Source organism: Macaca fascicularis, chromosome 10, assembly GCF_037993035.2.
Source record: "Macaca fascicularis isolate 582-1 chromosome 10, T2T-MFA8v1.1".
In the NCBI taxonomy this organism is placed as follows: domain Eukaryota; kingdom Metazoa; phylum Chordata; class Mammalia; order Primates; family Cercopithecidae; genus Macaca; species Macaca fascicularis.
Window position 1 is genome coordinate 53,339,711 of NC_088384.1, and position 71,062 is coordinate 53,410,772.

Consider the following 71,062-nt stretch of genomic DNA (forward strand, 5'->3'; position numbering starts at 1 on the left):
CAGAGAGATTTCTTATAAGAAAGCTATAATATGACAAACATTTTTTTTTTCTTGTTCTTGTCCTTGGAAAAAATGAATGTCTTTATACTACATAGGATGGTAATGATGTACTAGGTTAAAGGGTACTACTTGTGTGTTTTCTATTTAACAGAATGGCTAAAATAGATTCACTATGTCAATAGCTGCCCACGGAAAGCCAGGAATGTATTGATTTCACCATTAAGGAGTCCATGACAGCAAATGGAATCTTAACTTCATTAAGCTTAAGTAAGCACATTGCCATTACCTCAGACCCATCAGTCTTTTTTCCATTCGCTGACCGAGAATATCAAATGAGATGCAGTAGAAATCACTTTTAGTAGAGTATAAGAGAAAAGCTTTTGGAGTCTAAGTACTCAGGTAGAAATTTAGTTTCCTATAGATTAGCTTTGGAACTTAGGTATATTATTTAATGTATCTGGGCTTTACCTTCCTCTTCTGTAAAATGATAATAATCATGTGTCTGCTTCCTATGGTTGTGGTTTAGAAGTAATGAGATACTACACGGAATATCATCTGGTATCAAACAAATAGTAGTGCAAAAGTTACCATTATTCGTCTTATTATGTACAATGGCTTCTTATGTAAGTTTTGGATATGTTTGCAAGGAAAGTTTAGGCTGTTTAATTTAAAATATTATTGACAGTACTTCATTAAACTTCCAATAGAGGACGTGTATTGTAGGTAAGGATACAAGTACGGCCATTTTCATGAGAGGAGAGGTCTGTGAGTGTCATAGTGCCAGCATTTTATGGCAAAATACACAGATAGAGTAACAAATTAAAAGACAGCAAAGAAAAATAATAATTAATGTAAGGCATGTTGAAGCTAAAATTTTGGCTGATAACAATTTTAGTCAATGTACCTTAATGAGCAGTTGGAAAAGGGTAAGAGTTACTTGAAAAGTAAATTAATTTTTAGATAGGCTACAGCTCATTGAGTTCATATTATTAAAAAAAAAAAAAAAACCTGTAAGAGATAACCTGGACGAAGGTTTTAGATAAACTATTCTTCTCTAAAATCGAAGGAAGATAGGAAGGGATTGGATCTATCAGACAGTGAACAGAGAATAAAATATGCATCTAATTCATGACAAATGAATTATTATTAGACACTATACAGGCCTAATTGAAAGAAATGAAGAAACAACAAAAAGAGAAAGTATGAGAGACTTATCAATAGCCCATAAATATACAAAATAAAGCAGAAATTAATATTTACACCACCTTTGAAATTGAATGAATTACTTGACACTGAAATAACACAAATTCAAAAATTAAGGAAATAATATTTTTCTGAAATTGAAATATCTCTACGTAGTTCTCTAAGGGTGCAGCTATGGAGCGGTAAATGGCAACTAAGTCCAAATATTTGCTGAGAGTGATTCCACAGTTGAGACGAATGTAGAAATAATGAAACAAACTCTTTGCAAAGGACGGGGAGAATTTGTTTTCTCAACGTCTCTCCAAACAAAGGGAAGAATTTGTTTTCTTAACCACCTCCCTCCGAGAATAAGAGATAGCAGAAATGACAAATATAAAGATTAGAGGGAGAAAAGAAAAGAGGAGGAGAACTCTTATCTTACCAGGTATAAAATAAATAGAAAGGAGGAAAAAAAAAAAAGTCATCAGGACAACTGTGGAAAATCCCTGATGAAAACGGTCCTACTTGGCCCGGCGCGGTGGCTCACGCCTGTAATCCCAGCACTGTGGGAGGCCAACGCAGGCTGATTGCTTGAGGTCACGAGTTCAATACCTGCCTAGCCCATGGTGAAACCCCATCTCTACTAAAAACACAAAAAATTAGCTGGGCGTGGTGGCGCACACCTGTAGTACTAGCTACTCAGGATGCTGAGGCAAGAGAATCGCTTGAACCCAGGAGGCGGAGGTTGCAGTCAGCCGAGATTGCACCACTGCCGTCTCAAAAAAAAAAAAAAAAAAAAAAAAAAAGGTAAAAGGTCCTAAAGAGTTGCCTTGTATAGAGGATACCCTAATCCTGAGAAGTGGGAACTGTTTTACAGGGCAGTATCTACATTTATTCAGCACTGCAGTGAGAGCTGCAATGTTTATAATGCCCTCCATGAGCTTGACACAAAGCTCCTTACTAGATGAGGGTGTTTACATTTCAATTACATATTGACCCAAGTGATTTCACAGGGCACCAGTGTCTATGGTTCATTCTGAAAGCCGATGAAACTGATCTCTGAAATTTCAGAATAAGATCTTTACAGGGCCTTGTGGGATCTCAGTGCCTCAGTGGCAGTAAAGCCAATATTGTCATTAAACTTTGACTAGGAACAAACATTATTTTGCCCTGTTATCAAAACTTCGATTGGCCGGGCGCGGTGGCTCAAGCCTGTAATCCCAGCACTTTGGGAGGCCGAGACGGGCGGATCACAAGGTCAGGAGATCGAGACCATCCTGGCTAACACGGTGAAACCCCGTCTCTACCAAAAAATACAAAAAAACCTAGCTGGGCGAGGTGGCGGGCGTCTGTAGTCCCAGCTACTCGGGAGGCTGAGGCAGGAGAATGGCGTGAACCCGGGAGGCGGAGCTTGCAGTGAGCTGAGATCCAGCCACTGCACTCCAGTCTGGGCGACAAAGCGAGACTCTGTCTCAACAAAAAAAAAAAAAAAAAAAAAAACTTCGATTAGTAATAATTATTTTCGGACTTAAAGAGAGGTTTACTTGGTTGTGGAATGTCATAAAAGTGAAATCTGTAGCAAGGCACACCAGAAGAACTGAAGAAAATAGGGACTGAGGACTTAAGCAGGAATTATAAACTGGGTATTTTCAAACATACTTTTCAATTTCTCACTAGAATGTATGGGGATATAGGTTGCATCCACTAGACTATGGAAGGGCAATGCTGCCCTGTAATAGCTAGAACCAGTCAGTTAAATCGAAAAAAAAAAAAAAAAAAAACATTCTGAAGACAACAAAGAGGTGTGAAACAGCAAAAATGTGCTAAAATAAAATTGCACAGAGTGTATGTCTGCTCATGGTGAGTTGAGGGTTACTGGCTGCTTTGTTTGCAATGTGTAATTGCCAGTTCTAAGGATCATGTTCAGATCAGGCTGTGGGACTCTGATGTGAAAAAGAGGAAAATGTGGACATTTTTAGAATATGAGATATTTGCTAAATACACTGGAGGTGCTGGGAACTATGAGACAAGGTTTTAAATGGTGATATGAAAACATCTGCAGCCTCAAAGTTAATGGTACATAAAGTCCTAGTGGAGAGAGTGAGTCTGCATTAAAGATGTGATAGTCCTCAAGAAATGTGCCATCTTTGAAGCTCTTTGGTTTGAGAACCCTGTACATAAACCTCAAAATCTTTTCAATACAGAACTAATGCTCCCACAGTCTGTCCTGTGTGAAGAGTCATAGCTCTAGCAGGAGCTAGTCTGAAGTCTGGGGGTATTATCGCAGGGTAGACAAGATAGAATGAGTCATCATCTCTTGATAGACCAGGCTCATTTTTTCTTTTTAATAGAGTAAAACTGGAATTGTATCTTTTGGGAGTGTCATCTAGATCATCTGTTGTTCTATACAAAATTTCTAGCATACACTGTGTGCAAAGTGGTAGAAAAGTATGAATGGTAATGAAGAAAAATGCAAATATAGAATCAGATGTATAAATGATGATTCAGATATTGAAGTTTACGTAAAATATCTCAAAGTAACCTTAAAAAATGAAGAAAAGTATAAATAACATGGAAAATTTCAATAGTTTTAACAGAGAGTTCTAATCTATTCAGTCTCATGATTATGTGATAACTGAATATAAACTATCTGGAGTTGTGTTTACAGTACACTGGACAAAAGAGAAAGAGAATTACTAAACTCAGTGACAGATCCATTGACCATATCTGAATTGAAACAAACAAACAAACAAAAAATAGAAAACAAACAAAACCCACCAGATACATTTAAGGGCCATATCAACAGGACTAACAGGTATAATTAGGATCAGAGAGTAAGGAGGAAACCCTACAAAGTTGTAATAATGTAAAATATGTAAATCCTTCTCACAACAGGTAAGGAGAAATAAATAGTAGAAACAGAATTTAACAAAATGTTTATCAAAAATTTTCCTAGTAATGAAAGACATCAAATCACAGAATCAAGAGTCTCAGCTAACCCTACAAAGCAAACCAAACACATAATCAGGCACATATAAACATACTTCCCAAAGCACTTGTCAAACTATTTTAATTCCAAAGGCATAGAGAATATCTTTTAAAAGCTGTTAGGGGTGAACATTGAATGCAAAGGTGAATTAATAAGATAGCTGACTTTTCAACAGAAATCATAGAAGTAAAAGAGTAAACTTGTGAAAGAAAAAAAATATCTAACAGATTATTTAGATTTCTAGAGGTAGAATAAATAAGAGAATAAAGAAGGAACTTCAATAAAGAAAGACATTTTAAATGCATACAAACTAAGAAAATCATCAAAAGCCCCAAAAGAAGTGCTTCTTTCAGAAGTAAGGAAGTAAAAAGTTCTTTAGAATAAACAAAATTATTCAAGAGAGAAACAGAGAAACCTCCCATTCTCCATTAAACGGCAAGGGTTCTAAAATCTCTGAGGAAAGGAATATCATTTTACAAAGACAAAGGTGGAGTTTTTTTTTTTTTAATTCCATTCAATGAAATTCACTTTACCTTTATAAAACACTTTTAAATATTTATCCCAATATGTCTGTTACACACACTGATACGCAGGTTCATGATGATAGCAAATTAGTGAGTTTACAGTATATACAACAGGCACATGCACACATATGATGTGCTGCACAATTGCATAGCATGTTACTGACTCCTTTCCACTTCAACCTGGGAGTAGAATTAGGAAGCTAGGTAATTTTCTTTATGCCTGTTTTCAATTTTTGAAAAGGAAATAAGAATGAATGTTTGATTTTATGTAAATTAGAATAATTAGAAAATAAAGTATTTGTGAAGATACACAGATATGAAAAATATCATGAATTACAGAACCATTATTAGACAGTCAGATACATATATCTAATTTAAATCCAATTAATTAGGATTATGAGACACAATAGGAAGCCAACCTGTGCTACATCAATAGAAATAGAATGTTCAAAACCCTTAACCAAAAGTAAGCTGTGATGACCACAGGTTACTTTTGGTTAAGACATGAGATGGAGGGGAGTTCAAATTTAGGAGACTCTGATCTTATATGAAGCTACTGAAGATCAGTCTATCTTTCCCTATGGAGAGTGAGAGATAGATCTAACTTTATTTTCAAAAGGAAGCAAAAGTCCCACTGGGAAAAATGTGACTATTTCCATAAAAATTGAACTCTACTTTAGTATTATATTTAAGTATTTATATAATGCTCAGTTCAGTTTATATAATTACACACATATAAGATAAATTTCAGTTAAGAATATTAAACACAAGTGGAATAAACTTTTTTTTAGAAAAAAGCAAGTTAATCAGTAGAAATATAAAAACTAAAAAATTGTTCACTATTCTATGATTAGTTATTATACTTTCCCCAGTAACTGGGAAACCTCAGTCAATTGACTTATCTATTGATTGAACATAAGCAATAAAAATTTCTGCTGTATACATGCTTATAAACTTTGGATTTATTTTTCTGTGTGTGTGTGTTATGTCTGTTTGTGGATATGTGAATAATGTATTATGTAAATATAACAATTTTGTGATCAAAAATAAAATCAGCAATATTTAGTATTTCTTATTGATGAATTTTCAATTAGAAAATCAACAAAAATACTTGTGTCAAAGAAATATTTGTATACTGTTTCACACTTACTAGATTGGAGATATGAATTTTAACTAAAGTCTTAGAAAATTCCTTAACTCAATTTGCTATTTACTTATATTTTTAATAAACATTATTTTTTCTAAAGTAGTCAAGTTGGTATTAAATATGTATTCATTTTGTATTACCATTTTTACTTTTAAAGAACTAAGCTACCAGTTTTTACACAATAAGAAAATGAAAACATCATCAATTTCACCTAAGTTATCTGCCACAAAAGTTGCCAAACTCGTGGCTTAAACTCCTAACATATCACTCACTTTTATGTAAATGAGTTGCAGAGTAGTAGACTTTTCACATATCACATTTGCAAATATTTTCAGTACTAAAATTGTATCCTATCTTTATTAGTTGTTGAATTTAAATTGGGCTTCTATCAACTTATTTTTTATTCTCCACATTAGTGCAGCAGGATTCAGACAGCTTAATATATAATAGAATTAGTGAAGACCTGTGTAGCTCCATCATAACTGACTTCTGGGTGTCATAATGCAGCTCTGATTTTAACAGAACTCATACTAGAGTTCTATACTGCTGGACATATATCTGCAGTTATACCTTGCACATTATAGATCATTATTATATAACATTCTCCTTGAAATAAGTTTCAAATAAGAGCAGAATCATATTAAGTGTTCTGAAAATAGTCAATTTACATAAGAAAGCATTGTCATACCAATACAAAGAAGGAATGGTGTAAGAAAACTACCTTTATTAATAGAAAATTGAAAGAGAACATTTTACATGCAAGATTTGGAAAACATCCCAGAGTCAACTCATGTATAAAGAACACTGAACCATGTTAAAGCAGGAAGGTTTATTTTCTCGTAACCTTCAATAACTAAGGATTCTATTGCGAGTCCTTCTAATGACTCACTGAAAAAGGTTATAGAAGGTGAATATAGAGGTTCCATAAAGAAGTATACTGATTCATCTATTTTAAACAGGAAGGAGAAAAAAAAAAAACAGAAAACAAGTTTATGCCATTAGTTAAAAGGCCCAACAGAAATACTTTTCTAAAATCAAGTGTGCCCATATTTGTACTATAGTCATCTTTTGAATAACTTGGCTTTTTGCCCTTCCTCTGCTGGCATATTTGTGATAGGAATAGATGACAAATCTCACCTTACTTTGAAAAAGTATGCTTTTCCCAAATTCCTTCATCAATCTTGTTTATATACATATGTGTGTGTTTATACAAATGTATGTATATCTATGCACAGATATATCCAGATATAGATATACACTTTTTCTATAAGAGGATAATTTAGTTTAAAATAAGAAAATGTCACTAATTTTCTTTTGGTCTAGAAGTTCTGTACAAATAAGTAATTAGCACGTGAATTCCTACTCTGTGGATTTCTTACTGTTCTTCCAAGTATTCAGGGAGTGTTTGTGCTCTATCAGGGGAAGTGTTGTATGTACTTTTCCCCTGGTTAAAAATGAAAATAAGTGACAGGTCCTGATGGGATCGGTTTCTTCCTACAGCAGGTGTGTGGTATGAAAGCAAGAGCCTGAAAACTCTCTCCTGAGTGTAGCGAGTTTTAAAAACACTACTGCTTGGTTCAGTAAAATGCCAAGGCCATGACAAATGGGCAAGATATCCATATTTGAATCTCTATTACTATCTGCTAATTACCTTATACTTCAAAATATATATTTTTACAGAGACCGTAATAAGTTTGTTTAGTCATGCACATAGAAGTGAAATGAAGTGTTAGAAAATAAAAGGAAGAATAAAGTAGTTGGGCCATAAAACGTGGGGAACAAATGCTAAGAAAAGAACAGTCTTGAGGAAGGTGTTTGAGTTACTATAATAATCACCACCAGTGGGTAGATGCCATTATTACTGGCCAGTATATATGATTTAAAATATTAAGAAAAATCAGACCCGACAGTATGCAATAGAGAAATGAGAGAAACATTGATCTCATCTGCTGGGTCTTCACCTAAATTTTGCTTCTAAAATTTTTCTTCTCTCATCCGATAAAGCTTAATTGTAAAGGCATTTAATCCAGGCGGATTGCTGTAACTCTTTTGTAGGTAGACAGACAAATGTGAATTATAATATTCTTAAATACGTCTTATTTATTTTTTCTATTTATTGTACTGGGGTGTGTATGTGTGTGAAAGAGAAGGATTGTTATGTCCTAGAAATAGTATTTTGTAAACATAATTTCATTTATTTTCACAGAATCTACATTTTCTAAGTTTCAGTTGAGAAAATGAGTTTCAAATGGGTTAAATAATTTCTTCAAAAATACTTTCCCTGTACTTGTTAAATCATTTCGAGTATCTTAGCCTTTCTGTCTTGTAAATTATACTTCACTAGAGCTGGGTGTGCTACAGTATTTAAGCCTGCAGTAAGTTCTTTGTGGAACACTGCACTCAAGATTAAAAGGGTTTAAACATAGACTTATTTCCATAAATATATGCTTTGTTTTGAAGTATGGCCATACAAAAATATCATCATGAGAGTTTTTTTATTTAGATACAGGATTTTTAAAATGCCAAACTTACTGTTTACTAAGTTATTCTGATGTGGTTGTGAAAATCTTCTCATTATGAACTAGTGATTATGCTGTTACCATCACCAGGCTCATCACAAATCCATCAGTTTCTTGTTTACAAATAATCCTCTCCCCATGATTATCAGACCTGGGACCTCAGATTTTTTTTTGTCTTCCCTTTCTCTAGATTTATGTCTAAGTAAAATTTTCCCAATTTCTTCAATAAGTTTTGGAAGCTAGGTTTCATTCTCATATGCAAAAAACTAAATCACAGTAATATGCTGCATGTCAGTTTCTTCAAATGGATTGTAATGGGTTTCTGATGAAAGTTCATAAGAAAGTCTTTTGATATTACTCAGAAATTCATTTTATTATGAATTGTCACTAAATGATAAGATAATTCTTTGTCTCAACTAAAGACTTGACTTTTCATAAAAAAGACTAATTTTCAATAAAAAATTAGATTATTAAGGCTAAGTTTAGAAATAAAGGACTGTATAAAGAAAGGAATCATAACTTTTGAATCCAGTTTGTAATTATTGCTATACTCAGAAATAGAGGACCATGAAGATAAAAATAAACTTTTGAATTGAAATTATATTTATATCTATGTCCACCCAATATTATTATTTAAAATAATATCCAAGCTAGTGAGCATAGCAGAGATGATTATTAAAATTTTACATACACTACAATATAGCTAAATTAACAAACAACTTCAAACCATATATAATTATACGTAATTTTATTTGAATTGGAATACATATTTAAGCAATCTAAAACATACACATTCAATTTAAAGTAATTATATTCCTTCCTATATATGTTATTTCAATGTTCTTATAATAAAGTATGTGTGTACACACCTATGTAAAATACATACAGATTTGACCCTTCACATCTGTGTGTTCTGTATTCATGGATTCAAATCAATGATGGATTAAAAAAAACACTTAGGAGAAAAAATTCCATAAAGATCCAAAAAGTAAAACTGGAATTATGTATTCACCTAGCATTATGTGAAATCAATGCAAATGAAGTAATGTATAGGCGTTGTATTACATATCATAAATAATCTAGATATAACTTAGAATTATTATGTGCATAGAATGCGCATAGGTTACATACAAGTACTGAGTCATTTTAGATAAGGGACTGGGGCATCTCAGGCTTTTGGTATCCACTGGGGAACCCAATACCCCATGCATACTGAGGAACAACTATATTTAGATACACATATATAAACTACATTCACCTAAAGATAATGTAATATAATTTTCATTGTTTTCTTCATTTATAAGGATATTACTTATTCTTTAAGTATACAACTTAAGAAGACATAAAAATAATACATGATTCAGAATTAATATATGTACATGGAAAATCACATGTGAGGTATTCAAAGCAGGGTGAATTTCCAAGAGTGTGTCTACTTTTTAAGTGCGGATATGGGTAACTTTTGGATGTATACTTTCTTCTGATTCTATAATCCCAACTCATTACCAGCAGATCCAGCTATTTTATAAATAGGGTCTAGGGTAGATTTCTAACAATGGCAGGATGTCCCCAAAGGGATTTCTGAGATCTCTGAGGCTTTCAGTTCTCGAGTTTAAGACACAGTGTTTAGGTGTCATTTTCTCGAGTTTTAGAATAGAGTCTAAGGAACAGAAGTCTGAAGTGGCTAAGTTCTATGGCAGATCAAAGGAAAACACATGAATCTGAGGCTGTTTGAAGTGGTCAGACTGGCCCTGCTGAATGGATACTACCAGGATCTAGAAAAGTCCTGACTTACTCACCTGCTTTGCACTGGCATCCTGAAAGTCCGTGGTCTTATTTATACCAGTTTCATTATTGCTCTGAATATTCATCCTTGCAACCTTTTAAAGCTGTCTGTATTCAAACAACATACAGTAGCCTCAGAAATAAGAGGCTCCTTACTATTCTCAATAGACAGGTCTATAATGGCCAGGTGCAATGATTTGAAGGCTATCTCCAAAACTTATGTTGAAATTTAATTTCCATCTTGCTGGTGTTAAGATGTAGGACTGTTAAGAGGTGATTAGGCCATGGGGGCTCCACCTTCATTAATGGATTAATATTGTTATCAATGGAGTGAATTCGTTGTCATGAGAATGGGTTAATGTAAAGGTGAGTTTAGCCCTCTCTCTCTTGCTTGCTCTTGTGTTTCCTTGTCCTGCCTTCTGCCATGGAGTGATGTGGCACTAAGGTCCTTATGAGATGTGAGTTCCACACTCTTAGACTTCCATGTCTCCAGAACCATAAAGTAAACAGGCTTATATTGTTAATAAATTACCCAATCTCATGTATTCTCTTATAGTAAAACATAATGAACTAAGACAAAAAACTGGTTCACAGAAGTGAGGCTGTTACTATAACAAATACTTGAAATGTGAAAGTAACTTTGGAATTAAGTCATCGTTAGAAGCTGGAAGACTTTGAGGGAGTACGCTAGAAAAAGTCCAGAGTGCCATGAATGGAGTGTCAAGGGTGATTCTGATGAGGGCTCAGAAGTAAATGGAAAAGGTAGAGAAAGTCTACAACTTCTTAGAGAAGAAGTTCTCTAACGTGATCACTTAAGTGGTCATGATCAGAATATTGGTGGAAGCATAGACAGTAAAGGCGATTCTGATAAGGTCTCAGATGCAAAAAGGGAATGTCTTATTGAAAAAGAGAGAAATGCCCATTCTTGTTATGAAGTATTAAAGAACTTTAATGAATTTTGCACATGCTGTACGGCTTTATGGAAAGTGAAATTTCAGAAAAATGAACAGGAATATCTAGTGAAATAAGTTTCTAAGTAAAATATTGTAGAAATTGTCTACATACCTTTAACCACATAAAATAAAAAGTGAGATAACATAAAAGACTTAAAGCTAAAATTCATAATTAAGAGAGAAATGGCACGGAAATATTTTGAATATTTTCAACCTGGTCTTGTAAAGAATGAAAGAGCATACTCAGGAGCACAAACCAAGGACGTGGCCAAGCAACTATCTGCTAAAAAGATTAGTACAGAAAGAAGGGATCATAAAAATAATGACAGAATGTCCCTAAAGGGGTTTCTGAGATTTTTGAGGCTGCTTTTTTTATAATGGTTCCAGAACTGGAGGAAGGCAGAATAGTTTGCAGAGACAGGCCCAGGTCACCCTCTAGGACAAGCTGCCCATAATCACCCCATGTCAATGCTCCACAAATTTTAGCACAGCTCCTTGGTTGCTCCAATCACAGCTCAAGTGGGTCCAAGTGCAGTTCCATCCACCATTCTAGAAGGTACAAGCTATAAGCCTTGGTAGAGTCCATGTGGTGCTAATTTTGTAGGTGTGCAGAATGCAGAGCCGTGGGGGCATGACTTCCTTCACCTCGATTTTCAGTGTTGTCACGAACAGCCTAGGGGCCCAGTCAGTGACTTGTTGCAAGAGAAGAGTCACCACAGAGAGCCCCCACTAGGGTGATGCCTAGCTTAGCTGTAGTAGTGAAGTCACTATCATGACCTCATAACTGTAGAGCTACCACATTGCAGCATCAGCCTGGGAGAGCTGCAGGCACAGGATACCAACAAATGAGAGCTGCTGGATGAACTAAACATAGCAAAGTTATAGGGGTGGGGCTGCCTAAGGTTTTAGGAGTCCAACTCCTGTTCCACTGTGCCCAGGATGTTAGACTTGGAGCCAGAGGAAATTATTCAGGATCTTTAAGACTTGAAGTTGTTTTGTTTGTTGAGTTTTGGACTTTTGGGGACCAGTTACTCCTTTCTTCTTGTTATTTCTCCCTTTTGGACTCGGAATGCCTACCCCATATCTATCCTATAATTCTACTTTGGATGCATGCATGTTAATTTCACAAGCTCACAAATAAATAAAAGTTCCCTCAGGCAGAATTGTGCCTTGAATCACACCCGTATCTAATTCAGATGAGAGTCTGGACTTTGGACTTTTGAGTTGGTGCTGGAACAAGTTAAGGATTTGGGACTCTTGGGGTGTAATACATACATTTTGTTTGTGAGAAGGACATGAGTTTTGAAGGGTCAAGATTAAAATGCTGTGGTTTGACTGGCTCCTCCAAAAGTTATGTTGAAATTTAATCATCATGGTGACTGCATTAAGAATTCAGATTGTTAAGGGTGGTGAGTAGACAACAAGGGCTCCACCCTCATTAATGGATTAATGTCATTATTGTGAGTGTGGGTTGTTAAAAAAGTGAGTTCTGCACTGTCTTACTCTCTTGCTTTCACATTTTCTTCCTCTTCAGCCTCCTGCCATAGAATGATGCAGCATAAAGTCTTTCACAGAATGCCTGCCCCATGCTCTTACAGATTTCATTCTCCAGAAACATGAGCTAAATAAACTTCTATTGATCATAAACTACTCAGTCTCAGTCATTCTGTAATCACAACACAAAGCAGACTAAGACATAGACTATAATTTTCACTGCACTCTTTTAAAGAGAATATCATGCTAAAGAGTCATAGTTTGCCAATTATCTGAGATATGTATGAAAAACTCCAATAGTATGGCTGATGAAGTATCCTAAACTTTCTGATATAGGCAAGCCAAGAAAAATTATAACTAATATAATAAAACTCTGCAGAAAAATCCAAGCAGTGAACTCCTTTTGAGGTCATTAAAAATCAAATAACAAGACTTCTTAGGCAGATATAAAGATATGATATACAGGTAGAACACATAAAAACAATAAGCAATTATGTAACTAATTTTCACCCTAAAAAATTCAAAGACAGAAAAAATCATCCTGCTTTAAAGACACATGCACACGTATGTTTATTGTGGCACTGTTCACAATAGCAAAGACTTGGAATCAACCCAGATGTCCATCAGTGACAGACTGGATTAAGAAAATGTGGCACATATACACTATGGAATACTATGCAACCATAAAAAAGGATGAGTTCATGTCCTTTTGTAGGGACATGGATGCAGCTGAAATCCATCATTCTCAGCAAACTATCACAAGAACAGAAAACCAAATACCACATGTTCTCACTCATAGGTGGGAATTGAACAATGAGATCACTTGGACACAGGAAGAGGAGCATCACACACCGGGTCCTATTGTGGGGAGGGGGGAGGGGGGAGGGATAGCATTAGGAGATATACCTAATGTAAATGACGAGTTAATGGGTGCAGCACACCAACATGGCACATGTATACAAATGTAACAAACCTGCACGTTGTGCCCATGTACCCTAGAACTTAAAGTATAATAATAATAATAAAAAAGAAATACTTTAAAATGTTAAAAAAAAAGAATGTTGAAATTTAGTTGTTGAAATTAAGTGATGACATACTACAATTTTTTAAAAAAATATATGATTTTAAGGAGACATAGGAAACAAATGCAGGATGCTAATATATTAAAAATGAGGCCGGGCGCGGTGGCTCATACCTGTAATCTCAGCACTTTGGGAGGTTGAGGCGGGCAGATCACGAGGTCAGGAGATTGAGACCATCCTGGCTAACACAGTGAAACCTTGTCTCTACTAAAAATACAAAAAATTATCCTGGTGTGGTGGCACGCTCTAGTAGTCTCAGCTACTCAGGAGGCTGAGGTAGGAGAATCACTCGAACCCAGGAGGCACAGGTTGCAGTGAGCCAAGACCACGTCACTGCACTCTAGCCTGGGTGACAGAGTGAGACTCCTTCTTAAAAAAAAAAAAAAAAAAAAAAAAACTTCCAGAAGGAGAAAAGAATCAATTAAATGAGAAAAAAAAGTAAAGGAAAATAAACCTATAGTAAGAAATATGTGAATATTCATATTAAGGCTGAAAAAGTACCATATGAGATTAGTAAATATTTAAAACACATATATGTGAATATCCTAGGTATTTTTGCACTTGCAGTTCCACACTAAATTGTTATCTTAACCTTTGTTAAACAATGGGAAAGCACAAATTGCGAATTGGCATTAAATCATAGTGATTTCATAACTATATCCTAATGCTTAATTTCTTTATATTTAAATATAATTGTATTTTCCTGTATTAAACCTAAAGTCTGTGCTGTAGGATTTTAAATGTATAATATATAAGAAAAATAACTGAAATTACTTCATTTTAGTGTATCTGTCATTATTTGCTGTCCTACCCTCAAATATATTCACTAAAATATCATCACTTTTATAGAAAACATATATTTAAAATATAATTATTATTTTCTGAGAAGATGTTAATTACTCATGAGCCAGATTTAATTGATTCCTTGGGGTTTGACAAAGAATAAATATTCCTTTTTATATTTCTAATATTTCCTCCTATATAATTATAAATATTTATACACAGGTTTTACATTAAATTTTTCATGTATGACGTCAATTTCTTTTACTAATGTTCAAAATTGGAATTGTATTATGTATGTATGTGTACATGTGTAATTTTCAAAAATCATGAGATTAAGATCTTTACTCAAGTTTATTTTAGCATCTACTTAATGTAAATGAACTATGGAAGATAATTTGTCATTCCTTATGTTATTGTTTAAACACAAGATTTTGAATTATAAAAATCTGAACTTTTCTGTGAGCCCTCAGTACTATTTTAAACATAGACAGAAAAATCATGTAAAATAAAGTGGGAAACTTTTAATACTGAAAGAGTATTCTTCCATTTATTAGAAGATCTAATGCGTTAGACTAATTTTTTTTTTCTTAAAGAGGATAATTTGACAGAATAATTTACAGAAACCCCAGTCTACTAAAATTAAAGAGAAGGAAAAACATTAAAATTCCCAAACACATTTATAAAGATTGTCAGAGGCCTTTGTAAAAATATTTTAACCAAAGTGCTTTTGTCTCAGTTATGAGGTCTATTATTTTAATTAAATTTCTGCTTTTAGGTTTCCTATTTCCTTTCTTTTAAATTTATGTTTCTTCTTTTGTACTCCACTGTTAGAATTATTCTTGCTGTGTTTCTTTTTTTCTGATGACTTGAAATATATAAATATTGTTTTTATTCCATTGTTTTTATGTTTATTAAATAAATTTGTGATTATATACATGAAAAGGGACTAAGCTATTGCAGGGTGGTATTAACACAGTATATATACAGATATATACACATATCTATATGTTCATAGGAAGCATGCAATTTATACCAACAATTTTGTTTTACATTTAAATTAAATGACATGAAAAGTTGTCTCGGTCTTTCTGTGGAGGAAAAAAATATATTTATGCTCCAGACACCCAACACTTACCTCGAATTGTAATAATCCCCAGATATCAAGGGTGGAATCAGGTGGAGATAATTGAATCATGGGAGCAGTTTCCCTGTGTTGTTCTCATGATAGTGAGTTCTCCTGAGATCTGATAGTTTTAAACAGGGCTTTTCCCCACTTTGCTCTGCACGTCTCTCTCCTGCTGCCCTGTGAAGAAGTACCTTCCTCCATATTGTAATTTTCCTGAGGACTCCCCAGCCATGCAAACTGTGAGCAATTAAAACCCAGTCTTGGGTATTGCTTTATAGTAGCATGAGAATGACCTAATACAGTACATTGGTACTGGGAGTAGTGGGGTGCTGCTGTAAAGATATCCAAAAATGTGAAAGCGACTTTGGAACTGGGTAACAAGCAGAGATTGAAACAGTTTGGAGAGCTCAGAAGAAGACAGAAACATGTGGAAAGTTTATAATTTCCTAGAGACATGGAGGGCTCAAAAGACAGAAAGATGAGGGAAAGTTTGAAACTTTCTAGACTTGTTGAATGGCTTTGACCAAAATGCTGATAGTGATGTGTACAATGAAGTCCTGACTGAAGTGGTCCCAGATGGAAATGAGAAACTTGTTGGGAACTTGAATAAAGATGACTCTTGATATGGTCTAGCAAAAAGACTGGCAGCATTTTGCCACTGTCCTAGAGATCTGTGGAACTTTGAACTTGAGAGAGATGATTTATATCTGGTGGAAGAAATTTCTAAGTGGCAAAGCATTCAAGAGGAAGCAGAACATACAAGTTTGAAAAATGTACACTTTGATGATGCAATAGAAAAAAACCCATTTTTTCAGGAGAAATTCAAGCCCTTGCTAGAAATTTGCATAAGTAATGAGGAACCAAATGTTAATCACCAAGACAATGGAGAAAATGTCCTTGGGGCATGTCAGAGACCTTCATGGCAGGCCACCCATCATAGGTTTGGAGTCCTAGGAGGGAAACATGGTTTTGTGGGCCGGACCTAGGGCCCCCCTGCAGCCTTGGGACGTGGTGCCCTGTGTCCGAGCTGCTTCAGATGGAGCTCTGATTAAAAGGGGTCAAGGTACAGCTCAGGACATTGCTTCAGAGGGTGTAAGCCCTAAGCCTTGGCGGCTTCCATGTGGTGTTGGGCCTTCAGGTGCACAGAAGTCAAGAATTGACGTTGGGGAACCTCTGCCTACATTTCAGAGGATGTTTGGAAACACCTGGATGTCCAGGCAAAAGTCTGCTGGAGGAGCAGAGACCTCATGGGACACTTCTTCTAGGGCAGTGCAGAAGGGAAATGTGCAGTTGACGCCCCCACACAGTGTCCCCACTGGGACACTGCCTAATGGAGCTGTGAGAAGAGGGCCACTGTCCTCCAGAACCCAGAATGGCAGATTCACTGACAGCTTGCACTGCACATGTGAAAAAGCTGCAGAGACTAGACACGCCATTGTCTCTAGGAAGTAACGAACTTGCTTTTGATTTTACAGGCTTATAGGTGAAAGGGACTTGCCTGATCTCAGATGAGAGATTGGACTTGGACTTTTCGGTTAATACTAGAATGAATTAAGATTTGGGGGACTGTTGTAAGGGCATGATTGTCTTTTGAAATGTGAGGACATGAGGTTTGGCAGAGGCCAGGTGCAGGATAATATGGTTTTGCTCTGTGTCCCCACCCAGATCTCACCTTGAATTGTAATAATCCTCACATGTGAAGGTCAGGACCAGGTGGAGATAATTGAATCATGAGGGTGGTTTCCCCGATGTTGTTCTTGTGCTAATGAGTTCTCAGGAGATCTGATGGTTTTATAAGGTGCTTTCCCCCTTTGCTCTGCACTCATTCTCTCTCCTGCCACCCTGTGAAGTGATGTCTTCTGCCATGATTGTTAAGTTTCCTGAGGCTTTCCCAGCTATGTGCCACTGTGAGTCAATTAAACCCCTCTTTTTTATAAATTACCCTGTCTTGGGTATTTCTTCATAGCAGCATGAGAACGAAGTAATACACAAATACACATCTTTTCAAAGGAAGAGAGAGAAGGAAAATAAAAGGATTGACAATTAACTGTATATAAAGCAAATAATTAAGGAACCACATTTTCTCAGGATCCCCATTGGTCTGGTGTTTGGTCAGAAGACCAACGACTTTCAGATTTCTATGTTGATTTAGAGGCTTTAGACCTGCTGAATTCAGATATATTTCCTAAATTCCATGCAATATACCTTTGATTTCATTGTGGTAGGAAATATATATAAATTTGTGTTGTATTTACAATGCTGAATTTTTTTTATTCAAAATTAGAAACAGGTAGTGATGGTGAGGAAAATATATGATATATTCAAATGCTTTATAATTAAATTATTAAGAAAAATATAATTCATGTAAATAAAACAGCTTAAATTTCTGATTTAACTTAATATAATTTTCTCTTACTTGAACTTAAGCTGCATGAATACAAAGACTTTTGAATATTATCCATAGCACATATAATGGAGAGAGGTACATATTAGGCCTGCGATGAAAATATGCAGGAAATGAATATGCAGAGAATGAATGAGAGAATCAAGTAGTTATGACTCAATGAAATGACTGAATGCTATAGGAGAGAAGCCAGTTGGAGAGGGCAGGAAAAAAAGAAATAAAGGAAAGAGTATGATCATGGAAAGGAGGGAAGAAAAAAGAAAAAAGGAGGGAAAAATAGTATTACGAATTTTTTTGTGTTCTTTAAAAAAGCTATTACATTGTATATAAAAATTCATAAGCACCAAGCTGAATTCCTTTTCCCAGTTGGAACAAAAAAGATTCTTATGTCAATTTCAAATTGAAAATCTCATTCAATTCTTCAAACAATTGGTAACCTGAATGTTTAAAATTTGAATAAAAAGTAGGATGATTTTGAAGGAGGAATTGAGTTTTTAAAATTCAGGTCTCTCAAATGGGAATAGAAGAGCAGTTCTCTGTGCAATGCATTGCCTGCTGTTTTCATTAAACAGTAACTGTGCTTTCTTTGAACCTTTGCCTCGTAAAAATAGAAAAAAAAAATCAAATGAATTCAAGTCAAACAGTTGTAGTTTTTGGTATAGCTGTTGTATTTCACCAAAATGTCAAGTACTTAAATGCAGATGGTTTATGTGTTTCCTGCTATTTTCAGAATGACACTCCTTGGAATGAAGCTGGTATTGATGAAACTGATGCGCATTACCACCTCCTCAGGAACTGGAAGAACTCACCCATAGGAGAAGTATAAAAGCAATGAAAGCACCTGCTCTGAGCCAGAGAGGAAGCTGCCTGGAAATAGAAGCTCTGTTTGTTTCCTTATCTATGTCATCCTAACGACTTAATAAAAAGCTTCTAAGCAAATAAATCATGTTTGATCACAACTTACAACAAAAGCAGGTAATTCAACAAGCACCCACATTTAAAATGTGCTTAATTATTAATTTATTTGCGGTGAAATTTGCAAAACTTCCTTATAATCACACACTTACTCTTTATTTTTCAACTAATTTAAATGTTTAATTTTTATAAATTGCTAAATAATAATATTGTTTAAAAGAGTTGATTACAAAATAGTAAGTTATGTTTTCATGTTTCACATTTTCAAACAAATGTTTTGTATTTAACCACAAATTATTAACAAGACCTAATCCTTGTATTTGTCTGCTATTTAAATTATGGTAACATGTTCTAATCTAGATATTTGGATAGAATATTTGGAATCAAATATGTTGGTAAAAGTAAAGAACTCATTTTCTAGTTGATCTTGAAAGGCATAGAGATTGGAGAGACTTTGGAGCCCAAGTGTCCAGAGTCATTCCCTTCCTAGATCCCACACTGACTAGCTTTATTCCTCTAGATAATTTACTTAATCATCTCTGAGCAAAATCTTCCTGGTTTCCAAAACAGAGATAAAACATTAAGTAGATCCCAGGTTTATTGTAAGTTAAAGAAGATACATGCTTATAACAGCACCTATGAAATAGTAATATATACATTCGAGCCTCATTATTTGTGAATTCTGTATTTGAGAATGCACATGCTAGCTAAGATTTATTTGTAACATCAAAATCACCTCTCAAGACACTTTTGCAGTCATTTATGGACATGTACAGTGGTGAAAAACTTGGGTCACTTGAGTACACATTCCCAGATGAAGTTAAGGCAAAGCTCTGTTGTCTTATATTAACTGTAATTTTTTTTTTTAAATATCCTTTATGCAGTCTGTGTAGTATCACATTTTTTACATCTTTTACTTTCTGTTGGTGATTTTGCTGCTTAAATGACCTGAAATATAATGCTTAAGTGCTTTCTGGTGTTCCCAAGCACAAGACAGATATAATGTGAGTTATGCAGAACATACTGTACTTGTGTTAGATAAGCTTAAATGAAGCATGAGTTATAATGCTGTTGACCATGAGTTCAATGTTTATGAATCAACACTACATTGCATAAAATGGCTTTAAGGAAAAACACACATAAAGCAAAGTTATATATTGATATGTTGAATAAAATGTTCCGATTAGAAGTTCACAAAAATCTAAGCTTGTAGTTTCCCTAGAAGCAATGTTCTAGTATTCACTAATTCAGAGTTAGTAACTATGCTATAGAACATAACTGCTAAGAACAAGAATCAACTGCATAAATAATATGATATACATCATAAGAATAACAAACACATTATAAACGTGTGTTTGCTACCTATGATGGTTAATAGTTTGTGTCAGCTTGATTGGGCCATGCAGTACTTAAACACTTGACCTAACATTATTCTGGCTGTATCTTTGAGGATGTTTCTGGATGAGATTGACATTTGAGTTGGTAGGTTTAGTTAACGAGATTGCCTTTCCTAAAATGAGTTGGGCTCATCCAATCAGTTAAAGCTTTGAGTAGAACAAAAAGGCTGAAGTTTCTCGCTTAACTACTTTGATCTGAGACATTGGTCTTTTCTGGTTTTTGGACTTAAATGTCAACTCTTCTTGGGACTTGAGCCTACCAGCTTTTGGACTGGAGCTACACATTGGCTTTCCTGGGTCTCCAACTAGCACTGACTTCAAATCTTGGGACTTCTCATCTTCTATCATCATGAAAGCTAATTCCCATTAATAAATTTCAGGGCCCTTTACATCAGAGTACTGCAATGAATTTCTGTGGAAGGAGGAACATAAAGAAGAAAGTATTTACAAATAAATTAGATTCACATGGTTGCCACATTTTTTTTAATTGGCAACATTAGATGTTAATTGTAAATTCTAGTGGGGAAATAATTTAAGACTGGAATTCTGTATACAGGAAAAACAATTGTATAAGACTAAGTCAATAGTTTTGTAAAATGTATAATAGTAATAAAGAGTTAATTATGGTGCCTAACTTAAAAAACAATATGAAAACAAAGCAAGACTTCCAGGAAAGATAGAATTAATTTTTAAAAGGTAATTGAAAGAATGCTGAGTATTGTGATATATATTATCGGGAGAACCCACTCCTGATGTTTAAAGTGGGTTCTTTTCTATTTCCTGGGTGTCTTGGCTGGTTTGAGAAATAAAGGGAAAGAGCACAAGAGAGAGAAATTTAAAGCTGGGTGTCCGGGGCAGACATCACATGTCGGCAGGATCCGTGATGTTCCCCAAGCCGTAAAACCAGCAAGTTTTTATTAGCGATTTTCAAAAGGGGAGGGAGTGCACGAACAGGGTGTGGGTCACAGAGATCACATACTTCACAAGGTAACAAAATATCACAAAGCAAATGGAGGCAGGGCGAGATCACAGGACCACCGGATGAGGTGAAATTAAAATTGATAATGAAGTTTTGGCACGCATTGTCATTGATAACACCTTATCAGGAAACAGGGTTTGACAGCAGGCAACCTGTCTGACCAAAATTTATTAGGCAGGAATTTTCCACATCCTAATAAGCCTGGGAGCACTACAGGAGACCAGGGCTTATTTCATCCCTTCAGTTTCGACCATAAAAGATGGCACGCCTTGAGGGGGCCATTCATAGGCCTACCCTCAGGGCACATTCTCTTTCTCAGGGATATTCCTTGCTGAGAAAAAGAATTCAGCGATATTTCTCCTATTTGCCTAGATTTCACATTGTTCAAACACACACGCTCTACAAACAATTTGTGCAGTTGACACAATCATCACAGGGTCCTGAGGCAACATTCATCCTCCTCAGTTTACGAAGAAAATGACGGGATTAAGAGATTAAAGTAAAGACAGGCATAGGAAATCACAAGGGTATTGATTGGGGAAGTGATAAGTGTCCATAAAATCTTCACAATTTATGTTCAGAGATTGAAGTAAAGACAGGTGTAAGAAATTATAAAAGTATTAATTTGGGGAACTAATAAATGTCCATTAAATCTTCACAATTTATGTTTTTCTGCAGTGGCTTCAGCCAGTCCCTCCGTTTGGGGTCCCTGACTTCCCGCAACATATTAAGAAATAATTTTGTTCAAATTCTCACAGAAATTCAGACAATTCAGCCAACTCAGAGTACAATATCTTTAAGAAGAAACTGGATTTTTATCTTAATGGAAATAATAAAAAGGCATATACTTATTCTGCGAACAACCACTAATCAAAATGAAATTCAGAGGAAAACAAATCTGAGAAAAGGGCAAGAGATCAGGTGCAGTGCCTCATTCCTGTAATTCCAGCACTTTGGGAGGCTGAGGAAGGAGGATTACGTGGGCCCATGAGTTCAAGACTAGTCTGGGCAACACCAGGAGACCTCATCTCTACAAAAAATTTAAAAAATATAGTCAGAGGGGATGTGGCTGTAGTCCAAGCTACTTGGGAAGCTTAGATAGGAGGATCACTTTAACCTGGGAGGTCAAGGCTGCAGTGAGCCATGATTGCACCACTGCACTCCAGCCTGGGTGTCCAAAAAGATTCTGTCTCTTCAAAATAAAGGGGACATGGGTGGCACAAGAAAGATATTATCCATATAGAACATAAAACCTTTGGTATAGAACTTTAATTATAGTATTAAATACATATAAAATATGAGACAAGGAAGATGAAGATTAGTATAAAAAGTTAAAATCTTTGTATTTCATAAGTATTTTTGTGGTTATTAAACACAAAATTCTATAACAACTTTATTAACTTTTGTATGAACAATGCTATTAGGGGATTAATCAGTTAACGGCTGAATTGTGTCTCTGTAAAATTCATGTTGATATCTGAACCCAGATGACCTTAGAATGTGCCATATTTTTATACAGGGTCTTTACAGAGGTAATTAATTAAATTGAAGTCATTACTGTAGGCTCTAATGCAGTAAGATTGTTATCCTTGTAAGAAGAGAAAATCTGGGCACAGGTACTGAGGGAAGACACAGGGAGAAGTTGGCCAGCTACAAGCCAAGGAGAGAGTCCTGGAACAGATCCTTCCATTAGCGCTTCAGAAGGAACCAACTCTGCTGACACCTTGATCTCTGACTTCTAGTCTTCCAAACTGAGCGACAATACATTCTGTTATTTAAGTCACCAAGAATCTAGTAGTTCGTTATGGTAGCCCTAGCAAACTAACACAGGAGGAAGAGCAGAATCGGATCAATACAATTACCTCTAAAGTTGGGCCTGAGAATAGGGCAGGAGAATTTATCTATGGTGTTAATATATATTTTTTCTCTCTCTCTATCTCTGCCTCTAGTTCTACCTCTACCTCATATAATTGGTAAAATTAGGAAGCCACAGTGATAGGAGAGAAGGTGCTAAGATGAAAGAATCATTTTCTTTCTCCCCATGGACTCTTTCTGTTTTACTTCAGAGCATATGACAGATAAATCTCAATAGCAATGAAAACTGTTTTTAGGTAAGTTTGTCTGATTCTATCCTGAAGATGTTTTCTATTTCGCCTTTTTTAGGTTCACTTTCCATAGTTTTTTTCATTTTGTTTGACAAAATACTATTTGAGATTAGTCTCAGAATTTGTCATCAGAAACATCCATTATAAATGGGACTTGAAAGATAGATTGAAATTGGATCTATACTCTATATAATAGGAAGTTAAGTTAATGTCTTTTAATTAGAAATATACTACCCTAAATGACTGATTATTTTCCAACTATAGAAATGTTCTTTTAGACATTGAAATGATAAAATTTTCATACATTTTACTAGCAAAGCAATCTAGTTATCTTAGTAAGTATAACTGACTTTTAACTTGTGACCTTTGCAAAAAAATTGTCCTGACTCTATGATCATTTACAAATATCCATATAGAAAAAAAATAATCGTTTGTATTGATAAAAAATTTAAGTATCTCAGTGCATCTTTATTTTATTTTCACAATATTCTTTAAAAATATAAATATTCTATATCACCTTTCTAAAATAAAAGATTCCAAAGGTACTAGAAGTATGACGTTGAAGGAAAAAGTTACTGGCATTTACATTTTTGAAAAATATTACCAAATGACAGCTCACTTATTTACAGAATGCTAAGCTAAATGATTTTAACTGACAGAATAAATGGTAATAAGTGATGATTCTATCAGGAAAACACAATCGCAAATCTAAGAATGATTATGGTAACATAATACATTCTCTTTATAAAAAGGAAAAAAAATACACTGAATGTGCCAAAAGATGTTACTATGTTTTTCTTATTATATATTAACAGTTTAGTGAAATATATTTTCTTTTATCATTTTAACCTATACGTATAATAATTAAAATCAAAATAAAAATTAGGTTTAGATTTAAATTTATGATTTTTACCCTTAAATAGGCTCTACTAATTATAATCTTACCAAACCCAGAGACTATTCCTACTAATAATAGTGCTATTTTCATTCATTCAGTGTCCATTGAAATGTTACCTGTTCATATAATTAATCCTGCTGATCTTCATAAATCTCTTTGTTACAGGTTAGGGATTATTTTTTCTTTTGGCTTTTCATGAGGAGGGATAGATCTGATTCCATAATTGCCATGTGTGGCAGAAGGAAAAAGAGTAGAGGATGCTGGGATGTGACAATGAGGATTGTTGCTATGTGGTACATGCAGAAAAGATGAGGCAAAGATTCTCACACACACACACACACACACACACACACACACACACACACACCAGAGATTCAAACAGGATCACTTGAGAATTTTTTAAAAAATGAATCAAAGAGTAGATGAAAAGCAGGAGATATCAACTAAGAAGACATGGAAATTCAACTTAATCTTCTATAGCGCTTTGCAGTGTTTACATTTTTTATTTCTCTTTCCAAGCCACTGCTGTTGCCACAGTTTCTTTAACACAGGTACAAGAGTGGTTTTCATAGAAAAATACCATTTGTATAAATAAGCAGTTCTTCAATTAAAATAGCAATGTCAATCACTATGGGCTATATTTAGGTTACATAAATTTAATAAAATTTATGTAACAGATATTTTAAGTAATAGAGAATTATAGGTTAACTTTTACTACAAAAAGAAATTAAATATATGCTAATTTGGGTCCTATGTCAATACTGATATGCAATGATATACTATTCAATATTACAACCAATAATTATAGCATATAATGCTATAATTATACATATATACATACATGATAAATAAAGTCTCAATATATCTTTGTTATATTTTCATACATACATATATACATATGCTATAATTAACTAGTTTGTTATATATATGTATATATACATATGCATGCTTAGATTACACTTGGATGTTTTTGTTTGTAACTTACATTTAAAATCTTCAGGGCCATTAATTGTACATGTTGTTTCTTTGCCTGTCAATAACTATTTAAAGACAAGATTAACTGTGATTGTCTGGAACCATCTATTCTCACCGTAATAACTAACATATGTGTATTTGTGTATTATATGCTTGATAGTATGTAATATAACACTGGCTGAGCACTTAAAATTTGCCAAACATTGAACCACGTGTACTTTAACTCTCAAAACAGTCTTATATAAAATTATACTTATTGCCCCTCTGTAGATGAGGAAATGGAAAAGTAATACAAAGACAAATCTCTCTGATGACAAAGACCACTGATAATTACAATCCTCATCTATATATAAATATTTCAAAAAACAAAATTATTTTTAAAATACTGTATTTGTAATATTCTAAGAAAAGTGTAATGTCATATCTTTTTAGTACATAGACGTGCTTTATTAATTGACGACAAACTGAAACCACCTAAGTAATAAGTATAACTTATTACTTACCACCTTTGACCAAACTGTTATATGGTATTATCAAGACTCATAACTCATAGTATTGGGATTAACAAAACTAAATCTGTTAAATCTCCAAGACATACAATTGGAAATTATACAATTAAACTTAAATATATATATGTACTTCACTTTGGGAGGCTGAGGCAGGCAGATCATGAGGTCAGGAGATCGAGACAATCCTGGCCGACCTGATGAAACCCCATCTCTACTAAAAATACAAAAATTAGTTGGGTGTGGTGGCGTGCACCTGTAGTCCCAGCTACCAGGGAGGCTGAGGCAGGAGAATTGCTTGAACCCGGGAGGCGGAGGTTGCAGTGAGCCGAGATTGCGCCACTGCACTCCAGCTTGATGACAGAGAGAGACTCTGTTTCAAAACAACGAAAAAAGTATGTACTTAATGATCACTTAATACTTGTTAAAATTGTGGATCCCTTGGTTTCACTTCTAAGAATATTAATAAATTAGGTTTGACAGAACTTTCCCCAAATTTGCACTTTTATTTGGGAACCCATATAATGATTCATGTGATTCATGGATCACACTCTAATAAATAGTGTTATGAGTAAAATGACATCTTTTATCATCAACTTGGAAATAAGCTCTCGGTTCTTTTCAGTTTGCATTATCTTGAGCTACAGGACATGAGTGAATATCAATTGTCATAACTTTGTTGGGTCACAGGTTTAAGTTGCCTGTCTGGCCTATATGCCCGTGGTCTACACCCTGGTTGACCCCTGTCTTTCAAGGAGGAGATAGAAGAAAGTGATTTTCCCCTTGTTTTATTGTTTAAGTATTGTTTGGGATCCAATTAAAATATATTATTTTCAAAAAAGTAAGAAAAGGATTGTGCAATGTTTTTTACAATAATGATTCAACTGGCTTTTTACCATATTTTATTGGCTATATTTGAATGATTCCTGATTCCCAAATGAATTTTAGTATTATTTCAGCTAGATAATCCAAAATTCTATTAATAATTTTAAGCATACTAAATATTTAAATTAATTTATATTAATAGCTTTATAATTTTACCATAAAGATAAAAGATTTTCACATTTTTGTCTTTTATATCCCTTTGTAAACTTTGAACACTCTTTTTATTTAAAGGTAGACATACATACAAAATTTGTTTATAGGTATTATATATCATGTTTTAATTGATACAATTTATCTAATTTTAACATTTCTGTGTTTGTTTTAATTGAACTTCAGGATTGGTAGAATAAAACAAATGTCTAGTGTTCTTTTAATATTTATTTATTTATTTATTTATTTATTTATTTATTTATTTATTTTGGGGCAGAGTCTCTCTCTGTCACCCAGGCTGGAGTACAGGTGTAATTATGGCTCACTATATCCTTAATCCCACAGGCGCACGTGATCCTCCCACCTCAGCCTCCTGAGTAGCTGGGACTACCGCCATGTGCCACGACACTTGGCTAATTTTTTTGTTTTTAATTTTTATGTTGTAGAGACAGAGTCCTACTATGTTGCTCAGGCTGGTCTTGAACTTCTGGGGTCAACTGATCCTCTCACCTCAGCCTTCCAAAGTGCTAGGAATATAGACATGAGCCATCGAACTTGGCCTCTTTTGAAATTTAGGTGTTTAATACTGAATGATCATATTTCACAATGCTTGAACACTTATATAAACTGTTACTTGTTGATAAGGCCAATGATCTTCTCTGAGAGACCTAAATTACATATGGAATGTTGTGCATTTTGGCCTATAACAATGACTTTCACATTTTTGTCATTGCACATACCTATCAGTACAAAGCAAATATTAATCATGCATCTGCAATATTAATATATTTACACATACATTTATTCTAATGCTAATCCATGCATTATATTGTCAAAATTTTTGTATTGCTTATTTCTAGATAGAAGGTAAACATAAAATTTAGTGTTGTCTTTCTATGCTTGTATGTTGTCTCTTGGCTGGATAACATTACCTAAACAATCTCAAAGTAATTTTCTGAACATATTCGTTCATGTCATTCACTTTTCAACTGAAGAAAAGTGACCTTTCAAGTATTTACATCATGTCACAGTGAATTGATGTAGCTTACAATGTAGGTTTTGTTCTCTTAATTGTTTTCCTTTTCTCTTCATCTTTTATCACTTCCTAATATCTGACAGCTCTACTCCTATAATATATTTATATTGAACTAATTTAAGATCCTTTGGAAATTATATTCATTCACCTTCCAATACCTTATATTTCTTATACCTGATTCATTTTTGTGTGGATTAAAATTTACTTACCACTCTAATCAGAAAATCTCCCCTTATCCTTGATGACTTGGCACAGCACTCTCACAGCATCAGAAAATGGTACTTTTAGAACACTTGATACACGGTATTTCAATAATTAACTCACTCCACATCTTTTTACTGCCTTCCTCCGTCACAAAATTCAAGCGTTTCTACACCCGTAACCATGCATGTAGTGCATTTGCAGTCAACAAGCTGAAGTCCCAGAAAACTGATGTGTAGTTTTATTCTGAAACTCAGTAGCTTTGAGATCCAAAAAGAACAGATTTTTCAGTCTGAGTCTGAAAAGACCAATGTTCTAGTGTAAAGCAGTCAGGCAGAGAGAGGGAGAGTTGACTCTTACTCAGTCTTTTTGTTCTGTTCAGGCCTTCAGTTGATTGGATGAGGCAAACTTGGCCCACCCGCCTGTTTTTGCAAGTAAAGTTTTACAGGAATGCAGAGATGCCCATTTGCTTACGGATTGTGTGTGGCCGTTTTTGCTCTGAAAGGTCAAGATAGAGTGAGGTCTAAAGCCTCGCCAGGGCTGGTCCCCGGTCAGAGAAGAGAGCAGTGGCTGTGATGGGGCACCTGCTGCCTGGTCTCTCCCCAGCCCTGTTGTTAGCCACCAGGCATCCCAGGGACTCCTTTTCAGATTCTCGTAGGCACTTTGGTTCTTTTAGCAGATCCCCCCTCCACATCTCAGGTTAGCAGTCCCCAGGCATGGTCTTTAAAGGCTGGGGAAGAACCTGCCTGCGTGGCACCATGGGAGGGGTCCTCGTAGCGGAGGGGCCAGCAAGCCATCTCTCTCCCAGGATGTGCTTGTTCTCCGTGGGCGTCAACTGGGCAGCTCTCCCTGGACTGCAGAGCACCTAGAACATTCTGGCCTGGGGTTGGTGTGACGGAGCATCTTCCTTGGAGTTGGGGAGCCTGGGTTGGACTCTGCCCACCCCGGGCCTGCCTCGTGACTTGGGGTGATTTCGTGTCCCTGTGAGCTGTAGTTTCTTCCTCTGTAAAGTAAGGGTGACATCCTCTCCCGAAGATGACAGATGTGGTGCCCCCGCCCCGTACCTGGTGCCAGGCCAGTGCAGTCAGGAGAGGTTGTGCCTGGCAATCTTCATCTCATGCTTATACTTGGTTTTTATTTTTAAATATTTATTTATGTATTTATTTGAGATGGAGTCTCGCTCTGTTCCCCAGGCTGGGGTGATTTCGGCTCACAGCAACCTCTGCCTCCCAGGTTCAAGCAATTCTCCTGCCCCAGCCTCCCAAGTAGCTGGGATTATAGGCACGAGCCACCAGCCACCATGTCTGGCTGATTTTTGTATATTCAGTAGAGATGGGGTTTTGCCATGTTGGCCGGGTTGATCTCGAACTCCTGACCTCAGGTCATCTGCCCACCTTGGCCTCCCAAAGTGCTGAAATTACAGATGTGAGTGTACTTAGCTTTTAGAAAGAGTATGCCAAGAACGCTTTTTTCTTCCTGCAGCTGCACTTAATTTCTTTTTCTTTCTTTTTTTTTTTTTTCCGAGACGGAGTCTCGCTCTGTTGCCCAGGGTGAAGTGCAGTGGTGCGATCTCAGCTCACTGCAAGCTCCGCCTCCCGGGTTCACACCATTCTCCTGTCTCAGCCTCCTGAGTAGCTGGGACTACAGGCACCCGCCACCACGCCTGGCTAATTTTTTTGAATTTTTAGTAGAGACGGGGTTTCACCGTGTTAGCCAGGATGGTCTTGACTTCCTGACCTCATGATCCGCCTGCCTCAGCCTCCCAAAGTGCTGGGATTACAGGTGTGAGCCACCACACTCAGCCAGCCGCACTTAATTTCTGTTAACGTCCACTTCTGGCCACACTCAGCCCTGTCAGCTTTTGGTGATGCGCCAGAGGCCGCTGAAGGCCGTGTGTATGGCCAGGAATGCCTCTCCCTTCCAGTCTCCTTGCTGCCACCCAGAGCTCTGGCTGACCCTAGCAGGACAGGCCCCCACAGGGTGTGTCTCCACCTCTGGGTGCTGGTGCTGTGGGAAGGGCAGGGCTTCCTGGGCAGCCCCCGAGTTTTCTTTCAAGAAACCTGAGACCCCTGCTTCTGAGAGGGCTCCAGTTCCTGCCGAGCAGAGCAGGACCCTGCAGCGACCTCAGCTTGGCAAGACCCCCTGTGGTGCACCTGAAGCATGTTTCTTCCCAGAGAAGCCGCTGGACCTCGTGTGAAGGGCCAGGTCATGAGACCACACACGTCTGCTTCTCACTAAGCTTTGAGTCATGCGTGGGGCACGGACCTCCCAAATTCCAGTTTCTGTGCTGGGTGAGGCCCAGAAGCAATGGAAGGGAGGGGTAGTGGGGAGGCAGCAGGCCTGGCGATCAGGGCGCAGGGTTCCCCCCGCTCTCTGAATCTGGGTGCCTTGGACAAGCCTCCTTGCTCTCTGGCCTCAGTTTCCCCATTAGTAATTGGTGACATCAAAGGCCTCTCATGGGCCAAAGACACCACACATCTGCATAAAACAAAACAGAAGAGAGAGTAGTGGTGAAGCTTTTGTGTGCGAGATCGGATAATTTCAGAGTAAAAACTCAGTATTTCTAATTAGGTTGATTGCGGATGTTGGTGCACAGAAAATTCTATGCCTTCGCGTCTAGATTTCTGTGGGGCAATTTGGCAGAGTTGGCTCAGGGCACCTCCCCCTCTTGATTTCGTCCCCTCTGGTGGCACGTGTCTCCGAACGCTGGGAGTGACTGAGAGCCGCAGGGCTGACCGAGCCTCTGTGCGGAGCTCCGGGAGCTGCGGGAGCAGTGGGCGGCAGCAGGGTTATGTTCCGTTCAGCATCTGGCGTGAGAGTTTGCCAGTCTCCACCCTCATTCCTCACTGTGGTTTTCCTTTTTTTTTTTTTTTTTTGAGACGGAGCCTCGCTGTATCGCCCAGGCTGGAGTGCAATGCACAATGTTGGCTCACTGCAGCGGGGCTCTTGGGTTCAAGCGATTCTCCTGCCTCAGCCTCCCTAGTAGCTGGGATTACAGGTACCCTCCACCATGCCCAGCTAATTTTTGTATTTTTAGTAGAGACAGGGTTTTGCCATGTTGGTCAGGCTGGTGTTGAACTCCTGATCTCAGGTAATTCGCCTGCCTTGGCCTCCCAAAGTTCTGGGATTACAGGCGTGAGCCAGCATTCCCAGCCCTTCACTGCCATTTTCAAGGCTGCTGGTTGCATTAGGGACGTGTGCCTGAGAGGCTGGGGGACCCCCACGTTGCCCCTGCTGCTTTGCTGGGCAACAGCATGGATGGTGGAGAGCTGCAGCCGGAGTCTGGTGAGATGAACAGAGTGGCCAAGCTTGTTACCAGACTACTCTGAGCACTGCTTTCCTGACCAGATGTCCATCTGCAGCTGCCCTGTGGACTTGGGGAGTGGGCAAGCAGTCAGCTCTGTCCGCGGGGTCTTTTCTCCATCTCCCAGGGCTGTGTGTGCCCTGGCTCGGCGCTGCCTCCCATGTGCTCCCGTGTCCAGGGTCACCCTCTTCTTTGTGGTTTGGAAACTGCCCTGCCTGGCCTACGGCCCGTGGCTCCGGCTGAAAGCTGGGACCCCTGGAGATGGGTGGCTCAGCCCAGCCTGCTGGGCCCACTCAATGCCATCTTGGGCCTGGCCACAAGTAGGTCAGATGCCAATTCAGTGAGATGCGGGGAAGACGAGGGAAATGACTTATCAAGAAAACAGTCTTAATTATGGCTCTTTTACAAAAAAAAAAACACCATGAACCCTCCCGAAAATCAAGTGCAGCCTGTGCTGGTTGTGTAAGCCGTGGAAGGCACTGGAAAGCCAGGAAGAAGAGCGCCCCCACGCCCAGCCCGCAGCATCTCGCTGGCTTCGTGGTGGCCTCTCCTCATCCCAGACTTAGAGGCGTGACCAGGCCGGGGCATCTTTCCTTCCTCGTGTTGTGGGGGCTTGGGCAGGCCCTGCTGCCGGCCTTATGGGCAGCACAGGGGCCCTGCCTAGGTTGGCCCAGGCGCTGTTCTAAACCTCCCCAAGGTGACCTTGCTGCCTTTGTCTCCGTGAGCCTAGGAGTATATCCTGAATTTTGTATGATTTTGTGTTTCCCATTTTCCCATGTTCCTTAATTTTTTTTTGTTTCTGCATCAGGGTGGAGGCTACCGAGCCACATCCCTAACACCAGCAGTGAGCTGCCAAGGCCCTTGCGCATGGGCTAGGCACTGTCGGGGCCTGGGCTGGCGCCACGAGTAGCCCCCGCACGCGCTAGGCCTATCTGGAGCACGTGACTCACTTGAGCTGGGAGCACCAAGACCTTTGCCTACATGTGTGGAAGCGAGTCAGGCCACAGCAAGACCTGAACCCTGGTGGGATTTGGAGGTCCTGGTTTAAGACCTTGGCACTTCCTGTGGATGTGGAAATCTCCCATTGAAAGCACTCAAAGAGTGCAGTGGTGAGAGCAGCACCTCCACACGCCACTGCCTCCCTGCCCTGGCGCGGATGTCCCTGACCTTCCCCTCTGCCCAGACAGGGCCTGTTTCTCAAGGAACCACACCAGTTAGAAGGAATCCACGGGAAGAAATGGCCGGAGAGCTATAAGGCCAGCCACAGAGGAGCCAGTTTTGGAATTTCCCACCAAGGGTTCAGCCTGCTGCTCACCCTTCAGCCTCTGGTGCCCCACGGCTCAGCTGGGTTCTAGGGTCTACGTGGTCTCAGGGCAGGCCATGCAGGGCTCTGCAGTGTCACTCTGGGAGAGGGCTGTGGAGGCAGCTGCAGGCCCAGTGTGCCGAGTCCACAGAGTCTGGATGTGTCCTACATAGGCCCAGAGGTTGTGGGGCTCAGAGAATTGAACCACGTGGGAGGAGTGTAGTGTGGCAGGGGCCCCATATGAAGCCCGCTGTCCTGGAGGCACTGGGGCGGCGGCGGGGGTGCAGAGCGGCCGATAGCCTCCAGAGGATCTGGGTGAGGTTTTCATGTGTGTTTTCCTAGAGGTCTTGCAGTTGTGAGGACAGAGGTCCAGGGCACAGTGGCCTCACCTTGGAGTACACAGAGCCAGGCTGTCTCCATACAGAGAGACTTAAACTCACTTAGACCTGGGATGGTGGCTGGTCAGGGTTAGGCTGTAGGTGGCAGGACGTGGCCACACCGTCAGGGGTTTCCCGAGATGCCGCAGGCTCAGGTCTGTTGGGGAGAGGCCTGGGTCACCTGGTGCCTCTGAAGCCTCCTGATGTGACCGGGCCTTGGTGGACCTGCAGGAACTGTCGGCTTCTCACGGAGGACTCACCATGCTCTGCTCTCTTTAGGACGAAACAGGTGCCTATTTAATCGACAGAGACCCCACCTATTTTGGGCCCGTGCTGAACTACCTGAGACATGGCAAACTGGTGATTAACAAAGACCTCGCGGAGGAAGGTAGGCCGACTTTTGAGCATAGGTGCCTTAGCTTTGGGGGCAAGGGCCTGACAAAGTTGCCACGGGCTCCACTTAAGACGCAGATGCCTGCAGCCTGGGCCCCCAGGGAGGAGCAGGCCCTGTACTCTGAAGCTGGGGCCTACGTTCTGGTGCTGAGGCCACGGGCAGCGGCGCAGCTGCCGGAAGGGAGGTCTGGGGACCCTGTGGCTGTGGGGTCCTCCCCGGCTGCAGCTCCTTGGAGGCCTCCCTCTGTGCAGGCTCCAGCTGGCGACACAAGGGGGCGAGGGGCTCCTCCCTGCTGTGACTGAGGTGGTCTGAGCAGGTGTGTGAGGCACATGCCCGGTGATGCCCACGGTGTGGCTCAGGGCCCTGGTTCCCTGGCCTGCTCTCCCTCAGGGACAGCCCAAGGGTGGTATCTCTGTGCCATCACCTGGACTGTGCCTGCTGCTGCCAGCTGCCGTGTTCCATTCTGAGTGGTGGTGGTGCAGGGACGGCACCCACACGCGTGGGCCCAGGCTGGCCTGCCTGTGTGCTGTAGTGCTGGCTTGGCTCAGAACAGCCCGAGGCCTTGCCATGAAGACTGAGGGTTTCTGGGCACCTGCGTGCAGGCGTGGCCCTGCTCCCCGGCGTCCGTGTCTGTGCATCGGTCTGTACTGGGCAGCGTCTCACTCCGTTTTTGCTCTGGGTCTCTGGGCCTCGGTATCTGCCTGCCTCCTCCGAGTTCACGCGGGGCGCGGGGTGACGGGAGCTGTGGCCCAGCCCTGCTCCCGCTCTGAGACTGTGACCCACGCTGCCCACTCCTGTCTCTTTGGCAGGCAATGTCTTTCATATGCGCTCTCTCTGGTCGCCTGGGCAGCCCCTTGTGTTCTGCCATGGAGCCGTTTGAGTCCAGGCTTCACTTTATCTCAGTCTGCCCCTAGTGGGATTGGCTCAGAAACAGGCGCTAGACACAAACCGCCTGGGCTCGCTGGCCCGCCTCTAACCCGCCTCCGACGCGGCCACTCGCCCTCGGTGCTGGACAAGGGGGCTGTGCGGGACCCGTGCAGGGCTGGGAAGCCTGTGACTCTGAGGCTCTCATCTCTATCCTGTGTGGCTCTGTGCTATGTAGGTGGCGGGGTGTTGTCCTGAGCTGCCATGTCCCATGTGTGGGTTCGTCTGGAGACCACCCATGAGGAAGCCCTGAGGCTAGACCTGTGGAATCTGCTCTTAAGGCTCTTAAGGGAGGTGTGCAGTCCCTAAATGCGGCACATTTAGGATGGCAGACTTTGGGAAGAGCTGGAAGTGACCCTCTCAGCCAGCCACAGTCTTCCCTTTGAATGGGGTAAACTGAGGTGCCAGGTGACTGAGACATATACACAAGGCTGCAGGCCTGAGCCCCACACAGCACCCCACCCAGTGGCGTGGCCGTGAGCAGGTTCCCAGCAGGAAGCCTTGGCCTCCAGGCTTGGAGGGAAAATGCCAGATCCCACCCCTTGCATGCCGTGGCCTCAGTTTAGGCATGCACTGAGCTGCATGTAACCAGCGACTCCATACCTGGTGGGCCACTGGAGGTTGCTCGAAGTTGCCTAGGGTGACCTGAGCTGGAGGTATTTAGTCCACACGTCGGCCCTCTCACCACAGCCCCTCCACCCATAATCCTGGAACCCCGCAGGGCTAACGTGTCTGCAGGAAGCCTGTTAGGATGGGGCCTGAGCAGCTCACGCTGGGCCGAGCCATGGGTCCTCATTGCAGGGGATTCTTTGGTTTCGTTTGGTTTAGTATAGACAATTTATTTTTCTTTATTCCAGGAGTATTGGAGGAAGCAGAATTTTACAATATCACCTCGTTAATAAAACTTGTAAAGGACAAAATTAGAGAACGAGACAGCAAAACATCACAGGTAAGAGAAATAACTAAGGCTAGAAGCTTTTATGGCTGGTGTGAAGGAATGGCTCCCTCTTACTCCCCCGATCGGCTGCCTCCCACATGAGTCCTGCAGTCTGGGGCTCTCCTGCCCTGAGACCCTTGTCCTCTGTCACCACCCCAGTGCCCGCCAGCTCCGTCTACAGCCTCGCCCCAGGCTCCCTTGAAGGATCCGTTCAGCCTGCCCGGCCCAGCCTCTGGGAGCCCCCAAAGGATGGTTGTAAGGGAGTTGGGCATGGGAGATGCGTGGAGGGAAGGAGGGCCCCATGAGGGCTGGTCTGGGAGACCCTGAGGTGGATGGCATCTTGTAGGGAGCAGAGGGTGCCAAGGGCCTGCAGCTAGCATGACTGGAGGGAGACAGCAGAGGGGTCATGTGGATCTGCACAGGCGTCAGAAGGACCTTGGTTTTATTGGGAAGAGGGGCGAGTCGCCACAGACAGACCTCTCACACCTAGCGCAGCCCTTCTGCAGCCCGGGGAGCCCAGGTTGTTGGTGGGCTGTGCCCAGTACCTCCTGTGGAGGGGCCACTGCTGGGCCTTGGGCATCAGTCTTGTCCCTGAGAGCTGAGCCTGCCCGGGCCCCAGCTTAGCATCCTTGGGAAGGCACCAGGAGTGGGTGTGGGCCACACTGTGGCTGTAGCTGCCATCAGAAGTCTCGGTCCACTTAGAGCCCTGGGCCCTATGCAGAGACTCCTAGCCTGGCCGCTCAGGGCCACTGGCCACCTAGCGACATGCCCAGTTCCCCCTCCTGCTGGAGTTCCCTTGGCACCACTGAGGGATCTGGAGGGGCTCCTTATCTGTGGGGCAGGAGCTGTGTCCCACACCCTGGGTCACCTTGTCCAGCCTGCTTTTTTCCCTGTTGTGTGACCGGGCTGTGTGGGTGCTCCCTGCCTCAGTCTACCTGCCCGTATGACACAGGTGGGTGAGAAATGGTGCAGGTGGGAGAGTCCTTGCAGTCCAGTCTTGCTGTGACACACAGTAGCATCTTACTGTCTTGCAGAAGAAGGCACTCGGTTGTGTGACCTCGAGGCCACTGTGTGCCTTTGTCACTCATACATCCCTGGCATGAGTCACCATCTTAAGGTCAAGGACCAAGGATCCCTGAACCCTTTCTCACTGCTGTGTTTCCATCCAGCTCTGTCTGCAGCCGGAGTCCTCTGTAATGACTGTGTCTGGGACATGGGGCCGCCCTGCCCACTGGGGAGCAGCTCCATGCAGGCGGGTGGCCCTGGTGGCTCACCATCACTTCCAGGACCACAGCTGCCTAGAGGGGCATAGCAAGTGTGCCAGGCAGGTGGGGGATTAGGAGGTGGATGGAGTTTTGGGAAGCAGCTCAGCCTTGAGGAGGCCTGAGTCCAGGCTGCTGCTCAAGTTCAGGAGCCTCTTCTGGTAGCCGGGAGTGAGCTTTGTCTGCCACTGGCTCTCAGGGCCCTGCCTGCCAGAGCCTTTCCTGACCAGTGAATTCAGGGCTGCATGGTTCCTGCGTGCGGAGCAGAAATGGACGCTCTCGTGTCGTCATGTGGAGCCACAGGTGCTCTTGGGATTTCAGGAACATGACTCATTTTATTTTGGAACTTAGAAATAGAAATATTTTTGGAGGCGAACGAGGAAGCAGAAAACAGCAGCTGTTCGGGCCGCGTGTTTTGATTTTGTGGATGTGCTCAGGGTTGCTTTGGGCCTCGTGCCCTGTGCTGAGAACTGGAGAGTGAACCTCAGCCTCCCTGGGTCACCTGGGCTGGGGCCACAGGCAGCAGCGGGACATGGGTGGCCCGCCCTTACTTGTGCCCATTGTTCTTGCAGGTGCCTGTGAAGCATGTGTACCGCGTGCTGCAATGCCAGGAGGAGGAGCTCACGCAGATGGTGTCCACCATGTCTGATGGCTGGAAGTTTGAGCAGGTGAGGGGTCGTGGCCAGGCTGGCGGCAGCCATGCTGCAGCTGAACTTGTACTCACAGTGGCTCAGGGCTCAGTGCTCCTGGAAATGCAGACTTCGCTGCTGGCATCTTCCTGCAGTTCCGGGGGTGCTCACGACAGTGGCCTGCGCCCTGTTTCCACTGGAGGAGCCGTGGGAGTTCGAGTGTGGTGGGCAGAGGTGTCTCAGGCTCTGCCCCGTACCTTTCCCTCCTCCCTGGCCTGCCTCTTCTTCCCAGCGCTGCACTTTCTTCACATCACCTGGCACCTCTGTGTGACCAGGGGATTGGTGTCCCCAGAGCCTCCTGGCAAGCCCACCACTCAGTGCACGCCCCCGTCCCCCACAGCTCACTCCAGTGAAGCATATGGAGGCCCTGATGCCCTTCTCAGGCTGCCTCCCTTCCTGCCTGTGCTGGAAGGTGCTGCTAGGCCCCCGTGCCTTCTTTCCACCTGGCTTTACCAAGCTGTGGCGGGTGGGGTCTGATGGGTCTGTGCAGGGCGTGCCTTCTTCAGCAGCTTCCATGGGAGCCACCTGAGTGCTGCATGGGCCACTGTGCTGTGGCCTTGTGGCTTGTCATCGGGGACCTCAGGACACATGAGGCATGGCCTCTGAGTGGGGAACCCTTGCCCACGGCCTGGCTGCCACTGTTCCTGGTGCTAGGCAGACACTGAGGGTGGGGACAGTGACCTTGCCCAGCCCTCCCTGTCCTAAGAGTTTCCTCTGTCACTTGCTTCTGTCTGGGGCAGATTCTGTCCATGACCCAGTGGCCCTGCCAGGTTGTGGGAGTGACAGGCTCAGCCAGTGTCCCTCTGAATGAAAGCTACCTTTTCCTTTGAGTCTTTCAAAATAATCACATTCTAGGGTACTCTGAGCCTCCCCTTAAAATGTCGCCAAAGACATTTGCATCCCACCGTCCACCCTGAACCCCTAGGCTGGGGGCCGGGGTGACTGTGGGTCTCTGTGCTGACAGGGCAGCTGACCAGCAGCCTGGGCCCTGCCCTGCACTGGCGGCTGCATGTTTCTCATGCTCTGACCTCACCAGAATCGTGCCAGAGGCTCCCATGGGAACAGAAATCTCCACTGCTAGGCAAGCCCCACCTCCCCGTTGTCAAGAGGCCCTGGGAAGCTGTGTCAGCAGCTCGGGGTCCGTGAACAGGGCTATCCCCATGTGGCACCTGTGCTCTTCTTGCAGCTGTCTTGTGACTTTTCTGTCTGGGAGGGAGCGATGTGTCTTGCCCGTAGTGGGCACCTCCCTTCCGGGGCGGCTTCAGGTCTTTGCCCTTAGCGCTTCTGGGTGGATTCCGAACCCATTGCAAAGAACGGGTGTCCTCCCCGTTCCTTGATTATGACCTGCTTGGCACGCTTCATCCCTTGGCGACCCCTTCTCCCAGTTCATGTAGGGAAGCTGCTGGGCTGACCAGCTGCCCCGGCTGTGGGGTGGGACCCTGCGGGGTGCTGGGAGGTGGCCAGACCGGACCTAGGGTCCCCAGTGGTCAGCAGGGGATTGCGAACAAGGCTTGGGAAGTGGCTGGGGTGCCTGTGAGGACACAGGGGCTCCGGTGGGCATGGCCATGAGTGCTCCCAGGGATACCCTTAGCTGCTCGGGCCCATGCCAGCACCCCTGTGGCCGCCTCACTGGGCTGGGTCCACTGTTGCCCACTGGGTCAGCCGCCAGCGGCACAGGAACAGCAGCTAACTGCGGGTTGCTCTCCCGGCCATTGGTCCAACTGTGCATGTCATAGTGAGGCCAAACTGTGAGTGCCACCCAGCTGCTTTTTGGCTTGGTGGTGTGCTGCTGGCATGCTTTTTGTGATTTGCATATTGCATTTTAATTTTCCCTTTAAAAGCACAGAAGTTCCTAGGGGCCCAGATTAGCCAGCCATGGGCCAGATGCCTGGCCAGAGAGACAGGTTGGCCCTGGGCCTGCATGGCCTGGCCTGCCTGGTCACCTGGAGGGAGGCAGGTTGGAGTGGCCCAAGGGTGTGCCCAGCAGGCTGCAGCAGACCCACCCTGGCCGAACTCCTGGGCAGCACAGCTCCTCCAGCGGCTTTTGGTCCAGTCAGCGGGCCCCAAGCTCTTCCCTCCAGGCTATCAGAACTGCCCTCCACTCTCCTCCCGCTGCCCCTCTCCCTCCACCCCAGTTCAGGGACCCTTCTGCGCCCCTCCCCCTGGGGCAGCGGCCCCTTTTGTCCCAGCTGGAAGCGCCAAGGAAAGCTCAGGGTCCTCGCAGAGGACGAGTTCGCCCCGTGCCGTGCCATGGTGTGGGGGTGCCACACGTGTGCTCGTGCAGGCGTTCTGGGGCTTTGTTTTCCATCCATTTCCTCAGGCGTCGGCAGTCTTTGCTGCGGCTTTCGCGGTGGCAGGCACGTCCTGAGCCTGGGCCGGTCAGCCTGGCTGCGTCTCTCTCAGGCTTCAATGGGCTGCATCTCAGGCTGTGTCTTCCCTTGCAGCTGGTCAGCATCGGCTCCTCTTACAACTATGGGAACGAAGACCAGGCGGAGTTCCTCTGTGTGGTGTCCAAGGAGCTGCACAACACCCCATACGGTACAGCCAGTGAGCCCAGCGAGAAGGCCAAGGTGAGAGCTGGGATGGCCCCGGCCTGGGGCAGGCTTGGGTGGGAAGGCTCTTGCCCTCTCAGAGCTTCCTCCTCTCCTGCCATTCTCATCAAGGCCCCAGTGTCCGCCCCTGTGGCCTTGCTGACTGGTCAGACGCATGGTCTCCCGTGGGACAGGGTCTGTCAACACAGGCTCCCAGTAAGCTCCTGTGACCTCCCAGCCTGCACACAGAGCTGCTCCTGGAAGGGGCCCCTGGGCCTACTGCAGGGGCTGTGCTCTTAGGAATGCCACTGAGGGCTGTGTCTCAGGGGACCCAGGGTTCTCTGTTCCCAGGGCACAGCCTCTGCTGTGTGAGTGAGGACTTGGGACGCTGAGGCCTGGCTGGCATAGGGATCTGGGCCATCCCTGAGTGCAGGGATGTGGGGGTCCAGTTGTCGTGGTGGGGATCTGGGCCATCCCTGAGTGCAGGGGTGGGCACCCTGGCTCAGCCACTGTCTGGGCCTCATCTTTGTTGAGAGGAGGGTGTCCTGCAGGCCCTGGGATTCTCAGGCTGCACAGAGTGGGCCCTGTGTGGCACCCAGCCTGGCAGCACTGGCGCAGACTCTGCGGGGGTTCAGGCCCTTCTGTTTTCTGTGGGGCAGGCAGCTGGGGTGAAATTCAGGGACCCCTGCCTCATTTGCTTTCAGGTTGGCCCCGTGGCCCTGCCCACAGGGGACCCATTCTGGTGGCATTTCCTCTGGGCACATTCTTAAGGTTGAGACTCCAAGATGGACAAATGTGACCATCTGAGCAGAATCCGGCCTTGGCCTGGGCCAGCTCCACCTGGCAGGACTCCCGGACCTCAGAGCCAGGTGGTGGCTGGAGAGCCCTTGGCTGGGGTCTGCATGGGTCTGGGAGAGCCTGGGTGGTGGGGCAGGCTCTGTGGGGAGCCAGCCTGGGGTGAAGGCTCGGGGCATTGGCAAAGGATGTTGAGTGGGTGCCATGAGAGGCCAGAACTGGAAGATTTTTAACTGGTGGCATTAAACCAGGGACACCTGGGCAACCGCAGACTCTTGGCTGGGGGCCTCTGGCCAGCCACCAGCAGTCCAGGACTGTCCCTGTGAGCCTCTCCGAGTCGGCCTTTGGAGGTATGCCTTTGGGAACAGAGGGGCGGGGCCACCAAGCACGTCTCCTGGAGGCCTGTGACCCGGTCACTGCAGCCTTTCCACCACGGGCAACTGTCCTGGCCCAGAGCCTCCCTTGCTGGCCGCCGGTTGCCCTCTTGCTGTGGGCAGAGGGCAGTCCTGCTCCACCACTGTTCCTCGAGGCCGGGGCAGTATAGGGCTAGGACAGGCCCTGGCTCGTGACAGCCAGGGTGGAAGCTGGGGTTTCACTGCCAGGCTTGGAGATGCTCTTCCATTTGAGTCTCAAGCCTAGGAGGCAACCCCTGGAGCTCAGTCACAGGGAGGCGCTTCTCTTCCTCTTGGAGCAGTCGTAGGGCTCTTTTCTAAATGGTTTTATTTTTAGAAGTTTTTTATTTCTGAGCTTAGTTTTTATAACCAAGCTCCCCTGGGCTCCTATCCCTCAGGTGGCTTGGCAGCTGCAGAAAGGACACGCTCTGTACTGTGAGGAAGCTCCAGGCATGACCCCAAATCCATTTGTGGTTGAGAATGTGGCCCTATTTCATTTTCCAAAAATACCTGCTCTGAAGTGGGGCAGCTGTGGTGGCTTCTTGATGGGGGTGGTGTCAGCAGTGCCCCGGAGGCAGAGCTCAGGCCAGGGCCTCAGGAGGCCGTGGGGAATTGCTGGGGCCACAGCTGGAGGACTGTGATGGGGGCACCCGAGTGTGGCTGGGCTGCACAGGCCGCATGGTCTGCAGGCCCTCGTCCCTGGTGTCCCTGCAGCATGTGTGGCCTGGTGCTGCTGGGCAGCTGTCCACACTTCAGTCAGCGGTGGCAGGAGCAAGGGGTTGCACTTGTTGCAGGCGAAGGTGGTCCACACATGAGCACACCTGCTTCCCACGCCAGCCCCTCAAGAACTTGTTAGAAGGACGCGCAGAGCTCACAGAGCGCTTGAACTCGGGGCTGCTGTTTATTCCCAAGGAACAGAGAGACAGGTTCAGATCAGCAAGGGCGGGCGCCTGGGCAGAGGCCAGGGTCTCCCCCGGCGTCGAGCAGTGCCCGGGCGGCTGAGGAGGGGGTTTTTGGTGTTTTTGGGGCTCCATTCCATAGCCACGCTCGATGGGTAGGTCCGCCGCCTGCCACCATGGCTGATCCCAGTCTTACCTCCTGTCACCCAGGGCCCCACCCTCTCTCCCGCAGCAGTGGGGCCAATGCAGTGGGGTCCACAGAGCCCAGGCAGCAGAGGCCCTCCTATCAGGCCAAGATCTGCGAGCTAGCGCCATCTGCCAGGAGTGGGGCCGGAGGCCAGGTGCCTCTGGACAGGGTTCAGCCCCTCAGCATGTGGTGGGACAGGACCAGCCCCAGATCACGAGATGCAGCTGCCTCACACAGGGAAGTTTCACCTCTGAGATGTGGCAGAGCCCCTGAGCCTGTGTGTCTCTTCATGGCGTGGCCTCACTGGAGGGTCACCGGGTGTGGGGGTTTGGGCCCGGGGTAGCCGCCCACCCGCACTGTCCTGACAGCCTGTCTTCTCCCCTACTGCACGCTGCACGCCGCCAGAGTGACGACGAGGACGAGGGGCACCCAGGGAGTGGCTCAGATTAAGTGTGAATGTCATGGTGAGCTCCGTGGCCTCCTTGACCCCATGGCCCCAGCTGACCCTTGCTGCAGACCCTCCCTGTGTGTCTGTCTCTGCCCCGTAGTTGACAAGAGCCCTCCACACTCCACGCCAGCTGTAGATCCGAAATAGCACTTTCTGGGGGGCGGTGGGGCTGTTGCTGTGGGGGCAGACGCCCAGGGGCAGTATTGGGGCGTTTGTTGGGATGACTGGAGGGTGCCTGTGTCAGGCCAGGCTGTGGACGTCAGTAGTCGCGAACACAAGAGCCCTTCCTGGAGGCTGGGCAGGGAGTGCCACTCCTGCTGGCAGCCCTAGTGGGTGACCTTGTCTGGCTCAGGCCACAGGCTCAGGGCCAAGGGGTCAGGACCACTGCAGCAGACAGCAGACCCCGATCTCAGCTGCCAAAGCCCACGGCATCCCTGCTGTGCTCAAGCCTCCCAGACCAGCGTGTCCTGCAAGCTCCTCAGCCACCCGTGCCTGCCTTCCTGTGGGGTGCCTGGCCATGGGGTACAGCCTCAAGGGCCCCCTGGTTGGTGTCTGCAGTTGGGCCTTCCTGTGGAAGATGGCTTAGGGCGAGAGTGTGTCCAGAAGACGTGGGTCTCAGCCTGGGGTGAGAGTAGACAGAGTAGCTAGTGCTGCCCCGGCCAGTCTTGGGAGGGTGAAGGACAGCACTTTGGCTGCAGGTCTCCAGGGGGTCTCCTTCCCGCATCAGGAGGGAGCTGTTGGGGCTCCCGGATGCTCCGATGCCACGCTGCTCGTGGCCTGTCCACTGCACTGCTTAGTTTTACAAAGGGCTGGTGGGGGCTTGGGAGCTGCACTGTCTCCCTGAGTCAACTCCAGACATCCCAGTAAACTTGGGTATCACCCTGGCCCAGGGATGTGCTGGCCTGCGGGATGGGCTCCTCCGAGGCACTGGAGAGTGAGTGGGAGCCTCGAGCTGGAAGTGGCCCAGGGCACTGAGCCTCAGGTGCACCGTTGGGGGTGGAGTATTGGAGTTAGGCTGAGCAGCTCAGGGGACATGGCCTCCGGGAGCCTTCGGAACAAGCCTGGGGCGGCATGCACCTCTCACCACTGCCCTCTTTCTGGTCAGTGCAGCATGGCAGTGACCTTTGGGAGGCTGTGCCCGGCGTGGGCCCGGGCATTGCTGCCCCACCTGGTGTTTCGCAGCCCTCATGTGACACATGGAGACAGCCGTTGTGGGCCACGCACAGTGAGGCTGGCTTGCTCCGAAGCTCCCTGCCCGGAAGCGTGGGCTGGTTTCCCCTCCACATGGTCTCTGGGGCTGCCGTGGCTCATTTTGGGAGTTCAGCTCAGCAGCATTGACCAGCGCCTGAGCCTGTTCTCAGGGGAGCCCAGGCCGACTTGGGGGTGGCCTCGGGGGGTTCCTGGATGCTGGTGAGGAAAGGGAGGGTACCCCAAGGAAGAGTTCTGAGGAGGTCAGAGGGTGGGGAGGGCAGGGGCCGAGGGGCGGTGGACTCTGCAGGGCTGCCGTGGTCCAGATGAGGAGGGGTCCCCACAGCGTGATCTGCACTTGGGGTAGGCCTCTGAGGGCTGGCCGGTGTTCCATGGGGCAGCCGGGAGGGGCCGGCATACGAGGTGGACTGGCCAGGCTGAGGTGCGGGGCCGAGGGCTTGGGCAAGGGGCATCTCCAGGAGGGTCTGGGTGTCGGGGTGGGGGTGGGGGCTGCAGTAGGCATAGAGGAACGGAGGGAGACAATCGGGGAGCGGGGACTGCTGAGGGACCCACGGGCCGAGTTGCATTTCATGTCTGAAACCCAGGACTGAGTGGGTGAGAGGGCCAGGAGTCAGCACTTTTGGGTGGGCCTGGGAGGGGCTGCCATGCACAGTGAGCACTTCCTGTGTGGGGCCTGGAGATGTGCCGGTCACCCCGGTGAAGGTCCTGGGCCTGCCAGCTGAGTCCCCAAGAGCCTGGCCGGTGCTGCTGGGTTCTCAGGGCCCCCCGAGCTGACCCCAGGCCTGTGGGCTCTGTTCTCTGGAGCAGGCGCCTGGTCAGGGCCACCTCCCTAGCCCAGGGCCCAAGTCCTCATTTTATGCATTTGGTGTTTTTCAGATTTTGCAAGAACGAGGTTCAAGGATGTAAGGGACATAGTATTGACAGCTGAAGAAATGATTTACGTTTTCCCAAGATGTAATGAACTGCCATGTCCAGGAAGCTTGGCTGTGAGAAGAAACCTGCTTTTGATCATTTTTCTAGAGATCTGGGTGTGAATCCTTTTTTGCCTCTGAGGTGGGTGGTGAGAGACGGGCCCAGCTGTCCAAGGCCAGACGTCCCCAGGTGGGGGGAGCGCAGCGGCCGGGTGGGCACTGCCTCTCGGGGGGGCCTCGATCTGTTTTTTCCAAGTGCCACATGGGACTGAGGCAGACGCTCCCAGTCAACCCGCTCAATACTGAAGATGGTGTGAAGGAAGCGTTCTTGGTGCTACACAGTCTGGAAAAGCAGCCTGGGCTTCACTGGCAGGAAGCGGCCGCAGCCGCATCGGTGTCCAGCGCGTCGTGGCCTCTGGTCCAACCGCCAGGCCCTAGTCTCAGTCAGGGAGTCTGCTCTGCCTCGCAGGCGGGATCGCTGGTTTCTCTCAACCTCGCAGAGCTCCTGACACAGGTGGCTTCTACGTCGTCACTACTTCCCGGTGTCATTCCGAGGCTGGGCCTTCTTCTGACACAGGCTCCAACCCCGCCTGACCAAGCCTGGGATAGTCAAGGCTTCTCAATTTGTATTTTCCAGGCGAGAGAACTTTGTACCCCTTTTCCGTGTGGATAGACTCCCCAGTGTTTATACTCTGGAAATGCCCACAGGGCTTGCTGCGTGCAGACTGATCTGTTCCACCCGTTAGCGTGAGGTAGCAGTGTCGCCTCGTCCCTCCCACTGCGGGCTCACGGGGAGCTGGCGCCTGTCAGTGCCTTGTTGCGCCTGGCATAGAGGTTGAGCTGGAGGCCTGTCCACTGGCTTCTGGAGCTGAAGGTCTGGGTCACGGTGAAAATTCGGGATGTTTACAGAGCATCACAAATGCCTCTCTCTCGCCGCTCTCTCATTTTCTTTGTGTAACTATGCAGCCTTTCCTCTCTTTCTGGGATGTTTGGGACTTTACTCGACCTGCACGGGCTCTGCCCGACATGCCGTGGGAGCTGCTGGGATTCCTTTAGAAACCGCTGCCCGCATGCTTTGAAAACAGACCTTTCTCAGCTGGCTGTGGGGACCTGTCAGAGTCTGGGGACCTGGTGTGCAGGGCAGGCTCCAAGCGCTTTGCTTCCGGACCTCAGGCTTCCCAAGGGGCGCTGTGCAGACTGACCACCGGCCTCCCGCCTGCAGGTCAGAGGCTCTGACACTGTCTGGTTTCCAATGCTTCTGGAGACTTCCTGCCTAGGCCTCATCCTCTTCTTTGCCAGTCACCTGATTAACCAGTTCTCCAGCATTAGGACTTACCTCCTCGTTTTTGTAAGGTCTCTTGTATGTTGTTACATGTTTGGCTTAAACAATTTATAAAAGCCTTTCTAGAAGGCAGACTTAGCCACGGTCGACCCTGTCCTCCCCAGCAGAGCCCGGGAGGACGACGGCCACTGGGGCTCCTGGGCATCCTCTCTGGGGAGCTGCTGGCCGCTTAGCGTTGTTTGACTTTTGACCTTGACATAGTAGATAGGCTTGTGGTTTTTTTAATTTAAAGATATTAAGACTTAATTCACTAAAATTTATTCTGAGGGGATATTTATACTTTTATACTTTTTTAGGTATTGTATTTTATCAGCTTACAGTTTAATGCCTAAGTTTCCCCTGAAAATAGCAAATAAAATTGTGTATTTATGAATGAGCGTAGCAGCTGTTAATGGTCTTAAGATGCAGGGAAATGCCAACCCGGGTCGCTTGGACCAAGGTGCTGCCTCTCCAAGCCGCCCAGCCCCACTGGCCGCCACGGCTCACTCGGGGCTCTGCCTCTCAGTCGATGACCGGGGCAGAGCCGGGCAGTCCACGGGGTGCTAGCTTGGCTGGGGCCACTGGATCAGAGCTGCACAGCCTATCCCTGCATCCTGCTCCACCTGGACACCTCACCTGCCTCCAGCAGATATCATACCCCCATCCTGGGGGACTAGAGACCATGTACAAGGGCCTTTTTTTTTTTTTTTTCCTTAAGAGACAAGGGTCTTGCTACGTTGCCCAGGCTGGTCTTGAACTCCTGGGCTCAAGTGATCCTCCTGCCTCAGCCTCCCAAGCAGCTGGGATTCCAGGCGTGAGCCATTGCGCCCGGCTCAAGTGATGTTTTTTTTGGAAGTCCTGATACCTCAAGTCAATGTCCACCTCTCCTCCCTCACTTTAGCCTGCAGCCCAGGTGGTGACAGCAGGAGCTTCCTGAGAAGGTCCTGGGGTCCTGGCACCCCCTCCCCAGCTGCTATGACTTCCCCTGGTGGCTGCTCTGCGAACCTGGTCCTTGGACTCCCTGCCCCCCTGCAAGGAGATTCCCATTCATGGTGTCCCCCAGGGCCTGGCTGTCTGAGGTCACAGAGCCTCAGGCTGTAGTGGCCTTGTCCATCCTGTTTCCAGGTGTGTGGCTGGCCCAGCCTGACCGCAGCACCCTGGTGAGGGGTGGAGTGGGTGACTGGGCTTCCAGGAGCCCAGCATGAGGCCGGCACAGGGGTTGGGAGCAGGGGAGAGACCCAGATTCTGCTCCAAGGGGTCTTCCCACTGCCTGACTCCCACCAGGAGCCTGGCTAGGCCTTGCAACCCCTTGACCGGGTAGAGTTGTGGGCACTTGGGAGAGGCCTCAGCATGGCAGGCATCCCTAGCCAAAGCCCAGAGCAGGTCTCCCATCCAAGCAAAAGGCTGGAAAGCAGACAAGCCGTGCAGTTTGGATCCTGAAGCCGAGGACGCTTAGGGCCGCTGGGTCTGCTGGGCAGGGAGGGAGCCCTGTTCCTCCTCAGACCTAGGGCTCCGGCATAGCCCACCCACTGTGGGGGCTGGGGCCCCGCCCCACTCCAGGAAGCCCAGTGTGAGGGCAGAAGAGGAGGCAGGGGCGGGGCACGTGCAGATGCCTCGCGTGGGTGCCCATCCCCCCAGGCTTCCTGCAGAGCCCATGACTGGAGCCCTCCAGCAGCTGGCACCACCCTCGACATCCCTGCATTTATTGGTGTCCATTCAGCAGGGACTTCTGGCACCCTCCTTCCTCCTAGAGCGCATGGCAGTGGCTGGCTGGGGTAATAAAGAGCTGGCCCCACAGTATGGCCACCAAGGCCCTGATGTGGCGTCTGTGAGGGGTGGTGACTTCCGGCACCTCTGCACTCTGAGCTATGTCCCCCAAGATGGGTCAGTTTGCCCTCAGACCAGCCCTTCCTCCCCAGCGTTCCCAGGCCTGGGGCTTGGCACAGGGAGGCCCAGCCTGTGGCTGACCCCTCACCGCAGTTCACCGCTCCCGAATGGAGCCCACAGACTTCTTTCCCGGCGCTCCCGCTGTGTGTGTGGTGTGTGTGTGTGTGTGTATATGTGTACGTACGTACTGGCTGTACATGGTGTGGGTGTGGTGTGTGCCTGTGTGCGCATAGTGTGTGTGGCATGCACATGTGCTGTATGTGATGTGTGGCATGTGGTGTGTGCCTGTGAGTGGCATGGGTATGGTGTGTGTGTGTGTGTGTGCGCGCGCACACATGGGCCAACTGAGCCTGGGGATGAAGGCTGCCGCCCGCTCTGCCTGCCTCCCTGGGAGCCACAGAACATGCACAGTCCTGTGCCAGGCTCTCCCTCGAGTTCCTCCTGGAGCTGGCAGGGGCCCTGCTGCCGCCCACCTGGCAGATGGCTCAGAGCCCTGCTTGGTGGCAGCGTGCAAAGTCTGAGCTGCACCCCCGCCCCAGGGTGGAAAAGCGACCTGTGGCAACCTGGACTGGTCCCTTCCTAGCGTCCTTCTCACAGCGTGCTTCGTGGGAGCTGTTAATTGCATGGAATAGACCTGTTTTCCCTTCTTAACCCCTAGTCTCTGCAGAGAGTGTTTTCTGCTCCCCTCCCATGGGCATCCGCCTGTTGACATCCTGGGTCTGGGATCTCAGCACAAAGCAGGGGCTGCCCTCCTGAGACCATCTAACCTGTAGCCTCCCCCTGACCATGGGGGCATGGGGCTCCTTGCACAGCCCAGAGCAGGGTGCAGGTTCACTGGGGGCTCTCCAAGGCTGCGAGGCCTGGCCAGTCCCTGCTCGGCTAGGACCACCCAGTGCTGCTGCTCCCCGGGCCTGTCTCTCCCTCTGCCTGGGCTTTGTGCATCTGCTCCACCATGGGGCTGTGCACACAGGCCCCCTAGACCTGCCCGCCCGCCCCTGGGCTGGATGAGTGCAAGAAATGGCCCATGGGGACCACTGGGCAGCCCTTGGGGAGGTGGGTTGGGCCCAGCGGGGAATTCCTTCTGTTTTGCTCCCCATGGTGTCCCCAGGGCTGGTCCCCAGCAGCTGCTTGCTGAGTGGGTGTTGGTTTGATTCCTCGGTGAATACCCCGGGCCTGATTTCTTCCTGGCACTGTGCAGGCCACAGTGCCTGTGTGCATGTGCACAGGTGTGTGTGGGTGTGATGTACTCGTGCGCATGTCCAGCCTAACCCCCTTGCCACCACGTGCTGCTCTGGACTCCGGCATGGGGGTGGAGACTGAAGAATGGGGCAGAGGAAGAGGAGCCAAGGGTCAAGGGGAGACACCAGGACACGGAGACAAAGGGTGCCAGGAGCAGGAAAGCACAGGTGTGGGCACCCACCCGAGGGGACAACTGTCACCACTCCTGCTGAAGTGGTTAAGAGAAGTTGGGTGGCACCAAGACATGGGCCAGAAGTGCAGGCTTGGGAGGCTGAGGTGCCCCTGCCCAGCCAGCCCCTCCATGCCCTCCTCTCCCCCAGGCACGGCTCCTGCATGGCCCTGAGGGCCTTTCCACATGTGTCTGTCGCTGTCCGCAGTGTCCACCCTGGGGCGGCCTTCGAGGTGAGGGAACAGAGGAACAGGTGGCAGCAGGGGGCCTCCTGTGCGAGGCGCCTGACAGGGGTCCCATGCTCTGGTGCCGCCCTCCCCTCAGACACCAGCTGCAGCTCCCTTCCGCTGATTCAAAGATGACCAGAGCCCTCCACATCTCCCGCCTGGGCCTTGTTCTGCAACTCACAGCTCCTCACCAGCTGGGGTCGCCCAAGGATCCCCACGTGGGCAGCTGGCACACAGGCTGGGTTTTTATTGGAGGAAACATAAATAAAATAACGGTATTTGAGAGGGGAGGAAGGAGCACTATTTACAAATGAGTCTGGTGGGGCTCAGAGGTGCAACAGCAGCGCTGGGAGAACCAGCAGGATGGTGTGGGCAGCCAGGCTGGGTGCAGAGCTCTGCTCAAGGGGCTCCTGGCCCCGAGGGTCTGGCTTCTGGCCGCCCGACCTCGCTGGCTGGAACTGCAGTGTGGGGATGACCTGATGGATCCAGTTGTGGTGGGCGGTGACACGGATGTAGACACCTGGGCGGTTCTGCCGGGTGCAGCCTTCACCCCAGCTGATCACCCCGGCCTGCAGCCATGACTGACCCACGAGGCACACCAGAGGGCCGCCCGAGTCGCCCTGTGGGGGATGCAGAGGCACTGTCAGCCCACCTTGAGTTCCCGGAGACTCAGTTGCAGCCGCACAGGAGGCATGTAGCTCCACACTGGACTCCTCTCCATCCCAGAGCCTCCATGCCTGGCTCCCCCTCTCCTGCCAGTCGATTGACTAGAGTGCCTATTTTTTTAGTGTCCCCAGATCAACTAGGGGGTGTGTGCGTTGAAAATGCAGTTTCCAGGCCGGGCGCGGTGGCTCAAGCCTGTAATCCCAGCACTTTGGGAGGCCGAGACGGGCGGATCACAAGGTCAGGAGATCGAGACCAGCCTGGCTAATACGGTGAAACCCCGTCTCTACTAAAAAAAAATACAAAAAACTAGCCGGGCGAGGTGGCGGGCGCCTGTAGTCCCAGCTACTCGGGAGGCTGAGGCAGGAGAATGGCGTAGACCCGGGAGGCGGAGCTTGCAGTGAGCTGAGATGCGGCCACTGCACTCCAGCCTGGGCGACAGAGCGAGACTCTGTCTCAAAAAAAAAAAAGAAAATGCAGTTTCCTGTGCCCCACCCCAGAACCACTGACTCCTGGGATGGGGTCCAGGAATCTGCTTTTTCTTTTTTGAGACAGAGTCTCACTGTCGCCCAGGCTGGAGTGCAGTGGCGCGATCTCTGCTCACTTCAAGCTCTGCCTCCCAGGTTCATGCCATTCTCCTGCCTCAGCCTCCCAAGTAGCTGGGAGTACAGGCACCCACCACCACGCCTGGCTAATTTTTTGTATTTTTAGTAGAGACGGTTTCACCGTGTTAGCCAGGATGGTCTTGATCTCCTGACCTCGTGATCCGCCTGCTGCAGCCTCCCAAAGTGCTGGGATTACAGGCATGAGCCACCGCGCCCAGCCCGGAATCTGCTTTTTCGAAGCAAGCTGCTCAGCTGGTGGAATGCACAGCCCATGGAGCAGGGCATGATCCCACCCTGCCCTGGGCCCGGAGGCGGGGACTGAGTCCCCTTGGACACCACATTGCTCCCACCTTGCAGGCGTCCTTCTTGCCCTCCTCAAAGCCGGCGCACAGCATGTCATTCTTGATGGTTTTAGGTTGATAGCCAAATTCGGCGTCTTTGCTGTAGAGCAGGTTGCACTTGGGTGTGTCAATGATGGGCACAGCGAGTTTCTGCAGGATCCGCGGGTTGGGCAGGCGGTCTGGGGAGGGTCAGAACGGCCCGGGGCTCAACAGACTTCCTCATCAAGAACCCACGGCCTCGGGAACCACCACTCCTTCCTGCCTGCCCTTTCCTCATGTTTAGACTATCTCTGGCCTAGGGCACTGTGGGGCAGACATCCTCCCTCCTTCCAGGCAGCAGGCTGGGCCCTTTCTGTCCCCATCTCCCTTCACCCCCTCTTCCTTCTGGGTCTGCTGCTGCTCCCCTCAGCCCCACCTATGTGAACAGAGACCGGGTGTGTGTATTAATACAGCAACAGGAAGACTGTGGGTTCAGAGTGGCCCCCAAGCCGCCCTGGGCCTTCTTGAGGCACATCCCTCATTATTTCCTAGCCGTGTTTCCTTACCTTGTTCACTGGAACTGCCCCAGCCAGTGACCCAGCAGTTCATGCCCGTCTCAAAGATCACCGAGGGGTCGGGCAGGCACACGGGGAGGATGTAATTGGTGAAGGACACTGGTTCCTCCAGCTCCACCAGGGCCACGTCGGCACTGGAGGCCATGCCCTGGTACAGGGGGTTGCTCTCCACCCGCCTCACCCGGGCATACACAGCGTGCGGCCCTGGCTGCACTAGCTGCCTTGCCCCCAGCAGGACCTGGTACAGGGACGTCTCAGAGGTGCTGGCGGGAGAAGCAGAGAGGCCGTGTGAGGCTGCCCCTCATGTGGGGACAGGCCCGGGAGGGGCTGGGGCTCCTTCTCTGGCCACCATCGTGCCCCACACCTCTCTCTGCATGCTGTCTTTGAGAGCCATCTCTAGGACAACCAGGTGTAGCAGTGATGCATGTTTACATTGAAGCCAGACCGCCCTCCTCAGATTTCCACCTCCACCCCTGGCCGCTGTGTGACCTTGGGGAAGTCACCTAACAAGTTCTCTGTGACGCAGCTTTCGCATCTGTGCTATGGGGACAGCCACAGTGCCTACCCGAAAGGCTGGCTGGGAGAGAACTACCCTCCAGGTGCAGCAGGGCCAGCACCACCTGTGGGCCTCTGGCAGGTGACCTGCCCTCTCTCAGCCCAAGTTTCTGATTTTTTTTTTCCCCCTAGAGACAGAGTTCTCATTCTGTCACCCAGGCTGCAGAGCAGTGACACAATTGTTGCTCATTGCAGCCTCCAACCCCTGGGTTCAAGCCATCCTCCCACCTCAGCTTCCTGAGTACTTGGGACCACAGGCACCACTGCACCTGGGTATTTTTTTTTTTTAAGTAGTACAGATAGGGTCTTGCTATGTTGCCCAGGCTGGTCTTGAACTCCTGGGTTCAACTAATCTGCCTGCCTTGGCCTCCCAAAGTGCTGGGATTATGGGCATGAGCCACCGTGCCTGGCCATGAGTATCTGAATTTAAGATGTGGGTTTTTTGTCATGATACTCTTTTAAAGATCAAGAAGAAAAAAGAAAAAAGAAAAAGATGTGGGGTTTAAAATAATTAGAGCTGTGGTGGTGAGGTGTGAGGTGAGGAACTTGAGACACACAGAAGGTGTGGGGCCAGGTGGTTCATACACGGCAGAGGGCTGGGTGGCCTGGCCTCTGCTCAGGGCTTTCTGGGGTGGCTCATGTGGGTGAGGGGAGGAAGGGCCATTCTGTCTGGTCCTTGGGCTTTGTGAGCAGAGTTCCTCCTGGGAAGAGTGTCGTGGAGCTGAGGTGTATGCGGGATGGGGAAAGGACAGGACAGGCCTGTGTGCAGAACCTGCCGGCGGCTTCCGCAGGGACCCACAGGGAGTGGGTGGAGGGGATGGAGGGGGTTGGAGGCCGTGCGAGGCGCCTCCCGCGGGCGGGAGCAGCGGTTGCAGTTGGAAGTTAGCCCTGGGGTTGGACCTAAGGGAAGCATCTGGCTGGAAAGGAGGCGGGGCTGGACCAGGAGCCCCCAGGGAGGTCACCCGCAGGACTTGGCGCGGCGGGCGCTGTCCGCGGTGCTGAACCGGCCGCGCGCGGGGCGCTGTCAGCGCTGCGGGCGGGGGCAGGGGCGGGCGGACTCACTTGGGGAAGCAGTGCGCGGCCGTCAGGACCCACCGCTCCGCGATGAGGCTGCCCCCGCAGAAGTGGCTTCCGTTGCGCTGGATGCTGACTTGCCAGGGCCACTCGCCCTCCTGCGCGTCCTGCCCGCCCACCATTCGGTTCAGCATCCTGGTGTGCCCACAGGCTGGGGGAGCATGGGGTGTGGGTGGGGGCGCTCACTGGGGCTGGTTCCATGGCCGAGGCTCAGCCCTCAGCCTCACACTCCAGTCCTCGGCCCTCCTGCCCCTGACCTGCCCGAAGACCTTGGGGAAGTCCGAGGCCTGAGCTTCTGGGCAGCCTGGGATACAGGCAGACCCTCCCTAGTTGCCCCCTGAGTCTGGCTCTCCTTGCGGGGAAGGGCAACCTAACAGCTGCCTCGTGGGGGCCACAGAGACACTGAGATAACCCGGGAAGGGTCTTGTCCTAGGGCCTGACCCAAACAGGCACCTGGAAGGATGGAACGGGTGTCATGCCCTCTGCAAGGGAGCCACCCAGAGGGGGCCGGTCACTTTTCAGGGTGATCCTCAGACCCCGCCACCCTTGTCCTGCGCTGCGCCTCAATGCTCTGTGCTGGCCATCCTGCTCCCATGTGGACCTTCCTCCTCCTCTCCTTTCTGGGCTCCAGTTCCACGCAGCCCCCACTTTCCCCTCCTCTGGAATTCTCCAGTGCCCTTTGCGTTCCAAATTCCCTCTCGGTGTGAGTGTCCCTGTTTCAGTCCAGCCGGCTCCTGTCCCTCCCACCCCAGGGCCTTGGGTGCTTACCTGTTGCTGCCTTGGCCACCTGAGACCCTGGAAGTGAGGAGAGGGTGATCAGCCAGGCCAGGTGCAGCCTGGCCTACCCTCCCCAACCATGCAGCCCCTCTCCACTGACCCTCCCCTGCTCCGGAGGACTCCAGAAGGACAGTCCACAGAGGGACCTCACAGGAGAGCCCAAGGGCCTGCAGTTTCCCCCCAGGGCTGGCTCTGCCATATGCTCAGGCCCAGGCCCATGGGCCAGAGCTTATCTGCAAGGGTGGATGCTCCTTGCCACATGGGGAGCCGGTCAGGAGGTGCCAGTGAAGGGATCCCCAGGCTAGATGTCCCCTTCTCATCCTGGCAAGGGTTCTCTCTCTCCACACTCCCCACCCATCCTTGTCTGGAAGTTTCTGGGGAGGGTCCAGCCTTCAGCCCTGACACTGTGGGGTTGGCCTTTTCTCCTGGAACAGCTTGGAGCAGAAGAGGCCCAGGAACTGTCTCTGCATTTGAGCTGCCCAGGCTCTCTCACAGTCTGCTCCAGAATGGGCAGGTCTTCTTCCCCAAGTCTCACTTTGGTCCTGAGGCTGAGGCCTGAGCCCCACAGGCTTCTCCCTGGCCTCAGGGGGGTAGAGAAGGTACAGTGGTCTGCATTGGCCACCAGAGATCAGCCTTGTCAAGATTCCAGAGTCCCAAGAGCTGACCCCTCTCCCAGGCATGCAGCAGGCTCTGCAGGCGAGACCCAGGACCCCCTGCTGGACTGTGCAAGGGGGACTTTGGGGCGGATACGGTGAGGGGCCAGGAAGAGAAGTAAGGTATGGGATCGTTCAGGGGAACCAAGGATGGGACATTGCCTCCCACACCGAGGACACAAAGGACCTCTTGCTGGGCCTTTAACCAAACACTGGAGCCTCTACCCCAGCTTGGAGACCCCAGTCAGGACCACAGTGTACAGCCCCAGGGGTAGCAAAGCCTGGAACTGCCTGGCCTTGAGTCCTCTCACCACCCCTGCACTCCGTGCGTCTGCTTCTGTGGGGGCAGATTTGCCCGTAGCTGGGCGGGGGGTTAGAACAGGCACCTCCCCACATCTCGGCCCTCAGCTTCCCCTTAACCTCCAGTGCCTTCTGGGACCCAGCCTGGCTGCTATGGACCATGTCTTCGCTCCGCCTGGAAAAGATAACCAGTTCCCTGAAGTCAAGGGGCTGTGGGGACAGGAAGTGGCCATGGAGTGCTCAAGCACCCCGAGGGTTTTTACGGCATCCTCTTCCTTCCTGTCTGGCTCACAGTCTGGGGGGCACCTTCCCCAACACCATTGGTGGGCAGAGACACCCCTGGGGGGTGCTGGACAATAAGGCAGCAAGCTGCGAGGGGGCAGCTATGGATGGGCAGGAGGAGGAGGTAGAGAAGGTGCAGGGCAGGCAAAGGGGTCCCCTGCAGATGCGGGGTCAGGAGCAACGGGAAATGGAGAGTCTGCCCTGGATGCTCTGCTCATTAATTTGTGCTAATTAGGTGCCCTTTTAAAATGCAAACACCCCCAGGAGGGTTATTCCCTGACCCCCCCCCCAACCCCGACCCCTTGCTCCTTCCAAGCCTGAGGATCCTGCTTGCAGAAGAGCGCATACTGTCAGGCCTTCTCACCCTCTGGGAGTCTGCAGAAGCTGTGTCTCTATGCTCCCGGCCTGAGCACTGCCCCCTCCAGCGATGCCTCCTCCCCGTGCAGATCCTTCCTTCCTGAAGTAACCCTGTACTTCTCATTTAGGCAGAGTCTTCTGGCCTGTGAGTGCTTGCTCCTCTCACCCCACAATCTGGATGCCCTTCCCCTAGTCTCTGTAAATCCTAGTCTTCTTTTTTTTTTTTTTTTTTGAGACAAAGTCTCACTGTGTCACCCAGGCTGGAGTACAGTGGCACAATCTCAGCTCACTGAAAGCTCCGCCTCCCGGGTTCATGCCATTCTCCTGCCTCAGTCTCCCAAGTAGCTGGGACTACAGGTGCCCACCACCGCGCCCAGCTAATTTTTTGTATTTTTTAGTAGAGACGGGGTTTCACCATGGTCTCGATCTCCTGACCTCGGCCTCCCAAAGTGCTGGGATTACAGGCGTGAGCCACGGCGCCCAGCCAAGTCCTAGTCTTGATCTAGAGATCAAGGCCCAACTGAATGCTGCCTCCTCCAGGAAGCCTTCCTTGCTGCTTGCATTGTCTATCTTGGAAGCCCCATACTCTCTCTCTAGCTCTCTGTCCTTCTGATGGGAGCTCTGCCTACAACACCCTGGAGCCAGAATCAAGTCTTATCTTAGCCCAGGAGCTCCAAGAAGGCAAAGGCTGCGTCTGGGGGACCTGAGCTCAGGAAATGTGTGGAGAGACACAAGTGTGGCTGTGGGGGCTGATCGGAAATGGGTGATGTGGAGAGCTGAGCCCTCCAGGGTGGGCGCCTTGTGGGGGCTGGAAGCAACAGACAGGGGTGCCGGGGATGTCGGGAGCATTGTTTGGGGCCTGGGCCTGTGATTCGCTGGTAGCTGGTGGGGATGGTGAAGCCTAGGACTCTAGTGGGTGCCAGCCAAAGACCTGGTGGGGGTGCCACCCTGGGGCTGGGGGTGAGGACGCATCCAGGAGTCCAGCCTCTGGTCATAGCTGTTGGTGAACCAACTGCTAAACTCATTGCCCAAGAGTTTTGGCAATGACCTTGGTTCCTCACCCCGCTCAGGGGCAGTCACTGCCTTCCACCTTCTGTGCAGATGGCTCGCTCAGAAGGCACCATCATCCTTGTGCTGGGAAGCTGGGGGGGATGGGGTGGGGGAGGCCGGGCCAGAGGGGCCACTCTGGTGCCCTCCTGCCCAGGAGAACTAGGAAGCCAGGAGTCCTGGCTAAGCTGCAGCCTGGGATGACCCGACCCAGCCCTGGGAGGTGACTTGAGGACAGGGAAGTGTGGTGGCTGCCGGGCTGGCCAGGCTAGCCCAGGAATGTGAGAGGGTTTCCCTGACAGAGAGTGTCCTGACCTGCAGGGAGGACCTGGCAGGTGGGGCCCCCTGGTTGGCACCTGCTATCCCTGACCCAGGACTGGGAGACGGCACAGTGGCGCATTGCCAGTTCCTCTGTCAGCAGGGGATAGGGCCCTCTGCCACCTGCACCCCCTGCCCCCAGCTCTCTATTGAGCCCGCAGCCAGCCTGCTGGGGCTTCCAGGCACAGGCAGCAGCCCTGGCTCGGCCACCCTCCCACCCCAAGAATGATGGTCCAGGCACTTGGAGCCTGAGTTCACATCCTGCACATACGAGGCTTCTGTCCTCACCTAGAGAATGGGGGGAGAGGCTGGAGAGAATGAAGTGGCAGGAAGCAGGGAGCCTGGCCAGAACTGGCACACCAGAGCCCACGGAGAGGCATGGGAGGAGGCCTTGCCCAGTTATGGCAGTGGGGTCCTCTGCGGCCTGTGTGCACACCTCCCACCCTGCCCTCCCCACTTTGGGCTCCCCAGTTGACACATCTAGAGCCTTCCCACCTGCTCAGGGGCAGGAGGGATGGCCTGTCCCCACAGCCCTGGCTTGTCCCAGGGAGTAGGGGGCTGAGCTGAAGCCTCAGGCAGTGCAGCGGGGCCTGTTGGGCGACTGCAGCTCCCCGACCCTGCACCTTTGTCACTCACCAAAACACAGCAGCAGCAGGAGCGGCACCGCAGCGGGACGCCTCATGTCCTCAGGCCTGGCTGGGGCACAGGGCTGGGGTCGGCGGTGGCAGAAGTGTTGAAGCAGGAGCGAGGTGCAGGCTCCATGAAATGGAGTTTTATGCTGGAGATGAGCACAGGCCCGGCTATGCTGCCCAACCCGTTGGCCCGGCCTGTCCAGCTCCTCTCCTCAGGAAGGAAGCGCCCAGAGCCGACTCCTCTGTGACCTGGCCCTGAACCCTGAGACCCCCGGGCAGACCCCTCAAGTCAGCGCGGCGCGGGGTGCCGTTGGCCTTGGTTCCTGGACCCTGAACACCCAGCAGACCCCAAGCTGACCGCGGTGCACGCGAAGTCCGTCCAGCTTCATTCATTATTATTATTTTATTTATTTTTTTAATTTTTTGAGGCGAAGTCTTGCTCTGTCGCCCAGGCTGGAGCGCAATCTCGGTTCACTGCAAGCTCCGCCTCCCGGGTTCAAGCCATTCTCCTGCCTCAGCTTCCAGAGTAGCTGGGACTAAAGTCACCCGCCAACATGCCCGGCTAATTTTTTGTATTTTAGTAGAGACGGGGTTTCACCATGTTGGCCAGGCTGGTCGCGATCTCCTGACATCGTGATCGGTCCTCAGCCTTCCAAAGTGCTGGGATTACAGGGATGAGCCACCGCGCCCGGCCTCATTCAGTATTTTATTGAGCGCCGACGGAACACAGTGGGGCTAGGCAGCGCTGGTGGGAAAGTCAGGGACAGGGGTGTTTGTGGGGCCAAGGGCAGGGGAGGCGATGGGACATGGGGCGGGGTCCGGGGTTGGCCCCAGCGACCCTCCTCCCGGGACACCAGGCCCCAGAAGTCCCCCAGGCGCGCGTCAGCCCGGCCCAGGTGGCCGACACTGGCTCCGGCTGCCGTCCCTCGGGTGGGACGGGTGCTTCCCGGCACCAGGCGGGGCGGAAGCGGCTCCGGGAAGGCCGGGCCGTGGTGACAGTCTCGGTGTTGCCGCCTGGCTGTGGGCGCGGCGCCGCGGCGTAAGAGACTCGGGGAGGAAGTTATTTGGGGCACGGAGCTGACGTCAGAGCCAGAGTGGGGCCGGGCCGCGGGGTCGGGGGCGCCGGGCCTCAGTTTCCCCGCCGGCGCCGGGGGTGTACTCGTGGGCGGGGCGGGGCCCGGGCGGCTCCGGGCGGGGCTAGGGGGTGAGGGCGTTCCCGCCTCAGCCTTGTCCGCGCGCGTCGTGGTGCTGCCCTCTGGTGGGCGCGGGGCGCGGCGCAGACGTCCGGGGCGCGGGCGGGGCTCTCCCAGCCTCCTGGTCGCGGCTCCGGCTCCCTGAGCAGCCCTCCCTAGCCCTGCCCTCCCACCTCTCCGCCTCCACCGCCCCCTCCCACCGTCCCCGCCCCTCCCGCTCTAGTCCCTGGAGTTCCCGGGTCGGGGGTGGGAGGCGGGCTGGGCAGTCCCTGGGGGGCTGGAGGGAACGAGGGAACGAGGGAGGGCGGAGTGGGAAGAGGAGACTTCAAACGTATTCATTCATTTATTCATTCATTCAGTCAATCATTTCTGAACGGATTTGAGCCCAATACCGTCCCAGGTTTGGGGAATACAGACGTGACTCAAACAGACCTCACCTCACAGTGTGAGGGAGAGGACAGGACATCATTTAGCAGATAATCTCTAATTATAAACCGCGATGGGCCAGGTGCAGTGGCTCACACCTGTAATCCCAACACTTTGGGAGGCCAAGGCAGACGGATCACCTGAGGTCAGGAGTTCGAGACCAGCCTGGCCAACATGGTGAAAGACAAAATACCCCATCTCTACTAAAATACAAAATTAGCCGGACATGGTGGTGGGCGCCTGTGATCCTAGCTACTCAGGAGACTGAGGCAGGAGAATCACTTGAACCCGGGAGGCGGAGATGGTAGGGACACAAGATTACACCACTGCACTCCAGCCTGGGAGACAGTGAGACCACGTCTCAAAAAAAAAAAAATTAATAATAATAATAATTATTATTATAAACCACAGAAAGTGTTTCAAAGTGTCTGGGTGACCACATTTCTCCAGCACCCGATGGTCGGGTCACTGGTGGGCTCTCAGAGGCAGTCTTAGAGCCTCTCAGGTAACTACTTCCTCTTGGCACCTTTCTCTGTGTTCCTTGGTGTCTGCTCCCTAACCCTCCTTTTAAGCCCATTCTTCTAAGGGTGGCTCCGCCTTAAATTCAAGCAAGTTGGCCGGGCACGGTGGCTCAAGCCTGTAATCCCAGCACTTTGGGAGGCCGAGGTGGGTGGATCACGAGGTCAGGAGATCGAGACCATCCTGGCTAACACGGTGAAACCCCGTCTGTACTAAAAATACAAAAAAAAAAAACCTAGCCGGGCGTGGTGGCGGGCGCCTGTAGTCCCAGCTACTCGGAGGCTGAGGCGGGAGAATGGCGTGAACCCGGGAGGTGGAGCCTGCAGTGAGCCGAGATCGGGCCACTGCACTCCAGCCTGGGCCACACAGCGAGACTCCGTCTCAAAAAAAAAAAAAAAAAATTCAAGCAAGTGACAAAAGTCAAGAGGACGACAGGGAAAGCTGGGATCTTGAGGAACAAGGCACAGCCACGCCGGCGATTAGAGAATCAGGAACCCAGACTCGCCTCCATGTCCCTGTGCCTGGAGCCCACGGACCCAAGGCTGAGAACAGGCCCCTTCCTCACAGCAACCACCCAACAAATGAAGAGGGCGTTAAAATCCAGAAAGATTTTTATGGTTTTTTGTTTGTTTGTTTGTTTGTTTTTGAGACAGAATCTCACTCTGTTGCCCAGGCTGGAGTGCAGTGGCACAATCTCGGCTCACTGCAACCTCTGCCTCCCAGGTTCAAGCGTTCCTCCTGTCTCAGCCCCTCTAGTAGCTGGGATTGCAGGCACATGCCACCACGGCCAGCTAATTTTTGTATTTTTAGTAGAGACAGAGTTTCGCCATATTGGCCAGGCTGGTCTCGAACTCCCGACCTCAGGTGATCCACCCGCCTCAGCCTCCCAAAGTGCTGGGATTATAGGCGTGAGCCACCGTGCCCAGCCTGTTTCCACCTTTTGGCTATTGTGAATAATGATGCTTGAACTTGGGTGTACAGATATCTGTTTTAGACACTGCTTTCAATTCTTTTGTGAATATACCCAGAAGTGGAATTGCTGGATCAAATGGGAATTCTTCATTTAATTTTTTGAGGAATAGGCAAAATGTTTCCCAAATTTTTAAAAGAAAATTAATGACTAAATATTGAAGATAATCCAACTTCTAAAAATGCCCTTATTATTATTATTAATTTTGGAGACACAGTCTTGCTCTCTCACTCAGGCTGGAGTGCAGTGGTGTGATCTTGGCTCACTCCATCCTCTGTCTCCCAGGGTCAAACAATTCTCCTGCCTCAGCCTCCTGAGTACCTGGGATTACAGGTGCCCACCACTACACCTAGCTAATTTTTGTAATTTTAGTAGAGCCAGGGTTTCACCATATTTCCCAGGCTGGTCTCAAACTCCTAACTTCATGTAATCTGCCTGCATTGGCCTCTCAAAGTGAGATTACAGGCATGAGCCACTGCACCTGGCCAGCGGCCCTTAGTTATTAATATTCAAGTCCATTCTTTTTTTTTTTTTTTTTTTTTGAGACAGAGTCTCACTCTGTCGCCCAGGTTGGAGTGCAGTGGCCGGATCTCAGCTCACTGCAAGTTCTGCCTCCTGGGTTTACATCATTCTCCTGCCTCAGCCTCCCAAGTAGCTGGGACTACAGGGGCCCGCCACCATGCCTGGCTAATTTTTGTATTTTTAGTAGAGACAGGGTTTCACCGTGTTGTTCAGGCTGGTCTTGAACTCCTGACCCCAGGCGATCCACCGCCTCGGCCTCCAAAAGTGCTGGGATTACAGGCATGAGTCACCACGCCTGGTGGTTTTGTTTGTTTGTTTTGTTTTGTTTTGTTTTGTTTCTTTAAGTTATAGTATGTTCGTTTTTTGGTTTTTGTTTTTTGTTGAGACGGAGTCTTGCTCTGTTGCCCAGGCTGGAGTGCAGTGGCATGATCTTGGCTCATTGCAGGCTCTGCCTCCCGGTTCACGCCATTCTCCTGCCTCAGCCTCCCGAGTAGCTGGGACTACAGGCGCCCGCCACCATGCCCAGCTAATTTTTTTGCATTTTTTTAGTAGAGACGGGGTTTCACCGTGTTGCCCAGATTGGTCTTGAACTCCTGACCTCAGGTGATCCATCAGCCTCAGCTTCCCAAAGTGCTAGGATTGCAGGCGTGAGCCACCGCGCCGGCCTCTACCTTTTTTTTTTTTAAATATAATGTATTTAATTGTAGGCTTATAAAATTTATTTATTTATTTATTTATTTATTTTTTTATTTTTTGAGACGGAGTCTCGCTGTGTCTCCCAGGCTGGAGTGCAGTGGCGTGATCTCGGCTCACTGCAAGCTCCGCCTCCCGGGTTCACGCCATTCTCCGGCCTCAGCCTCCCAAGTAGCTGAGACTACAGGCGCCCGCCACCACGCCCGGCTAGTTTTTTTTTTGTATTTTTAGTAGAGACGGGGTTTCACCATGTTAGCCAGGATAGTCTCGATCTCCTGACCTCGTGATCCACCTGCCTCGGCCTCCCAAAGTGCTGGGATTACAGGCTTGAGCCACCGCGCCCGGCCTAAAATTTATTTTTTAACAAAGACGTCAAAAAGTGTATTTAACACCCAGCTTGCAAAACGTCTGAAAATTTAACCATGCGCTCTAGCGAATCCAGCACTGTCCTCAGATGCGGTTTTTGACGGTGCTCATTTTACTTCGTCATGTTTGGGGCTTTTAGTGGTCGGGACACGCAAAGCCAGGAAGAGGAAAGAGGCCAACGGGAGAAGAAAGCCGGGCTCCAGTCCCTCACGCGGCCACCGGGGGGCGACAGACACAGGCCAATGAGCAGTTGGGGACCGGAGGTGCCCGGGCTCGGCCGCTAGGCCTCTTCTCCTCCCACAAGGAGGACTGACACGCTTTTCCTGATGTTTTGGGCATGGCCTGGCACAGGCGCGGCGGCAGGGGTCTGGGGTGCCGAGGGGCCGCGCCCTGCCCGAACTTAGGTCCCTGGTATTGACTACCAACGCTGTCCATCCGCAGTGCCCCAAGTGGCCCCGGACACCGCCCAGGCTCACTCTGGCGGCCGCCATAACCCCTGCCCGGCAGCCTCTGAGGCCGGAAGTTGGCTCGGCCGGTCTTCCGGGCATCCCTCGGGCAGTTAACTGCATTTCTGCTGGCTGGGTATCCGCGGCAAGTTGAGATCATTAGTTGGCTGAAGTTAATTAATCACCGGACAATTAGCTTATATTTTTCCTGATCCTAAGATCAGCTGGATTGGTGAGGAGGAACTAGAGACAACAGCTTCCTTCTGAGTCACCTTGAGGCAGCAGCCCCTGGGGAAATGCAGGGAAGGAGAGTACCCAGGCTTCCTGGAGGGGTTGGCCCCAGGGCATGCCCTGCTTGGGCGGAAAAGCTGGAGTTTAGATGAGGAAACCTGTATTCTCTAGACCTCCTGCCAACTCTTTGCCTGACCTTGGGCAAAACATTTAACTCTCTGCTGGGCCTTGGTTTCTTTAGCAAACACTGACGCCTGCCTCTCCGGCCCCCCCGCCCCACCCCCATCCCCTGCTTTTTAAATGCTTATTTATTATTATTATTTTTTGAGAGTCTCCCTCTGTCACCAAGGTTGGAGTGCCGTGGGGCAATCTCAGCTCCCTGCATTCCCCTTTCTTGTTGGCAGACAGTGCCCACCTCTTCAGGGAAATTTACTCCAGTGCTTCATCCTACCTGATTGGACACAGCCGACCACTGTGGTTGTGCACTCATTTTGTGCAACTGTTCTACCTGGGAAACCTACCCTTGTGTCTCCACATCACCAGGTCCCCCACAAACATAACCAGAACCCGCTCTGATTTTGGCAACTACAGTGTACTCATGGAACCCTGGGGAGCTGCAAGATCACTGGAGGTTTAGCCCTTGGTGTGGGCAGTCCCTAGTGGGGAGCATGACCCACCAAACACCTCCTGGGACAAAGAAAACATGAATGTGGTGCTAATCCCTGAAGGGTCAGCATCCGTGGCCAGGAATGGAAGTGAATTAGGGGTCATGTACTGCTCTCCCTGTCCACTGTTGCAGGTGCGACAGACTTTGCCTGCTGAGGGATGGCACAGGTACGCTTGGAGACAGAATTTCCAGCATGTTTTGTGGTGCTGCACTCAGGCCATTTCGGTGGTAGCTGCCAGAAGGAAATTTGTATGGATCTCAATTGCACTGTAGCAGGGAGCCAAAGGTCAGTGTCTGCATGAACGAAAGGTTATGATCCCTGTGTCAGGGTGTGAAAGGAAAGTGGACCACATCCCTGCCTTCCTAGGAAGATATGTTGATACAGTCCCCTTAATGCTCCCCCTGAGACCTCAGCATGTCCCCACATGAACTTTCCTCCAACCACCATCAGGGCTGGTGCCTTCGCTCATGATTGGGCTGCCCATGGGAGAACCATACCATACTCTTAAGTGCAATTTACTGGACTGTAGACTCACTACAAGACCAAATAGGAAAAAAAAAAAAACCTGCTGGCAAAAGAACACAGTGGTAGTGTTTGAGATAAGTTCACTGAAACCTCCATACACATACCCCAAACCCTGCAGAATAGAGTGTGTAGGCTCATAATCCAATATTCCACTTCAACAAGCAGCGTGCAAGAAAGCCGCCACAAAGTAGCTATCCATACTATGGAATCCATACAGAGCCTTGGCCCCTGAAAACACCCAGAAATAAAGTCAAATAATTCTACACAACATACACCACAGTAATATTATGAAGGGAAAAACAGAATACAAATTTTAAATTTCCTCTAAATGATAGCAAATCACAAAATAAAGGGTGACAGCCACTTCATATTAGAAGGAATTAGTGCAAGAACTCCAGCAGCAGCCATACAAAAATATACAGTGTTTGACACCTTCAAATAATTTCACTAAGTCTCTACAAATGAATCCTAACCAAAATGAAAATTCTGAAATGATAAATATTTTAAAATACAATAAGGAAGTTCTATGAAATCCAAGAGAGAGTTGAAGAATGACACAAAGAAGCCAGAAAACCAATTCAGGATTATAAGAGATGAGATAATTCTCTTTTAAAAATCCAGAAATTATGAAAAAAAAATACTAAATGAATTTCAAAATAGAGTTGAGATTTTTAATAATATTCTAGAATAAGTATAAGAAACAATTTCAGATATTGAACATTGGTCTTAAAATTTAGCCTAGTCAGACAAAATGAAGAAAATATAATTTTTTAAAATGAACAAATCCTCCAAGAAATATGGGATTATGCAAAACAAACAAATGTGTGACATATAGACATTCCTGTGAGAGAAGAAGAAAATGTAAGACAATTGAAAAACATATTTGAGGAATTAATTCAAGAAAGTTTCCCTGATCTTCTTAGAGAGATAGACTTCCAGAAATAGGAAACTCAGAGAACACCTGGCAGATACTATACAAGACAAACATCATCAAGCTATATAGTCATCAGATTATCCAAAATCAACACTAAACAAAAAATCTTAAAACCTTCTAGAGAGAAATGTAAAATCACCTATAAAGGAAATCTCATCAGACTTACAGTGGACTCAGCAGAAACTTTACAAACCAGAAGAGACTGGGGGCTTATTTTTAGCTTTCTTGAAGAAAAAAAAAAAATGACAACCAAGAATTTTATATCATGCTGAATTAAGTTTCATAAATGAAGGAGAAATAAACTCATTACCAGACAAAACAAATGCTAAGTGAATATGTCACTATTAAGTTGGTCTTACAGAATATGCGCAAAGAAGTTCTAAGCATGGAACCAAAATACCTGACATGATAAAAATACACATAAGTATTATACAAAGTTCATAGACCCTCTAAGGCAATTACACAATTGAGATTACAGCCACTAACTAACAACACTATGACAAGAATAAAAACTCACATTCAATATTAACCTTGAATATAAATAACCTAAATATTCCACTTAAAATATATAAATTGGCAAATTGTATAAAAAGCAAGATTCAGCCATGTGCTTTCTACAAGAGACCAATTTAATGTGTAAAAACACCCATAAACTCAAAGTAAACGGGTAAAAAGAGAAATATCATGCAAATGGAAAATGTAAAAGAACAGGAATTGCTATTATTATATGATATATATATACAACAGACTTTAATTCAACAACAGTGAAAAAAAGAATACAAAGAAGGGCATGATATAATAATAAAGATTTTAATTCAACAAGATTTATCTAACTCGAATGTATATACACCCAACCTCAGAGTATCCAGTTTTAGGAAACAAACACTACTAGACCTAAGGAAACAGATGGGTGGCCATACAATAATAGTGAGGGATTTCATCATCCCACTGACAGCACTAGACATATCATCAAGGCAGAAACAAATAAACTATGGTATTAACTGCACTCTTGACTAAATCTAATACACATCTACAGAAAATGCCAACCAACAAACACAGAATATACATTTTTTCATCTGCATATGAAACAATCTCCAAAACTGACCATATGCTTGGCCCCCAAGGAAGTTTCAATACATTAAAAGAATCAAATTTATATCAAGTATCTTCTGGGACCAAAAGGTCATAAAGTAAAAAATCAAATCAAAGGTGAGCTCTTGAAACACACTAGTATGCAAAAACTAAACCACTTGCTCTTGAATGACTTTTGAGTAAAAAACAAAATTAAGACAGAATATGTTTTTTAAATGGAAACAAATAAAAACACAGCCATAGCATACCAAAAACACTGGGATACACCAAGAGCAGTTTTAAAAGGAGAATTTATGGCATTACATGCCTACATTCAAAAGACAGATTTTAAATTGACAACCTAACCTTGCACCCCAGGGAACTAGAAAAACAAGAACAAACCAAAACCAAAGCTACCAAAGGAAAATAAATAACAAAAATCAAAGCAAAACTAAATAAAATTGGGACTAAAAAATCATACAAAGGATCAACGAAATTAAAAGTTGCTTCTTTGAAAGAGTAAAAGTGATTAATAGACTGCTAGCTACATTAACAAAGAAAGAGAGAGAGAAGATTGAAATAAGCACAACCAGAAATAATAAAGCTGACATTGCAATTAATACTACAGAAATACAAAAAATCCTCAGAGACTGTTATGAACACCTCTGTGCACACAATCTATACAACCTAGAGGAAATGCATCAACTCCTGGAAACATACAACCTTCCAAGGTTGAATCAAGAAGAAACAGAAATCCTGAACAGACCAACAATGAGTAATAAAATTTAATCAGCAATATAAAATATATAGTAACAAAAATAAGCCCAGAACAGATAGATTCACAGCTGAATTTTATCAGATGTACAAGGAACAGCTGGCACCAATCTTCCAAAGGCTATTCAAAAAAAATTGAGACGAGATTCCTCCCTAACTAATTCTATAAAACCAGTATTATCCTGATACCAAAGCCAAACAAAGACCCAAGAAAAAATAAACCTACAGGTAAATAGGCACAGGCAGGCACCACCATGCCCAGCCCCCATGATGACTTTACTTTTCTTCTTGAACCTGGTGAATTTCTGTATTAACATTTCTGATTTGAACCCTTCTGATATTCCTGAGATAAACTTTATGTGACCTTGGTATTCTGTTGGATTTTGGTTAGCTGATACTTCAAGATTTTTATAAAACTGGGTTGCAATTTACTTGTGTTCCCATTTCTAGCTGTCTCAGAGCTTCATCAAATGGGCAGGAACACTTTCCCTTAACTTCTCCTTTTCTGGAACAACAGACATATCCTGTCCTGTGGATATGGTTCCCCACAGGTCTGGGATATGAGTGCTGTGAATACTGCTGTGCTGGGGCTTTGGGAAGTGTGTTTGCATGCGTGTGCGATGGGATACAGGTATGATTACTACTTTAATTTCTTTTCTTTTTTTTTTTTTTTTTGAGACGAAGTCTCACTCTGTTGCCCAGGCTGGAGTGCAATGGCGCGATCTCAACTCACTGCAGTCTCCACCTCCTGGGTTCAAGCAACTCTCCTGTCTCAGCCTCCAGAGTTGCTGGGATTACAGGCACCCACAACCATGCCCGAAATTTTGTATTTTTAGTAAAGATGGAGTTTAACCATTTGGCCAGGCTTGTCTTGAACTCCCAGTTACCAATTTTGTATGTGTCCTTTTGAAGGCTTTCTAAGTATGACCAATGTAGTAAAGTGAGTCACCTACCACTCTTTTTTTTTTTTTTCCGGATGGGGTTTCACCTTGTTGCCCAGGCTACTCTTGAATTCTTGGGCTCCAGCAATCTACCCCCTTCAGCTTCCCAAAGTTCTGGGATTATAGGCATGAGCCACCATACCCAGCCCCACCACTCATTCTTGACCTATTCTCCTTTGCCTTTCTCTGTTGCAGAGTCCTGGAAGTTAAATGCTCTATTTCCTAGCCTCCCTTGCAGCTAGGAACAGTCATGTGACTCCATTTTGGCCAATGAGATACAAGAAACACTTGCTGAGTGGTACAATCAGAAAGTATTTGCTTTTCCAGTAACATGTAGGACCAATCACCTTTTTGTACTTCCCCTTTCTTCTTAATTTGAACATTGCATTGCCATCATGTTTGGAGATGAGTCAGCCATCTTGCAAATAGGAGGCAACAAGACTGAGGGAAATGCCATCCTGCTTCAGAGAGCAGAATGGAAAGAGAAGCCTAAGATGGCAATGGCACAGTTGGGCAGCTGAGTCAGGACTGGGGCCACTGCCTCTGGGTCTCAAGGGAGAAAAATAAACCCCTGTTTGTTGGCCTCATGTTAGGTTGAATTTTTTTTACTTAAAGCCAAAACATTTCTGACATACAAAACCAGACACACGAGTGCATGCCACACATACATCACAAGTGATCACATACTGTCCCATTAGCACCTTGATTTTTCCACTGAACCGTCAGTCTTGCGGATCATCCTTTATCAGTGCCTGGCAAATTGTCTTGTTCTTGTTTTCTTGGGTTTTGTTTTTGCTTTGTTTTGTTTTGTTTTGTTTTAAAGACAAGATCTCACTCTGTTGCCCAAGCTGGAGTGCATTGGCACAATCATAGCTCACTACCGCCTGGATCTTCTGGGCTTAGCAATCCTCCAGCCTCAGCCCCCCAAGTAGCTGGTACTAAAGGCATGTGCCACCATGCCTGGCTAATTTTCACATGTTCTGTTAGAGACTGGGTCTTGCTTTGTTGCCCAGGCTGGTCTTGAACTCCTGGACTCGAGAGGTCCCCCTGCCTAGGCCTCCCAAACTGCTGACACTACAGGCATGAGTCACTCCACCAGCCTTGTTTTTGTTAATGGCAGTATACCCCCACTCTGGATGTGTAATATGATTTATTTAACCAGCCTCATCGACCTTTTGAGTTGTTTCCAAACTTTTGCTATTGAGGTAGAAAACAGAACTCAACTCTGGAGGTAGGGCTCAGACACTGGACCAAATTGAGGACTAGCTAAAACAGGTCCAGGGCAGAGGCACCTCCCCATAAGACACACCCACCAGTGTGCCATGTCAGTTTACCATTACCATGGCAACACCTAGAAGTTATGGCATCTTTCCATGGCAATGACCTGGTAACCCAGAAGTTACCACCCTCATCCTAGAAATGTCTGCATAAACTACCCCTTAATTTGCATGTAATTAAAAGGGGGTATAAATCTGAGTGCAGAGCTGCCTCTGAGCACTGCTCTGGGTGTACTACCTGTGGGTGGCCCTGCTCCACAAGGGACAGTTGCTCTGCTGCTGCCATGCATGGCTGCTCCGCTGTGCATAGCAGCTTGCCTCTGAATTCTTCCCTAGGTGAAACCAGGAACCCTCCTCGGCTAAGCCCCAATTTGGGGGCTTGCCTGCCCTGCACCACTGTTACAGACAATGCTACAGTGAATAACCTTGCACGTACCTCATTTCATACACATGAGAACATATCCATAGGATAAATTCCCAGCAGTGAAGATTGTTGTCTTATGATGCTCAGCCACTGGGTCTGAGAACAGGATATGCCTTTCATTCACTCAAGTCTCCTTTCATGTCCCTCAGTGGATTTAAAGTGCTATTCCTTTTGATTGTACATGTTTCTTTTTAGGTTTATTCCTAGGTTTTAATTTTTTTTGGTGCTGTGGTAAATGGGATATTTTTTCTCATCAATATTCCTGCTAGCAAGTCATTTTTTATATAGATGAAGGCTAATTATCATGTTACTTTAGTCCCAGTCACAAAACTTTTTTTTTTTTCCAGAGGGAGTCTTGCTCTGTCGTCCAAGCTGGAGTGCAGTGGCCAATCTCGGCTCACTGCAAGCTCTGTCTCCCGGGTTCATGCCATTCTCCTGCCTCAGCCTCCCCAGTAGCTGGGACTACAGGCACCCACCACCACGCCCGGCTAATTTTTTTGTATTTTTATTAGAGATGGGGTTTCACTGTGTTAGCCAGGATGGTCTCAATCTCCTGACCTCATGATCCGCCTGCCTCGGCCTCCCAAAGTGCTGGGATTACAGGCATGAGCCACCGTACCTGGCCTCTGGCCACAAAACTTAAATATTGTTTGTAATAGAAATTAAATTGATCATCTTGGATTTTCCAGGGACTTGATCATGTCATCTGCAAAAAGTGATATTCTATTTCCTCCTTTGCATTTTTTAAACTTAATTTCTTTCTCTCTTCTAATTGCAAAAAAATTAAATAACAGTGATGATAGAAGACAGCTTCCTGAGTTTTCACCTTGACAGAGATGCTTCTAGTATCTTCCCCATTTGACAAAGGGGTAGCTTTGAGGCTGACATAAATGTATGGCAGCACATTGAGAAGTATTATTGAGAATGCAAGTTGATTCTGGCCATGACAAGTAATGGGATTTATACTTAGCCTCCTGCCATAAACAATGATAAAGATGGGCCAAATGTACAAGGCAATTATGTACAGGAATTGGACAACTGGCAAGACTGCAATAACCTGAGAGAAGGGAAATACCTGAAGTGAGTCCAAGTTTGCCCTGTCTTTTTACTTTGGGTTTTCCTACCAAGATATGAGAGGTAAAGCCGCAGCAGAGATCATCAGCCAGAGATCACTGGCTGGGAAAGCAGAGATCAGCGTTTGGGCGCTGAGGTGGCTACAACTGGTAGAGCAGGGCACTGAAGGGGAGCGTGCTACGTAGAATGAGGGTTCAGAGGCTGCATGTGGGTCCCTCGGATCCCTGGGTGAGTCCAGGCTGTACATGTGCAAGGTGATCCTTCACAAGGCCTAGCGGGAAGCTGCTGCTGTGGGGCTGAGAGCTGACAGACAAGCCCAGCAGTGTGCAGTGCGAGGTGACATTGCAGTTCTTGCCCAGCTAGGGTGGAGAAACCTCACTGAGCCCCTCAGGCAATCAGTTGAGAAATCA

General features: G+C 47.2%; 2 protein-coding genes across 2 annotated transcripts; one reads left to right on the forward strand and one right to left on the reverse strand.

The window, feature by feature from the left end:
- The first annotated feature begins 31,383 nt into the window (after nt 1-31,383).
- LOC135965272 (BTB/POZ domain-containing protein KCTD5-like) lies at nt 31,384-46,312 on the forward strand. Its single transcript, XM_065521796.1, has 6 exons — nt 31,384-31,659; nt 33,299-33,407; nt 35,195-35,286; nt 37,109-37,204; nt 39,670-39,795; nt 44,563-46,312. The coding sequence occupies exons 1-6, from the start codon at nt 31,384-31,386 to the stop codon at nt 44,590-44,592; spliced, it is 729 nt and encodes a 242-aa protein (XP_065377868.1). The 3' UTR covers nt 44,593-46,312.
- Nucleotides 46,313-49,766: 3,454 nt separating this feature from the next.
- On the reverse strand, nt 49,767-57,712 carry LOC135965273 (serine protease 27-like). Its single transcript, XM_065521797.1, has 6 exons — nt 57,603-57,712; nt 54,001-54,027; nt 53,221-53,383; nt 51,595-51,866; nt 51,059-51,228; nt 49,767-50,060 (listed from the first exon to the last, which is right to left on the reverse strand). The coding sequence occupies exons 1-6, from the start codon at nt 57,646-57,648 to the stop codon at nt 49,767-49,769; spliced, it is 972 nt and encodes a 323-aa protein (XP_065377869.1). The 5' UTR covers nt 57,649-57,712.
- Between the last annotated feature and the right edge of the window lie 13,350 nt (nt 57,713-71,062).

What these genes read in the sequence shown, in the direction of transcription:
- LOC135965272 (XM_065521796.1), top strand. Translation starts at nt 31,384, where the DNA reads ATGTCCATCTGCAGCTGCCCTGTGGACTTGGGGAGTGGGCAAGCAGTC. An exon ending in CAAAGACCTCGCGGAGGAAG is followed by an intron (nt 33,408 to 35,194) that starts GTAGGCCGACTT and finishes TCTTTATTCCAG; the next exon opens with GAGTATTGGAGGAAGCAGAA. An exon ending in GAGACAGCAAAACATCACAG is followed by an intron (nt 35,287 to 37,108) that starts GTAAGAGAAATA and finishes TTGTTCTTGCAG; the next exon opens with GTGCCTGTGAAGCATGTGTA.
- LOC135965273 (XM_065521797.1), bottom strand. Translation starts at nt 57,648, where the DNA reads ATGAGGCGTCCCGCTGCGGTGCCGCTCCTGCTGCTGCTGTGTTTTG. An exon ending in CCTGCTGCTGCTGTGTTTTG is followed by an intron (nt 54,028 to 57,602) that starts GTGAGTGACAAA and finishes CCTCACTTCCAG; the next exon opens with GGTCTCAGGTGGCCAAGGCA. An exon ending in GCCGCGCACTGCTTCCCCAA is followed by an intron (nt 51,867 to 53,220) that starts GTGAGTCCGCCC and finishes TTCTCCCGCCAG; the next exon opens with CACCTCTGAGACGTCCCTGT.